This window comes from Corylus avellana, chromosome 3, assembly GCF_965113065.1.
Source record: "Corylus avellana chromosome 3, dhCorAvel1.hap1.2, whole genome shotgun sequence".
Taxonomy (NCBI): Eukaryota; Viridiplantae; Streptophyta; class Magnoliopsida; order Fagales; family Betulaceae; genus Corylus; species Corylus avellana.
In genome coordinates this window covers 20,135,817-20,207,905 of record NC_142492.1, presented here as the reverse complement: position 1 = coordinate 20,207,905, position 72,089 = coordinate 20,135,817, and the positions used below count along the sequence as shown (strand labels likewise).

The 72,089-nt window shown below is 34.9% G+C and overlaps 4 protein-coding genes across 6 annotated transcripts in view; 3 read left to right on the top strand and 1 right to left on the bottom strand.

Annotated features, from left to right (window-relative positions):
• ICR1 (interactor of constitutive active rops 1) overlaps positions 1-4,303 on the top strand; it is a 4,823-nt gene extending 520 nt beyond the window's left edge. Inside the window, exons 2-3 of the mRNA XM_059586662.2 lie at positions 1,766-1,841; positions 2,880-4,303. Of these exons, the coding sequence (XP_059442645.2) occupies positions 1,828-1,841; positions 2,880-4,173 (1,308 nt within the window). The 5' untranslated portion in view covers positions 1,766-1,827 and the 3' untranslated portion in view covers positions 4,174-4,303. The remainder of the gene's footprint in view (positions 1-1,765; positions 1,842-2,879) is intronic.
• A 1,479-nt stretch (positions 4,304-5,782) lies between these two features.
• On the bottom strand, positions 5,783-17,458 carry LOC132173869 (E3 ubiquitin-protein ligase DA2L). Of its 3 annotated transcripts, XM_059585528.2 has the most exons (11): positions 17,073-17,458; positions 16,823-16,948; positions 14,964-15,166; positions 14,635-14,686; positions 14,508-14,553; positions 14,353-14,434; positions 14,096-14,240; positions 13,884-14,004; positions 9,200-9,266; positions 7,412-7,471; positions 5,783-6,721 (listed from the first exon to the last, which is right to left on the bottom strand). In XM_059585528.2, the coding sequence occupies exons 3-11, from the start codon at positions 15,153-15,155 to the stop codon at positions 6,182-6,184; spliced, it is 1,305 nt and encodes a 434-aa protein (XP_059441511.2). In that variant the 5' UTR covers positions 15,156-15,166; positions 16,823-16,948; positions 17,073-17,458; the 3' UTR covers positions 5,783-6,181. The 3 variants fall into 3 exon arrangements, with proteins under 3 accessions (XP_059441511.2, XP_059441512.2, XP_059441513.1); XM_059585529.2 differs by lacking the exon at positions 16,823-16,948; XM_059585530.2 differs by lacking the exon at positions 7,412-7,471 and having other exon boundaries at positions 17,073-17,456.
• Positions 17,459-56,770: 39,312 nt separating this feature from the next.
• On the top strand, positions 56,771-57,058 carry LOC132174225 (VQ motif-containing protein). The gene has a single exon (XM_059585917.1). It carries the CDS (start codon positions 56,771-56,773, stop codon positions 57,056-57,058), a length of 288 nt encoding a protein of 95 aa, XP_059441900.1.
• A 10,422-nt stretch (positions 57,059-67,480) lies between these two features.
• On the top strand, positions 67,481-70,066 carry LOC132174226 (exopolygalacturonase-like). The gene is made up of 4 exons (XM_059585918.2): positions 67,481-67,621; positions 67,750-68,058; positions 68,678-69,193; positions 69,842-70,066. Exons 1-4 carry the CDS (start codon positions 67,481-67,483, stop codon positions 70,064-70,066), a joined length of 1,191 nt encoding a protein of 396 aa, XP_059441901.2.
• Positions 70,067-72,089: the final 2,023 nt, after the last annotated feature.

Here is a 72,089-nt window from a genome sequence, read left to right as displayed (position 1 = left end):
TCTCGCAGGCTTTAATTTTTACCTTTATTCGTCACGTTAATAGTCATCATTATCAATTGTCTATACTCCATTTTCAATGCCTGGGAGACATGCGCATCAGATTTTCAGCCGTGGAAAAGCTGATAAGAAAATGCTTAAATGACATAATTGCCCTGCCCTTCTCAGATTTCGAACTCCTATGAACAATCTCGGGAAGAGATTTATTTATTTTTTTTTTATTTTTTTCTTTAAATGTGAATGACCGAAATGCTTTTACACTGTCCCAGAAGCACCCCACCTGAAACAATGGGAAATACGAGGGGGCCCTAGAGTTTTGCAAAAAAAAAAAAAAAAACCAAGCATTCAAATTATTCGATTTTAACTTCTTCTTCTTGTTATTATATTATGGTTATTACTTCCATTATTTCTTTTGCTAAATAGAAAAGACAACCTTGGAGTAATGTTATAAGTTGGACATGTTAGTAACGTTGATTTTAAAAGCTATGTCACGGTTATGGATAAAAGGGAACAAGTTGATCTAACAATCATCTTAAAAGCCACGTTATCTTGAGATAAAATGGAGACAAAAGTCTTACTTATAATATTGCTCAAATCATATAGTTAATGCTGCTTTAGGACTCCTTGATGACACTGTTTTTGTGTACTATACGCCCTTTGGGGTTGTTTAGAAGAAAGTTGATGAAGATAATTGAATACAAAAATGATCAGTAATCCACCATAAGTATTTGTTAACTGCATGACCTTTCAGAATTTAGACAGCTTTTGAATCGGTGGCATTATTGAGAGAGAGAAGAAGGGGGATCCCACTTTTGTTTATAAATAAAACCACAAAGTCCCACCATCACCTGTTAAGGCTGACTTCAAACCTTTGTCTTTATGTTGGGGCACTGTGTTTTTTCTATACTTTTTAATAAAATTCTATTTGACAAGTTGTTTTTCTTTTCTAACTTTGTCTGATTGACCTTTCACAGAAGAATTAGGTGTTAATTGTTTTAGATGATTGAGTTTCAGTTGAAGGGAAGGCATGGAGAACCCTAAATGGGTGGTTGCTTCTCTTGTGTGTGTGTGTATATATATATATATATATATATATATATATATATATATATATATATATATGAGGTTTTTTCCTTTTAATAAATTATTATTCATAAAAAAACAGTGGTTTCTTCTGTATAATTATTATTTTTTATAACTTTTTTATTGCATTTCGAATCTTTCTCATTTTTAAGGCCTTTAAAATTGTTTGTACATTTGGAGACATGTATTGGCTAGGGGGCCACATGGCCACTGGCGTCCAGGTCTAAATATTTTTCGAGTGAGATGGCCTATTAAGTTTTTTTTTTTTTGGGCCATAAGATGCCTTAAGCATATTTTTAATTTATGTTTTCTTTTCAATATCAGAGGAAAAGGAAAAACAACTGTTATTTTGTTTGGTTAGTGTTTAGGTAATTTTGTTTTGTTTTGTTTTTTTTGCCCTTTTGAGAGTGGAAAGAATAGAATACTTGGTAAACTTGGATACCTTTTTATGACTTTTCTTCGTTAATAGCACATATTTGAAGATTAGTACATGTTGTACTTAAAAGGGTCAAGGTAAGTTTTCTGCCTTCTGTTGGGATGTAAATGGCATTTCCAAGAGCTCACACTGACTTCTACTAAATTAGTGTCTTCACCTTCTGTCTGATTTTCACCATAATCTACTGAATTTCACTAATTTAAATGCCTTCAATTTTTACTCCATCTGATCATTGCTTGTATTCTGCAGATCACAAGCTTCAAGCTCCTTTTGATCTCTCTTCTTCTATCAACAGTCTTTAAGCAAATCAAATGCCAAGATCAAGGTTAGAGAAAAAAATGCAATTTATAAATGGGTTTGGATTTGATGTTGCATGCTTCAAAACCAGTTGTCTGAATAGTGAGATCCTAGTGTCTTCCAATGTGCTCTATGTATGTATATAACCTTTCCAACTTGAACAAAATTCTCTATTTATAACTGTAATAGATTAAGACTTCTTTTCTCCTCTCAAAATATTTTTCTGAGGCAAGATACGACATACAAGGAATCATGAGCTATATTCCTGTTTGTTGTTTGTTAGCGTACATATCAATAGGTCTGGAAGAATGTCCCGTTCGATCAAATCCTATTCGAAAATATAATAAAATAAAATAAAAAATTTGCAGGTCTCTTGTTTGTGCAAACTCTTCCACCACTGTCTATATGGAAAAATATATTATGTGATCGAGTTGCATAGTCATTGGCTGAATATCTTCAAGTAAATGAACAAGTGCATAGCATCATTTAATTTATGAGGTCATAAACCAAATTGATGATATCAATTAGGTATATTTCTAAGGAGCTTCAGTTGATTATATTATAGAAAATGTTGCATATCATAAGAATAAACTCGAAACACCAGTTGCAGCATCTTGATCATATTAGTGACTATTCACTAATATGACTCTTAATTATATGCACACAAAAATGGCATTCCGTAACAAAGTTTGAGATCTGTTCTTATCAGTTGCATTTATTAAAATGATGTGAATATTCAATTCTTACTTTCAGTTGGTCTTAACATAGTTTCTCTTGTATGTATGTGATCCTCAGTCAACGTAAGTTACCAGGACCTCTTTTAGATCCTGGTTAAGCCAATCCTGGTGTATGATTTCCTTGTACTCTTAGCAGTGGTGTGGCTGTTCTCAAGATTTATAATGGTGTACTGTGTGTATAGTAGATAATCTTCCCACATCAAGCTATTACAGGAATTGCCTTATGGATAGTTTCTTCTTATATATCGAGGATTTATGATTTTCTCTTTAACTGTGTAAGTGGATTTTTCTTAGATGTTAATTATTTCCTGAATCTTCATGATAAACAGGGGAACCGAAATGCCTCAGAGGCAGTCTCCTCGAGGCCCACATCCACTCAGGACATCAAGTTCTGATTCTGATCCACTGCATCATCGACCAACTACCGAACGGAGTCCCAAGCTAGCAGATCGTCGGTCCCCAAGAAGTGCCCAAACTGATTCGCTAAGCCAGAAGAAACTTGGTACCCGCATTGCGGATTTGGAATCTCAACTTGGGCAAGCACAGCAAGAACTAAAGATTCTAAAAGACCAATTGGCTTCAGCTGAGGCTGCCAAAAAAGAAGCTCAGGAAGAATTGGAGAAGAAAAGCAAGAAGCCAGTTGTTCCTGAACCAGTGGAACTCCAAGGAAAGGATCCTCCTACAGAAATTCAAGAATCTAAGAAAAGCAAGAAGCCAGCTGTTTCTGAACCAGTGGAAATCCAAGGAAAGGAACCTCCTACAGAAATTCAAGAATCTAAGAAAAGCAAGAAGCCAGTTGTTCCTGACCCGGTGGAAATCCAAGGAAGGGATCCTCCTACAGAAATTCAAGAATCTAACTGTATCAAAAATGATACCAGTGCTCCAGATGACAAACAGCACGAAACTGATGTTTTTGAAGTTCCAGTAGAAAAAGTGACTGTTGTTGAGCCCAAGATTGAACACACCCACCTTACCGATCAGGTTGAAACGGAAACCAAACCCATTGACGTTTCAACAGAGCCACCGGCAAATCCAGGGCCAGAGATGCCATCCTTCCATGACTCGGCTCTGACTAACAATGAGATACATATACTAAAAGCCAACTTAGAAGAGAAGGAAAAGGAACTAGACGTGTTTATTCAAGAAAATGAGAACCTGAGAAACCAGCTGATTGAAGCAGCTTTAAAAATATCATCTGCTCAAATCAAAGAAGAAGAAACGGCCTTGAGGTTGAGCCAACTGGGAGAAGAGCTGAAAAGAAGTGAAGCAAATGCAGCTCAGCTGAGTGAGAAGATGAAAGCTGTGGAAGAAGCAAAGGAGGCATTGGAAGCCGAGATGAAGAAGCTGAGAGTACAGACAGAGCAGTGGAGAAAAGCAGCGGATGCTGCAGCAGCAGTACTTGCTGGGGATATGGAGATGAACGGGAGGATCTATGAGAGATGTGTCTCCATGGATAAGCAGTTTGGTGGTGTATTTGAGCCACCAGCTGGTGGTGGATACTCTACTTTTGGCGGATCACCCAGGATGGCTGATGATTTGGATGATGGTCCTGGAAGTGGAAAGCGAAAGGGTTCTGGAATTAGAAAGTTGGGACACTTGTGGGGAAAGAAGGGCCAGAAATGAGACTCTCTCTAAGGTGAGTCTAAAACCTGCTTCACTCTTTCTAAGTATGTATAATGGGGGACAGAAATAGTTGCTTACTATTTCGCATATGATGTGCTTAATGTTTTAATGGTTCCATAATTTTCTCCATCTTGTTCCCAGTAGTTGGTGCTTGTATATTCAAATCTGTATTGGATGGATTTGTATGGATGCCAGATATGGTTCATTTTGTTGCATCTCTGCCTGAACATGGTTCCCATTATTCAGTAATGTAATCGACACTCTTATTGACTTGGTATCATTTTGGATGTCCTATGCATGAAAACAATTCTCTTTTCTAGTCTAATTTCTATTGTGATAATGATTTCAAGTGTCCTACATGGTTTAAGTGCAGCTTTAACCATGTTTATGTAAACTCTTGGACGCCTTCTTCCTTTTAAGTCAGTTTTTAAGAGAGTTTTACTAAAAGTTTGTATTATTTGGTATTAGAGTCAAGCTAACAAGTAGAGTATGGGACCGAATGCAACTCATCAAGTATGAGAATCAAATGGGTAGGGACTTTGTAGTTGAGCCACAAAGAGAGGCTACTTATAGGTTAGATTAAAATGTTTTAGTATTATGTAAGAGCATAATGTCAAGTTTTTAAATACTAATAGGTAAGGGAAACTATTAAAAGAGATAGTTACCATTAGGTCAGTTTTGATAGGGTGGACTGTCATGAACATTGATTGTAGAATGTGGTAGTATGTTATGATCTCAAGTATTTTACATGGTGAAGTGTAATATTGACCATATGAATATAACCTTTTGAGCGCTCTTACTTTACGATGCAAGTCAAATTTTAAGTGTGAATTTTACCTAATGTTTATCCTTTTATACTTACCAGCTAGCTTCTTGTCATTTTAGGTAACAAGAGCCACAAACTCAAATGTTTTATGCACACATCAAGTTCTAACTACTCAAGTAATTTTAGAAGTCCTTGTATCACTCTTGTGTTCCTCAAAAAATAAAATAACTTTTAAAATCATCATTCGATCAAAATCTAATACTGATTAATCATAAAGTTAATGGTAATTTTAAAAATTACATCATCCTTGAAGGGACACAAAAGTGATATAAAAGGAACTTATAGTATTACTTAGCTCTACCTTGTAAATCAAATTAAGATTAATAAAACGAAATTGATTGGCACGAGTTTGCATGGGGAAGACACGTTCAATAATATTGTTTATTCAAGAGATATACAAGTGGCAATTGACACGTTATATGGCTTATCCCAATCCGTCGCAATTGAGAAATTAAGCACGCAATGGTAAGAATCATGAGGAAGTGTCCAGCCGCCTATTTCAGAGCATTCACATCAAATCCACCTTATCAAATTTATTCTACCAAATTTTTTCAAATTACGTTAGCCTCATCATTTTAACTATTAACTCTTACTATTTTACTTAAATATTCTTGTTGAAAGATTTCTTTATTCTTTCCAATCATATTACACTCAATATATTTTAATAGTTTTTTTTTTTTTTTTTTACTCCAACAGTCATATTACACTCCATATAATTCCAGTACTGCAATTTTACCCAGGGCGACCAAACTGTTAAGATTCTTGTTAGATACACCAGAAATATGAATAAGGTGGCTGTATATCTTTATAGCGTTGATCCTCTTTAGAATCTTTTTAACATGCAAATCAATTCCCACCAGGGTCCTAATTCTCCAGTTTCTCCGATTGTCAATGTCGGCTAACAGGAAAAATACAAGACCCAAAAAGGAGGGGTATATGAATCACTTTAATAGCATAAGCCAACATGCTTTTCATTCCCTAGAAGAATCCATTTTCCATTCACATCTGCATATAGAAAGATAAAAGAGTAAAGGGGGGAAGAGAATCATCACTACCTTGAACCCCGAGCAAGTTTCATGCAGCTCCTTGGGCATGGGCACTCGATCAAGACTCAGCTAGCTAAACAGCCATGGCCAGCGCTATCTGTAACAGAAACACTATCACTAGTAGCTACACCTATTACTACTGCCAGGAAACGCCAGGTCCGCTAGCAATAGCTCGAGCTTCGGCTAAAGAAACCGCCATAGCCAGCATCATCTGTTCCTCGAAACTCTCGGGAATAATGGGCTCTGGGACATTTTGAAGGCTGTCATCGATTTCATCCGGCAGTGGCAATGCAGCAGCGTCTTCTGTGCCATCAGAGCTCGCGTAGCTGGTGCCGGCTTCAGCCACATCTGATCCACGGTCCCCGTAACATTCTCTGTCATCCTTTGCCATTGTCATCCTACCATCAGTTGATGACTCAGTGGCTCTATCTGCAGGTGGGTAATTTTCAATATCTCCATCCACCCTGTTGTAAAACCTGCCAGCTTGAGGAGCTGAAATATTTCTGTCGGGGATTTGCTGACGCTCTGCAAGGGCCGCTATGGCACAAGCAAGACCACCAGATGGGGAAGAGGATGATCCAGCTGGTGGACCCATGGCAGGTGAGGCATTGTGATCAAGGGCATATTGCTCAGAAAGAACATCACTATACACCGGATTTCTTTGTCTGCTGTTCTCCTGCAAAAATCATTTCAGCAAAATTCAAAAGAATTATGGACCAGCTTGAGTAAATGAGAAACACTACAAAAGTCAAATTACCAACTTAAAATTAAGAGAAATATCAGTTCAAAAGTAAATACAATGGCTTCCACTCAGAAGAACATATATTTTTTATAAGTAATCGAAATATGATTGAAAAGCACAAAAGACACATCCCAAGTACACATAGAGTATACAAGAGAAACACCTAGCTAGAAAGAGAAAACAAGTCAAGAAAATCTTGAAAACTAAGCAAATTAAGATCTAAAGCAGTTGTCCAGTGGTATAAAATTTTGAATAAGGAAGACTTTAGTTTCACCATTGGCCTCTCACGGTCTTCAAAACTTATGTCATTTCTTTCCTACTAAAGACACCACAAAAGATAGGACAGAAGCATCTTCCACACTGCTCCACTCAGAAGACTACCGCTCAACCCTTTCTAACAAGGATAAAGGTTTACTACTCTTCTTGGCTCCCAAGCTAACCCAACCCTCAAGATAGAAATATTAAGTTTTCATTCAGCACTAAATATGCTCACTCCACGAATGGAAAAGCCAGTCAAACTCACTGATAAGAAGATTAGACTGAAGCAAGAAAGCATAAACATCAAACTATTACTAATTGTCAAAAAGAATAAAGGGACCAATTAGACAATACATAGAAGGGCACCTCATAGAAACACAAAGCATGTTTGTGTCTCACATGCAGAAACTTTGGGGGAGCATATTCCTGACTCACAAGAAAAAAGGTCAAAACCCCGAGTTTGCATGGTCTAATAAGTCAAGAAAATAAAACAACAATATCCAGCTTTTAAAATCAGCGGTTCACCAATTATTAAATAAGTGTTTGAATGCACAAACTGAATGCTGGCTGCCACAGGGTAAGATGGCGTCATAATTTCAATAATTACTTGATACATGATTTATATTGATTTAAGTTCTTGTGTTGTCTGCCAGAAAATGTTACCTATCAAATTTAAAAGTCACAATTACAGAAAAAGACAACTAACAAAAGCATCACCCTTAGAACCTAAAAGTACTTGAACACATTCATCAAACCACCAAAACATTTTTTTCTTATAAGTAATCGAAATATCATTAAAAAGCATAAGGCGACCACCAAAAAATGGAAAGGTGTACATCTTTTACACTGGAATAGTAACAGGTAAAATGTGGTAAAATGGAGTTCTAGTTTCGCCAAAAAAGGAAAGAGAAAAAAATAGGACATAAAATTTGATGAATTTTATTTTTTGAAGAGTTCAAAGTGCTAGACCTTGGATCAATGTATTTGTTAAGATATGTACTGTATGTTATACATATGCGATTATTTTGTAGTTGTAAAAACCACCCTCCAACACAGAAAGAGCACCTCAAGGTATTTTAGGAATCCCATGTATAATCACCAGTTTCCAACCGCATCAATCTACCACAGCGAATGCTTTTCTTTTTTTTTTTCTTTTTTATAGGCATCCTTATATGCAACAAGAATGGGGGGAACACTCGGTTTATATTGATGGCTGAGATCATTCAAGAACTGAATCTAGCATATGTAACAAGATCAAAAAATTTATGCCACATGATTTAAAAATCATATTCTGCTTGTGTAGAGACATGTCCCCACCAAAATCTAGCATCCTTTGCAGAGGGATAAACTTCGAATAAAAGCCAACAGCTTTGGGTAACAAACACCTCACGAATGGCTTTCATTATTTATTTTTCTTTTATGGCAGGCCACAATTGTCTTAATCACAATCATCCAACAAACTTTTTGCAGAGACCACATTACTCGGAAGCCTATTCCACTTGACCATAAACTCAGCAATTTACCAAGGAAAAAATAACAGCTGATCCAAAATGTAATGCCAAATTGTCTACCCCCCATTCTGGTTGTGCATAGACCATTCTGCACGAGGGCACTTCACAAAGTTAAGAGGCAATAACTCTTTAATGAAACACATAAGACACAAGTACAATTGCAACACATTGACACAAACGAAACAGAAAAACCTCAAGTCAAAGTCACAGATCATAACTTTTTATTGTACATGAACTTCTCAATAGTATCATGTGCAAGAAATCAATTCTTAGAGCCAATTGAAAATTGCAGCAATTACCAGGTCCTTGTAGAAGAACTAAATTTTTCTTATTTATCTTAAAATAAGAACACTCAAATAGTCCAAAACCAAACAGCATTTCCATTTGTACCGCACTCTCCATACAAACAGTTACTAAAGAATAGGTTTCCATATCTCTCAGAGCACAAGATTGAAACAGATTCCAATTATTTCCTTGATTTTCTTGGCTTTCTGATTTTACTAATGTAATCCTTTTAAGGGACTCTCTTGTTCATATCCTGTGCACTTGGTTGTCTCTTTTTACATTAACATATTATTTACTTAATTAAAAAAAAATTAAGCCAAAATTCTTTCAAATATAAATCATGAGTTAATTAATCTACCTGAATGGAAAGCCAAATTGCTTCCATGACCATTATGTCCTCAAGATCCACGTCAAAATCATCGTCCCTGCAATTCCATTATTTGAAACATAAATTAAAAGATGCCATGAAAATTATTCATCCAAAAATAAGAATTCGCAACATTAAATAAACCAGTACCACTGTATGCAGATTTGGCAGTCTCAAATAAACAAGCTAAACAACAAATTATGATGTGGCATATCCATAAAACCATGCCTAAAAAATCAAATTACTGTGCAGCAAAATGAAACTAAAACTTGTAATAATCACACCAAGCATGTAACACACATGCACTCATGTTCACTTGATTCTAGAAGTGCCAACTAATATTCAAAAGTACCTTAAATGCAACTTTTTATCAGAGATTTTATACAGCATTGGGCGCAACAAGCATAATTGCATATGGGGTCAAAACCAACAAAGGTAAATGTCAAATCCCCATTCTAGATAACATGTTTGAATTTCACTTCTTTCATTTTATTTCTAACAGGATCACATCATATACAATGTTCTTTAAACAATTAAACAATTACAAAACATCCGACAAAGAAATTCATATACTATTTATGGGCTCAGCAATCCATCCATTGAGGCATAACTTTGCTATTAATCAATCAAAACCCAAATATCATTCAACCCCCATCACTTCACATCCACAGTAATCTATCTCTTCCGTCCCTCTAAGAACTATATTGAAGACCACAGCAATAATTAAACTCATTCAAACACTTGAAATAAAATAACACCAAGGTTTAATAGCCAAGTGGTAGTGATTTCCCTTTAAATGGAGAGGTCACTCAAAGGTTCAACTACACAAGGGAAGGGATCCTGGCTACTCCACAGTCTTCAGCACGTATCATATTAAAGTCATTAAGAGTCTTAGAATCTCTTCTGAAAATAAGCATTTTTTATCAATAAAAATGACCAGAAAATTTACCTGCCTTAGAAGTACTTATCTTGATGAGTGGCTTATTATGCTCAATTGACAATTTGAATCCAAGCCTTACTACTGGTTCAAGTAAATCTTTTTCTCCTTCCATACTTCCATAGATTTTTTACATCTAAAATAGTTTTTTTGATAAGTAATTGTTCTATATATCAAAAAGCGGAAGCATCGCTAAGTACACAAAGAGTATACAAAGGAAACCAGCGAAAGCCCACAAAAAAACCCAAACAAAAAAATCCAAGAACCTGAAGAGACCAGGGCACTTCCGAAACTACCCCTGCTCACACAAAGCTCCCCCAAATTACAAAACCAAACTAGCCCACAAGCAACCCCACAAGAACACCTAGACCAAGGCACTACAACGTAATAGTCTTGCCCTTAGTCCCAGGCCACCCGATCGTTATACTAAGATCCTCTTTCACCTCATTCAGCCACGCTACCTTTCGATCCTCCTCCTCATCGCCCTCCAACCGCCCCTCCTCGCGAGCCACCTTATTTTCCCACCGAAAATCCTCTTCCATGTTCATTAAAAGCCCCAAATGATCTTCGTCCTCTAACTCATCACTGTCCTATAACTTTTCCCTCATCCACTCAATCTGCCATTTTTTGGGATTTGGTCAGACCGTTAACCACATATATGTCAGTGGAGCACAGCCCAGTTGTACTGTTAGACCTCTGCGAACTGGAATCCGAAACAAACCCATGCAGCCCAACTTTGACCGCATCACCTCTGGTACCAGCCTCACCTCTGATGTGACAAGAACCCATGTCATGCAAAAAAGCCGTCCACGAAGATGGAGAATTCTAAATCTTCCAAGAAGGCTGATCGAAAACATGCTCTGGGGAAGGAATTGCCCCAGCAAGCGCCCTCGACGAATCAGAAAGCTCCAGACCCTGATTTGGGTCCGCAGTCGCCATGCTCGTGGAGCTCGCCGAAGAAACCATTGAAGCCTTAGTAAACTCAACGGAGTGATCCAACATTGACCCAGAGTCTGAAGTAAGAGTCACTGCGTCGGTGACCAAAGGAGTCACCGGATTATTCCTCGGTAGGGGAGAAACAAGCACCGCCGACAAGGCAGACCCAAGATCCGCACCAGAAATCGAAGACCCAAATCAAGGCGTCACACAAGGCCCAAAAGCGGACTTGCGTCCCACTCTCAGTCTAAACCCAACAAGAAGTTTGGGCCTCGGGCCAGGCCCATCCTAGAACAAACCCGGTCCAGGATTGACCCAAGCTTCTCACGAAACTTCTTCCGATAGCTAGGGACCCTAGATCCCTTAAACCATGACTTGGGCTTAAAGCCCAGCCCGATAGAGAGAACCCAAACCACGTCAGCCCTAAGATTTTCCAGATACGCCTCCCACGACGCAAAGCCCTAATCAACTTCGTCGCTGAATTGCCGCCCCCCTGTGTCCCCTCACCACGTCAACCCTAAGATTTTCCAGATACGCCTCCCACGAGCGCAAAGCCCTAATCAACTTCATCACTGAATCGCTGCCCCCCCGAGTCCCCTCACCACCCTTAACCAACTCAGAACAGCTCCCCGTCGAAATCTGATCACCACCTGGCTTCACACCACCAAAATCCTTGGAAAGCATAACCACATAGGTCCAATTAGAAGAAACAGTCAGAATACCCCGAAACCCTTCGTCTTAGCTGCGAGAACCACCAACAATTTTCGCAACTCATCCACAAAGCGGCCCCAACCCCAACCTTCACGGCCCTTAGGGAGCCAAATCATCCCTTTCCGACCACCCTTAGCAAAGACCTCAGCCACTAAGAACCAACCGGCCTTGTAGCAGCCCTTATGGATCTTCAAAATCATCTCATCCTCCCGAAACAATTTGGCAAAGACCTTTGTCCCTTGAGACTTCAGTGCCTCCTCCACCATATCCGCCAGCCAATCAGAGCACTAGAGGCCGAGAGAAAAGGAGCCAGCAAACCCTTTTCTCTTTTCTTCCAAGCGCAACTCTGGCTTGCCTGCTTTCACCAAAAAGGAGAACGCTTTAGCTTCCACAACAAATCTTTGCTCCATTCTATCCAAAGCAAATGCATCCCAGGATACCAAACTAGAGTCTAGCGGAAACGCGCCTCCGCTAGAAAGGAAATAGATAGATCTAGGAGATTTCTAGAGAGAGAGAAAGCTGTTTATGTAAAGCCTTTATATATATATATAGTTCAAATATCATTAAAAGCGAAAAGTGCAACCTAAGTACACAAAAAGTATTTAATAAAATTACCTAGCTAGAAGAAGAAAAAAAAAACAAGAAAATCATGAAAACTATGCACCGAGGAATCTACAAACGCAGCTGCCCAAATATAAAAAGTATAAAATAAAGAGGACTTAAACTCCTTCAACGTCCTCTTTTTACAACTAAAATATGCAAGGTAGTGCTTTGTATTTCAAGTCCCTATTTATTTGAAACTTCTAGTTTAAAGTAACTTCACAGCTAGTTTGTATTTTCATTACTTAGTGGCAAGTCCTACTGTTCAGAAAACCCCAAATATCAAACATAAAATGAGATCACATTTATAAGGACACATTTGTTGTTGTATTCAGGTAGGTAATCATGATGTTACAGTCATTGCCCCTTTTGCCCAAAAACATATATCCTATTAGGTTGCATTCCATTATGCATGATATAACACAGTAAAAAGGGAAAAAACAAGATGAAACTTATGCATCACTGTTCTTTAAAGTCTACCACCAGATTACAGATCACGCAATCTGAGAAACAAGCAAATCATTGCAGAGGTAGTCTTATCTTTTTTTTTTTTTATAAGTAATATTGTATATATCAAAAAAAGCGCAATGCGCCTTTAACTGCACAAGAAAGTATACATAGACAGCCCAACTTAAAACCCAAAGACAAAACCCAAGAAGACCCAACCCAAAAAACCCAAGAAGAGAGGTAGTCTTATTAAACTTGTTACACAATCTGAAGTCTTCCATTTAAGAAAAAGCATAAGTTTTCACTTCAGCTATTCAAAGTCAAGCATAAGGCTCCTCATTGAGACGAATTTCTAAGGGATCAGTCCTATGGGAACATCAGCTTGTACTTTTCAAGTCATACAAGTGTTCTACCAGTTACAACTAAGAATAAAATGTATCGGCAGCGACAATTGACACCTCTAAACTCATCTTTTTCAAATTTTCCTTAAAAAAGATGTGAACTAGTATGCTGCCAAACATGCTATTACTTTTTTTCCCAGAAAGCATAGACTTTCTAATGGCATCATATTATGCCACAGTTTTATCACTTCTCGGCTCTCATTTATTTCCACTAATAGGACACCTTTCCAGCCCTTACACCATCTCTTTCAACCTCCAATTGAAATCCATACGCATGCAGACCGCCCCCACTTGATCACTATTCTCATACACAACAATCTTTCATTTGTATCCAGATGCAAGTACATTAGATCTTAAAAAAACTATCATTCTCTGACAAGGACACTTGATACGACTGTCTAAAACTATGAAACATTATTAAATCATAATAACAAGAACAGTCAACTATTTTGAATCATGGGGAAGGAAATAGTGTTATTTCAGACATTTTTTTGCACTAGGCAGTGTCAAATTCCCCTCTCTATTTTTTTTCATTGACATATTCATTTAATTATTTATTTATTAATTAGAAGAACAATATAAGGAAAGCAAATACCATACAAACACAGAATGTGACATTGTTCCAACCAAGAACACTGCATACCGGTTTGTCCTAGGAAGTGGCGGTGGGGGCGGGAGTGGAGGTGCTCTAATCATTGGGGAAGGAGATGAGTCCAAAGAAGCAACAATTTCCTCACTTTCAACAGGAGACCTAGAAGATGGAACTGCAAAGAATGGAAAAGAAAATAAACATACTAATTATCTAATCACAATATATTGAACCTTAAGATACAAAGCAAAGAGTCGAAAAGATACCTGCTACTGAGCAATATTCAACCTCCACAGGTGCCATATTTGCACTTGAACAGCTAACTTCTTGCCTTTTCAGCATTCTCTCTTCTTCATCCTGAAGTTCCTGCTGCTGGATCCTAATTTTTGCTTCTATAACGCGTTGCTCTTCCTTCATAGTTTCAAATCATACAAGTGACATTCAAAACCAATTCTGTAAGCAACAATACCAGAGGAATAAAACCAAAATATAATGAAGTTGAGTGGTGCAAATCAAGTCTTACAATCTGCTCCAAGCCCTTTTCTTCCTTCGTTTTCACACCTCGATACTCCACAGCATAATTTGCAGTTTTGCAGAAAGGACACCTCACAACTGTTAAGTAATACAATAGAATAGGAACTGAAACAGAAAGAGGCATTTATTGATTATGAAGGATACTGTGTAGGACGAGTTGAATTGGGAACTTTCATCTGTAGAAAACACTCTGATTCAAAGAAGACAAGTCAAATCACATGCATATTCTAGTAACTGCACTTATCATTTGTGACAATTGCTGAATAATCACCTGTGCAGATGCTTTTCAAGCAACATCGTGACCGGTTAAGACTCGGATAATACTAATCGAGGAAAAAGAAAAGCGAAAGGATAATTAGAAAAGTAACATATAGAACTCCAGTGCATACCAAAAGTAAATAACACTAATTAAAGAACAGAAAATGAATAAATACATTTAGCGGCTATGGATTTTTGGAGCAATCACTTATAGATCCAAATAAAAAATTAGTGAAATCTTAAGTTTTCTGTTTCCCGGATCCCAAAAAGCCATCTGAAAAACAACTATTTACATAGTCTGCAAAACTAGAGCATAGAGACATTAAACTTTAATTTTCTAACCAGAAAGCAAATAGGACACTCTTCATGATCGCAACTGCATTCTTCGTCTCCAGGAAAGCATGGAGCAAGCTTAGATTCTAGTATTAGCTTCCGAAGCTTCTTATGATCTACATCCTTATGATTGTACAGTCCTTGCGGTCTGGTGTACTTCTCATCTACCACTTGTCTTCTCCTCCCAAGCTTATTACCCATCCCCAACAGTCCTATAAATCACAAATCAAAAGCAATAATCTGAAAAGTTGAACAAATTATCCAAAGAAACCAAAGAAGAAACATAATTCCAATAGACTACTAAAAATGATAAAAGCTCCAGATTTCACAAAATTCTGTATCAATTTGTTTTTGTATAACTCTGCAGTGATCATATTAGAGACAAAAAAAGGAAAGCAAAAACTCAACGTTACACCTGAATTCTTTATTATGAAGCTTTAGCAACAAAACCAGTAAAAACACACAAGCAATTTATAAGTTACCAAATGCATATATTATAATACCAGGGTATAACACATGCGACCCTATTGATGACCTCAGTTTTTTTTTTTTTCCTTTTGTAAAGTACAAGTTCATTAAGAAAAGTGCAAAAAGGATCGCAACCCTAGCACACGGGATGTATTGAGAGAAAGGAGAAAATGGAACCTATGTTCTAAAATTTAAGAGATCAAAGATGTGAGCATTAAATAATCAGTTGTGGCAATCCAATCGTATAAAAATCTCGGACACATCAACTTAAACCCAGCATAGAAATCTCCTGATCCTCAAAACTATGAGAATACCTCTCTGTCCATGAAACACGACATAAAACAGGTGGAATACCATCCTAATCATACCGATCCTACACAAGTAGAACCTACCATTCCAACAAACCAATAGCTCAACCCACATACTTAGGCATACGCCATGTCACTCCAAAGAGAGAAAAGATGACTTAAAGTAAATCTCAACCAGCGTAACAATGAAGGAGAAGATGATTTACTAATTCTTCACTGCTCTTGCAGATACAACACCACCACACAGGCACTATATTCCCTTTCCTAAGATTGTCCATTGTTAGATGTTTATCCCAAGCTTGAGTACACATAGAAAAGCAACCCTAGGAGATGCTTTAGTTTTGCTAGATACTCCTCCATGGGAAAGCCTGCTTCCTTTTTGAAAACCATATAGCATGCTTTCACCTACTCGTGGATAACCACAAATCCTGAATTAGAACTCTCTCAGGTTCAATTTGCAATAATTTCCACACTAAATGTCTCCCAACTTCAAATCACTGGTAAGAAACATTGATAGAAAAGTACAAATAGAAACAAGAGCAACAAATACTATTAGAGAACATAAAAATTGCTAATTTCTCCATATTCAGCTCAATTGCCTGCAATTTGGTACAATAATCATATTAGAAACAAAAATTGAGCATAAAGCCTGACTTGATCCAAAAAATTGAGTTAAAAAAGAAAAAGAAACAAACAGTACCAGCAAATAAAGCAATTGATGCATAAAATACAATGCGCAGAATTCAATTAAGTGAACAGAAATATACATAGAATCAGCATATAAAGCAAATCCTGCATAATACAAAAAAATTGCGCGGACGAACACTAGAATAAAGCACAAACAGCAATATCAATAACCATAATCTCTGAATTACAAGACACTCCAATTGGCTATCATTCCTATCCTACAACCTCCAATTCGCTACAAATAGCTGCCGAAAAACATCGCTAAAGGATCAGAAAAACAGAAACAAGAGCAACGAAATTGAGCGTAAACAAGTAACTGCATCACCGAATTCTTCCAGAACGAAAATCAAGCAGTTCAAACACTAAATAAACAAGCAGATAAGAAATTGAGCCTAGAAAACGAACCTCGAAAAACCCTAATTTTCCGAATTACAAAAACTCTCAGGCGCAATTGGCTATGATTCCTACGATATAACGCACTCTAAGCTTCAAACCGCTTCATCTCGTTGCCGAGAAAGCACCGCTAGAAGCCTAGAATCATAATCACAGAAATATGAGCAACAAAATAAACAAGTGCTGAAAATCAAAATCCCGAGGACACACAAAAAAAAAAAAAAAAAAAAAAAACGGAGTGGAATTCAGATTGCAAACGAACCTCGAGAAAGCGCGACTCAAGAGAGAGAGAGAGAGAGAGAGACAGAGAGACAGAGAGAGTCTCTCTGCGGTAGAGATGTGGCAAGAAGAACAGGAACAGAACCTTCTCCGGCAATTTAAGGAGAGAGAAAGAGAGAGAGAGAGAGAGAGGGAATTATAATAATGATTTAATAGCCGTATTTGTGCTTTTAGATATATGTATAAATTTGTGTGTTCGTTTCTTCGTGTATCGGCTTCTGTGCGGTCTATCCGACGGAGACTTTTGGAAATGTGGTGATGTAAGGGAAGCAAGGCACGGACGGTGGAGTAGTAGACGAGGAAAGAATCATCCATCCGCAACCAAAACTTTTCATGGAAGCCCCACCGCTTCCTCTCTCCACGCGCTGCTCACCCGCGTCTTCTTCCCAACGTTTTATCTTCCTATAATTTTTCAATCTAACGGTCTCTAAAACTGGCATCATTTAGTACGTGGAAAACCTTTTTTTTTTTTTTTTTTTAATCTTTTCCTGATAACATTTATTAAAAAAATAAATAAATAAAAGAAACACAATGACACTTTTAGAAATATCGGTACAAAATTTATAGAAAAATTATATCAGTTCTTTAATTTGATAAATCATATCAATATGAACAGAAATTTCTCTCAATCTCTAAAATTGCTACGTGTCTTTGAACATGTGAGAAGTACAAATTTTTCTTTATTAATACTATTTTAAAAATATGTATTTTTTACATATTAAGAGCATTCTCAATAGATGAGCCATATTTTTATATAAAATGACTTTTCAAAATTCATTTTTATCTAATTTAGCTAAGCCATTTTTAAATGTCTCTACATCCGATTAGCTATATTTCTATCTATTCTATTAAAATATTATTAAAAGCAATAAAAGTTTTGGGAAAAAAAGAACATGTGAGAGGAAAAATGAGAAAAGTTTTAGAAAAAATAGAACATGCAGAGAAAAAGTAGAAAAATATTTGGGAAAAAGAGAAAATAGGTAAGAGAAACAATGAAAAATAAAATAACTCCCTTGAAAAGTGCTGCTACATTTATCTTTTGTTTTAGCTCTCCTAATCAAATATCTATTTTACATTTTCTTTTGGCTAATCCAATGTAGGAGGTTTTTTAAACATTTAAAAAGTTATTTTAGATAAAAGTAATATTTAGCTCTTCCATTAGGAATGCTCTAAGAGATACATGATACTTTATAGACTGAATTAGAAAAATTTTCCTACAACTAAGATTTTAAGAAATTTTTGTCCTATCAACATAATGCCAAAAACACGTATTAATGTTTGTTAAAAATAGTATCAACCAACTCAAAACCTTAATAGTACAAAAAGAATTCCTACATTTATGCCATTTTTAAATTTTAAAAAATAAATAAAAAAATTACCATCCCAATTCCCAAACAAATTAACAAACATACATATGTATGCTCGTTATAAGTTCTTACTAGCAGCTAAAATTTTGTAAAGATTAGAATAAACTGTGTTAAAATTGTTTAGAGAAGGCCTCTTTGCATGAGTTTTTTTTTTTTTGTTCCTTCTTTTTTTCGCCTCTTTGCATGATTTGTTTTCTTATATATATTCACGTAGAGAAGAAGAAAAAAGAAAATCGAAAGTTAATAGAAAATCCTAGTGCAAACAAGGTAGAAAAAAAATGAAACCCTATGCCCATAGTTTTTCTTTTCTTTTCTTTTTATTTTAGAAAAAAAGAAAAAGAAATTAATGTTGTTCATATATTCATTATTATTTGGAATCATTTCATCTTATCAAAATATGAGATTATCAAAAAGTTGTGAACATTTTTTTCCCTTTTTTTTCTAATTAACAAAGGTAGAAGAGACAACCATAATAGTACATGTTCACTGGAAACAAATAACAGAATGGGTTTAAACGGTAGGAACGCAAGGTGCTCCATTAAGTTCGGTTGAATCATAACTCTATCCAGCCCCCGTCAAAACATTAGTGAGATCCAACGTAATTTACACTGATCAAACATAAAGATTTGTATTGCATAAATCAAACACATGCTCTAATATTTATCTAACCACTTATAAATTATCTTAAAGAATTCAGAACTTTTTTTGATAAGACAATTACAATGAGCACATTTTCTTATCAAAATTGTGAAGGGTGGTGCCTTTACGCTCCATGAGTTTGGGTGGGCATCAATTATTATTATTATTGTTTTCTAAAGAAAGTGGCGTGGCCCATAAAATGGCTGCCTCTGTCGAGATTATACATGAGTTGGACGACAATATCATATGGTTAAATTTGTTGAACAGAATTTTAGATTTTTTAGTATAAGATAAATAAATAGTGTAATGTTCATTATATAATAAGATTTATCCATATATATACTATTCAAGGGTCCTACATAATATAAAATAACCACATAATTTGCTTTGTTTCGGGGTTGATTTCGTTTGTTTATGTAAACAAATGGGTATCTGAAGGGCGTTAGGTTCACCCAATTTGTTATGTGTTCTATCCTTGTAGAGAAGCTCCTTGCCTAATGAAAACCTAACCATACTACCTTTTAACTAAACTTTGTACAAGCATGATCTCATTCAGAAGAACAAGTCTTACTTGGTTTCCAATTTCCTTTTTTTCATCTTATGAAAAAAAAAATGTTAATACAACGAGCATAAGAAGAAACCGTAAGGGTCCTCAAGGGATAGCTTAATTAGCTGGAAACCACGTCTCTTAAAGCGGAAGTCACTAAATCGAATCTCCCTAACTCTCCCTTTTCTCTCCCCTTGTGCGGATATGTCAAAGAAAAAAAAGACACCGTAAGGGCATATTTGATAGATAAATGCTATGGGTGCCAACATTTTTACTAAGAAACGGGTACCAAAATGATGTTGAGCTTATTCATTGGAGATGATCAAAATAATTAATTTAAAAAAAAAAATGCAATGGGTACTAATGAATAAACTCCACATCATTTTGGTATTCATCTCTTAGGGCCCGTTTGGGAGTGCGATTTTAATAAGTGAGATTTTAAAAATTGCATTTTTAAAAATTGCGTTTTTGAAATTGCTACTTTTTAAAATCGCATAGGCGTTTGGTAAAACATGTTAAAAAGTATTTTTTTATCAATTGAGTGTTTGGATAACATTAGCATATAATTGCGGTTTCATAACCAAATAGGTAAATATTGCGCCAAATATTATTTTAAGCGAAATTGTGATTTTGCTTTAAATTTGAACTTTTTCAAATAAATACCCTTAGTCAACTTGAAGAAATCGCGGATTTTTCCACGATTTTAAAATTTGCATTTTTAAAATCACAATCCCAAACACTCCAAAATTGCGATTCGGTTTAAAACACACAGATTATTTTTTTAAAAATGCGCTCCCAAACGGACCCTTAGTAAAAAAATTAGTATTTATAACATTTTCCTTGAATAAGCTCCACTTTATTTTAGTACCTACCTCTTGGTAAAAGTTTTGGTACCTTTAGCATTTCTCTTTTTGAATCAGGTGCCACGTTCGAACGACCCAAACTGTGTTTGGACGACGCAACTTGTTAGAACGAGACAACCCATTTTAACATACACCATTTGAATATGCCACGTAGGACACCATATTTTAAATAATTTTGAATACCGTTCGAACAAGAACGTCATGCGTGCAAATTAGATACGTCCAAATGATGAAAAACTTGGGCCTAAGGTTTAAAATCCCTAACCACCTTCCTCCTAGCCTCCTAGCCTCATTCACTCATCCAAAAAAACCCTAGAAGAGAGAGAGAGAGAGAGAAAAGGAGAAATGAGGAGACTTTTACATTGGAGAGGCTAAGGAAGAGCTAGAAAGACTTGAATGTGAGAAATCTAAACATTTGATCTTGTTTTTGTGACGATTTCGTAACTTCTCATGCGTATGAGGGGTCATTTCATTGCTCTTGGATTGGGTATGTAGAAATGGAGAAAGGAATTAAGGACCTTTGTTTGAAAGTTTAGATTTTTCTTAACAAAGCTTAAACCTTTGGTAAAATAATAGGGTCAAATGAATTGTGGGATTTAAAATAAGTCGTGGCTAAGCTCTTACGATGTGCAGGAAAGGTGTGAGGGCTAGATGGAAGATGGATTTTGAAAAAAATGGAGCTTCTTTGATGCCCCAGAGGGTTTGGGAGGTGAAAAATTGTAGAAGACAATATGTGCCATTGACGTTCAAACGTGGGGTACAGATGTCTGTTCCAACAAGGCGAATTGACTTATGTGAATTTTTAGGGGGGGGAAGCAGAATTTTTTTGCGTGGAATCCAAACCTACATAAATAAATAAATATGTAGATGCATATAGTCATTCTAGCATATGTGTGCACACACGCGTTTATGTAAAATAAAAGCAAATTAACCTATCTTAAACTTAATTTCATACTATGTCATGTGTCATAACTGTATTCAAAAGTTACGTGTCTATAAAATCATCCTTAAAAATGAACTTTCATTTTAAATACGAAGTTACATACCAAAGCAATAGACATGTATAATTGTGGAAAGTTAAATAATCTTGGCATTTAGGGAGTGAAATTGTCATCTCCCCCCCCCCCCCCCACTAAAGACACCCATTTGAACATGGTTTGGATAGTTAGGTCAGAGTGCATAATTTTAGGATTTTAAGCATTCGGTTTTAATGTTTTGGGGACTTAACTAATATTATGGAAACATTTGCATACAAAGGCGGAGTTTTGTTTTGTTTTTGTTTTGTTTTGTTTTTTTTTTTTTTTTTTGACATATCCACACAAAATGAGGGGAGAAATGATTCAAATTAGTGACCTCCGCTTTATAAGGTATAATTTCCAACCAGTTGAGCTATCCCTTGGAGCCCATACACAGGCGAAGTTAAGATAACAAAAGAAGTTTTGACTAAAAATTTACGTGCAAAGTAAGTAATCGCACATGAAACATTAAAGTAATTAATAATTTTGCAAGCATGACTATCTTTGATAAATGATAAATATGCATATTCTTACCGGCATGAATTGTTTTATGCTTGTAAGAAGCATTTTCTAGCCTTGTTGAGTTAATAAGAAACACTTTATGTTAACCTTAAGCTTGCAAATGTTTGTGAATTTTCAAAATTTGGATCTTAACACTTGAAAATTTTCATCAACCTCATTCTTGTATCTCTTGAATTCTGTCAAATACAATCTCTCACTATAAAATATTCTCAAATATATGACTATCTATCATCTATGCAATATGACAACTATGAGGCATCTCATAATAACATATATTAAATTGCTAACCTTTGAAATTATTTCATGAAAATTAAAGTTTTTCTTCAATTTGAAAATTTTAACTTTTCTTTTATTTTTATCTTATACTTTATCCTTATATTGTAGAAGTGGGAGGCAATATTTATCTAAATGATTGATTAATATTCGCTTTATTGTCTAGAATTCAGCAATTTTCCATACAAACCTTTTGCTTTGCTTTCTTTATTTCCGAATTTCCCACATATTTATTTTCTAACACTAACCTTCCATAGAAATCCTCGTAAAATTTGTCTATTTATAGTTAATTTCATCCAACATTTGAAGTTGAAGACATAATTATCACGTTTAGGGACACTCATCAAATAGGTGGTACACAGCAACATCATACCCAAAAATACAATCTTAATTTGTTTTGCTAATGTCTGCGGAATGACTTAGGGTTTGTTTAGGATTGTAATTTTAATAAGTGCATTTTTAAAAATTGTATTTTTGAAATCGCTACTTTTTAAAATCGCAAAGGTGTTTGGTGAAAGATGTTAAAAAGTAAATTTTTTTTTTTATCAAATATTTGTTGTGCGAAATTATAATTTTGGTTCAAATTCACGTTTTCTCAAGTAAGCACCCCCTAACCCTACTTATAGATTTATTTATTTATTTATTTTAGATTAAGTGCTTTTTAAATCACAATGTCAAACGCCTTACATTTTGTAATATCTTTTAAAAACGCGAACTATTCTTACAAAATTGCATTCCCAAACATACACTTATTAGCAAACAATATCATCATAGAACGGGTGATGTGTGCTCTTCTACAAAATAATTATCACAGTCAATGGGCCTTTCACTCCATGATTTTCATCACTAGAGTTGATGTTGTTCCTTGTCTTTGGTTTTATGTGCTATAAATCCTTCAAGTTCAATACAAATATTTATATGTATTTAATACAAGTTACTACAAGTTCTTGAACAAAAAGAAAATAAAACAAATCTTGGCTCCGTTTCTTTCGGCATAAAATGGTTTTCGTCGGAAAATATTTTCAGGAAAGTCATTTTCCCTAAAAATATCTCCTGTCAAAAACAATTTACGGCGTTTAGCGCACGCACAGATCAATATATATATATATATATATATATTAAGCTCTAAATTACGTAAATTTCCGGACCAAGTCTTAAAGGTGTACGAAATGAGTCCCGCAAGAACCCCACCGCAACTCACCCGAGACCTGCCCGAACCCTGCCTAGACCCTATCAAGACCTCGTCGAGATCAGCCCGAGACCCTGGCAAGACCCGCCCAAGACCCTGTAGGGACATTTTTGTAATTTAGTGTTTAATATGATTTTGTGTACACACCAAATACTATAAAATGTTTTATAGGAAAATGTTTTCTGCTAAAAATGTTTTCTATTGAAAACATTTTCCGACATCGACGACCCGACCGCTACCCGCTTGATTTTCGTACATGCCAAATATTGGAAAATATTTTCTAAGAAATCATTTTCAAGAAAAATGTTTTCTGCCAAAAATATTTTACGACGAGTCCCGGGCGAGTTCTAGGCAGGTCCCGACGAGGTTTTGGGCAGGTCTTGATCAAGTCTCGACAGTGTCCCGAGCAGGTCCCAGCGAGGTCCCTTGCAGGTCCGGTTGGGTCTCAATCAAGTCCCAAGTGGGTCCCAGTCAAGTTCCAGGCGAGTCCCTGTCAAGTTTTGGGCAGGTCCCGGCGGGATCCAGGTCGAGTCCGGGCGGGCTCCTCTGTAACACCCAAGATAATAATTAAGTTTGTTATTAATAATTTCATAGTAATCTAAATTAATTAATGAGATAAAACATGTGATGATTTAGAATAATAGATATAATAAAATGGGATTAACGGTATTAGGATAATAATTCCTAGTGTGGTAAATAATTATATGTATGGGTAAATTGTAGTTGAAATAAATGGTAGGGCTAAATCTTGCAATTCTAAATAGTTGGGGCATTAAAATAGAAATAGAATCTTATCCTATGCCACGTGTCAAATTTTCATTGGCCATTGGAGATACCTTATCTCCTTAGTTTTAAAAGAAAAATGCAAAAAAATAATAATAAGACAAGTCTTTTGGTGGGCCCCCTGCAGCAGCCCACTTTTCTCCCCATCCTTTCTTTCTTTCCTCCTTTCTTTCTTTCTCCCTCACCCCTCATTCACGCGCACACACACAGCAGCCCCCATTTTTCCCATTTTCCCTCGCTCTTTCTCCTTCCACAAGCCCACACACACGGCCTAGATTGGGAGAGAAAAAGCTGCAGATTGAGAGAGAGAGAGAGAGAGAGGGGGGTACTGCTGGCTGGGAGAAAGAAAGAGAAAGAAGAAGGAGAAGAAGAAAGAAGAAAAAGAAAAGAAAAGGAAAGTGACGAATTTGAAAGGGGTTTCGGCTAGGGGTGCTTGAGAGGTAAAATCTTTAGTCTTTCCTTGTAATTTTCGTGTTACCCATGAGATTAGAAGCTAGAAATTGTGTGTATTTGTGAGGCTTTGATTTGGGTCCGAAAATTAGGGTTCTTGAGAGGAATTTTGGGGATTTTGTTATATTGTTAAAATCTTTAGTCTCTCTTTAAGGTTTTGTTCTACCCATTGGATTCCAAGCTTGAAATCACAATGATTTGGAGGATTTTTAATTAGGCTCGAACATTGGAGAGATTTGATAAGAAAACCTAATTCATGAAATTAATGTGGGGCTTGTATGTGTAGTAGATTGCTATGCATTATTCAAGTTTTGGGTTATTTAATTTATGGGTTGAAACTCTAATTTTACTTATTGGTAAAATATGGGCATAAACCCTAATTTTATATGGATTGTATTAATTTGGGGCTTTAGGTATGTGAACACTAAGAATGTTGTTTGAATGAGTTAATTATATTTAAAGTGTTAATTAATCCTACATTTTCGTGGGTTCCATGGAAATTGATAATTATAGGGTTAAGTGTAATGCTTAACCTAGAGTGTATGTATATGCCTCAAGATTTAGTGATTTAACATATTACGATGTAGAATCATAGTTCAATGTAACTAAGTTATTAGATAATTAATGCATTAGCGTATATATATATGTATTAAATGTAAGTAAAGGATTTTAAGGGCTTTAGTTGAATAGATTTGGGATGACCTATAGAATGTGATACTTGTGGTGCTCAAGTATCTTTATATAGAGTATGAGTTGTTAAGCTAAGAATAGAGCTTAATTATGTGTTTATGTTGTGAATGCTTAGGTATATCGCGGTTGAGTCAAGAGTTCACTGGAGGGTACTCAACTAAACAAGGTAAGTATTTACTTACTGGGCAAAAGATACTATATTTTAAGGTTTAAAATGTGTTTTGTGATACATTTGCCAATTTAATGATGTTTCATGAAATATTTGATGAAAGGTTTGTATGAGCTTTTATGAGCTTATGAGATAAAATGATGTTTATGTTATGAGTATGATTCAATGAAATGATTCATAAAATAGCATATGAGCATTTATAGCATAAGCATGAGCATGAGCATGAGCATGGATGATATAAAGGAGATGATGTTATATTATGTATATAGATGCACGACGGATGATATGAGGAAATGATGTTATATTATTTATATATGCATGACGAATGTTATGAGGAGATGATGTTATGTTATGTATATATGCATGGCGGATGTTATGAGGAGATGATGTTATGTTATGTATATATGCATGGCGAATGTTATGAGGAGATGATGTTATGTTATGTATATATGCATAGCGGATGTTATGAGGAGATGATGTTATATTATTTATATATGCATGGCGAATGTTATGAGGAGATGATGTTATGTTATGTATATATGCATAGCGGATGTTATGAGGAGATGATGTTATATTATTTATATATGCATGGCAAATGTTATGAGGAGATGATGTTATATTATGTATATATGCATGACGGATGTTATGAGGAGATGATGTTATGTTATGTATATATGCATGACGGATGTTATGAGGAGATGATGTTATGTTATGTATATATGCATGGCGGATGTTATGAGGAGATGATGTTATATATGTATATGTATGGATGATATGAAAAGATGATGTTGCATGAGCATGCATAGCATATGATTTTATGATAATGATGACTATCAATATGTTTTATTGTTATGCTGATTAAATTGTAAGTATATTTTCAAATGGTGGTTATTTGGAAAGCCTAGTAATTTCTATACTACTGAGCGTCTCTATTTCATGGAGACGGTGGGCTCACAAATCCACCTGCATCATGGGTGGTGGTGATTCCCGTGGTGCAGGCGATGTGGTTCATGTTGATGCAGGTGCGGGGATTATTGAGAATGACCCAGTAGCTATGTATTTGGTTTACTACAACGTTTGAAGCATAGTTGCATCAAATGTTATTTTGTCGGACTAGATAATAGCCCCCTTTTTGTAGAGTTTACATGTATATGCTTAGACTTTGTTATTTTGTATATGGCTCATGTCGCATGTGACACTTTTGTATAGCCATTCTTTTGTATGTAAGCTTTAATCAGCTCTGATGTGTTATATTACATCTTAAGTTATTTATATTCTGCTGCAAGTATATAAACTCTGATAAATTATTGATGTTGCATATAGCTCTGTGTGGCATATGAGAATGTCAAACAGGTTAATGCACGGGTTCATAGCATACTACGGTATCGCCATGCCACTGTGACAATCTGCGTTGTGGGTATGTTTTTTTTTTTTTTTTTTTAAAAAAAATAGTCTCGTTTTAATCAAGCGGGTCGTCACATCCTCAGCCAGTTTTATAACGACCTAGGGAAAAGCGCTAACCACATCTGTGCTATTACCCTAAAAGAACAAGTCAATTTGGAGCTTATGTATAATTCATTATAAAGCCCAGTTTTCATCTAGTAACTAAGCAATGTGGGACTTCGCACCCATGACGATCTTTATAAACCATCCACTCTATGTAGGCTTCTTCTCATCTTCCCAATATGGGATTGGGGTGTTACAAACTCTCCATCTTAAATTCCTCACGTCCTCTTCAGGGCCATGTCATACAGTGCTCCAGTACCTCATGACCTAGCGTTACTAGGTGGCTTTGATACCATTTGTAATGGCACAAGGAAAAGCGTTAGCCACATCTGCGCTATTATCCGAAAATAACTAGTCAATTTGGAGCTTCCCTAGAATTCATTATAAAGTCTAGTTTCATCTAATAACTAGGCAATGTGGGACTTAATACCCATGACTATATTTATAAATCATCCACTCTATATGAGCTTCTTTTCATCTTCCCAATATGAGACTGAGGTGTTACATCAATCAAGTCTCGAGCGGGTCCCAGGCGAGTTCCGGTCAAGTCCCCGGTGGGTCCGAGGCAGGTCCTGGGCGAGTCTTGAGTGGGTCCCAGGCAGGTCCAAGCGGGTCCTGGGCAGTCCTGGGCGAGTCCTAGCAGGGTCCTGGGTAAGTCCCGGTCAAGTCCCTGCGGGGCTTGGGCAGGTCCCAGTCAAGTATCGACGGTGTCCTGGGAGGGTCCTGGTTAAGTCCCGTGCAGGTCCGGTCAGGTCCCGGCGGGGTCTTGTGCGAGTCCCGATAAAGTCCTGACAGGGTCCTGGGCGAATCCCGAGCAAGTTCGATCGAGTCCCATGTAGGTCCAGATAGGTCCTGGCAGGGTCCTGAGTGGGTCCCGAGCGGGGTCCTGTGCAGGTCCCGGTCAAGTTCCTGCGAGGTCTTGGGCAGATCTTGACAGGGTTCGTCGATTTGAAAATGAGATACTTAAAGTCAAAGACCGTAAACCATTCTTCGAAAATTAAAGAAGAATTTTTAGTTAAAAGGAAAATGTTTTTCATTGACCACAATTTTACGTCGCAGTAAATAACATAAAATATAGAAATTATTTTTTGAAAACTATTTTCCGTCGAAACAAATAGAACCTTAGAGTTTCTACTTTCTACTCAAATCCATCCTTAAAGTTAATAACTTAATACCAAAAAGATAAGGCATCTTAATTATAACTGTGATGCTTCGGTGAATAAAATGAAGGGCAAGCTGGGTTATGGAGCTATGGTGAGGGATGAAAGGGGGATGGTACAAGCAGCACAATGTAAGGTACTGAGGGGTAATCTTGATCCAACTCTAGCCGAAGCTGGGGCAGTCCTGATGGCTATTCGTCTATGTCAAACACTGGGTTTCAACTCGGTGCTTATTGAAAGTGACGCACAGCTTGTGGTGGATGGGGTTAATTCTATGGGAGAAGATTGGAGCAGGTTGGGCTTAATGGTGGAAGATATTAAAGCTGACTTGAGAAGTTTTTGCCAATGGCGTATGGATTTTGTTCGTAGGGAAGGGAATCAAGCGGCACATGTTCTTTCTAAAATTGCTACTACGGCGGAAATAAACCAGACTGTATTAGTCAAGTTCCTGATTGTATTCAAGATATTATTTTGATGGAGCAACATGCTCTATCTTCTTGATTTTATCTAATGAGAATGCGATTATTCCCTCAAAAAAAAAAAAAAAACTAAGAAAAAAAATAGAAGAAAACAAAGCAAAAATAATTACTTTTGGTAAAGTTTTCGGTAACGACAACATTTGAATAAGTGTTGTTGTGAGGTCCAAAAAAAAAAAAATAATAAATGGTAAACTAAAAAGTGTTTCTAAAAGAACAAGAAATTCAACAGTTCTTTCAAAACATACAAGTTACAAAACCAAAACAGTAAAAAAATAAAATAAATAAATAAATAAAACAACTGTTGGATGCTGGCCTTCACGGAAAAGGATCATCTTCATTTCAAAATCCCTCAATTTTTTTCATTTAGTGCATTTTGAAGGGTATTGCATTTAATGCACTACCATCATTAAAACTTTTGAACAACACTACCCTCCTTCAAAATACACTAAATGAAGAAAATGAAAGGATTTTGAAATTGAGAGTATCATTTTCCAGCCTCCACTAGCGACGGCGGCCTTTACCAAGGGGGGAAGGCTCAATTATAGGTTCTTTGAAAAAAAATATAAAAACACTATTGTAGTAGAGGCTGGAGCGAAACTAAGGCTGTTGAGCGGGCAATTTAACCCGCGAACACGATAAAAACATGACATGTAATTTTAAGGTTATAGTTTGGTTAACGGGTTCGGGTCATAAATGGGTGACCCATTTAATAAACGGGTAGTGTCGTGTCAACCCGCAGGTTTACGAGTTGACCCATTTATTTATTTATTTTCCTTTTAATATTTTTTTAAAACTTATAAAAATTAAAATTACTTCATTGTTGATTCGGGTCGAGTCGAAACCTATTAACAACTAAATTTAACGTGTTTACGGGTTGGATTGGATCAACCCAAAATGACACATTTATCTAAACGAGTTACATGTTAAGAAAACATGTCATGTTCGAGTTGGTATAAACGGGTTCACGGGTCAACCGGGTTGACACGAACCCAACACGCCAACCCATTTTGTTAGCCATAGTCAAAACCAAAATTTTTTTGTGTAGGGTTCGATCCTATATAAATATAAAGAAGCAAATACGTAAATACATAGAGTTTCTTTATGTGCGTGTGAAGGTGTTCAGGTAAAATAAATAGAGAAAAATCATATTTAGCCTCACAAGTTTGGTCTAATTTGGATTTTATCTTTGATTTTTTAATTTTAAGAATAAAGTCCGTTTAAATTTTATAAAACTAATATGATTTTACCTAATATATACGTTATCCATGTAAAGATGCGAGATCTACACGTATTCTTTCTCTGTGTGACCGTAGAATTTTTTTTTTTTTTTTTTGAAAAGATTCCCCTTTCTTCCCTTTCGAGGAATTTCCATATTTCCTTCATTCCTTGATTACTTTTCTTTTCTGTTTAACTTAATTTTCTTGTTATTACAATCTAGAAAATGCCTTTTCTGTATTTCTTTCTATAATATAAATTTGGAACATATATCAGCGTTCCAATATGGACGTTTTCTTTTCTTCTTTTTTTTCAAAAAACATTAATATGGACTTTTCACGTGTCCAACAACATGAAGATTGAAGAATAATAAAAAATTTGAAACTAATGACGTCAATTGCTTCCTTAATTTCCAATTGTCGGAGCGTATGGTACGACTTTCATGTTTTGACGTACATACTAACTTACCATGTCCCATGCACCATGCATGAATGGACCTTGACTTCCTCAGTTGCGTGTCTCTACCCAGCCTTCCAGGTCCTTTTAGCCGGTATGGGTGTCAATTCGGTTTTGGTTTTTGGTCAAAATTGGGGACTAAAATTGGGGTACTTCAATTTTTGGTTTTGGAAAACCGGGACCCGGTATTAGAAAACGGGTCTTGGTTACCGGCCAATTCCAGTTTGTACCAGGTTATCCGGACTGGTAACTGTTTTTTAAAGAAAGTTGCTTTTTTTTTTCTTTTTTTTTGCATGCAGTTGGCCCATTTTTTTTAAAATCCATTAGCCTTTTTTATCCAAATTAACTGAGATTTGTTGTGATTGTTCCAAATAATTTTTTTTTTTTAAAAAAAAAAACCTAAAAAGCCCAAAAACCTAAATTGATTTTAGTCCTATTTTAGGTATTGGGCCCTTTTTTTGCACACAGTTTGCCAATTTTTTAAAACATTGTTAGCCTTTTGTCCCTCTCCATACTAGAGGAATAATGCCTACAAAATTTCACAGCAAGATCAGAACCAAACTTATCAGTATATCACCCAAGAATCAAGATCTCTCTCGTCTCTCCAACATCCCCTTCTCTCAAACAAAACAAAGCCCCACAAATAGAAAACAAAATGTCAAAAATGACAAAAACAAATAGATCAGAAGATTCAAAACATATCAAACCAAACAAATAGAAAACAATCGCCAAAGCTCTACTTTAATGCAAAATCTGGAGAAATGAGAAAAGCTGAAAAAGTAAATAGAAAAAGACAAGCCCATGAAGATAACTAGATAAGGGAGTGGGAGAATATAAAGAAGAAGAAAAAAACCATTTAAATCACCATGCTAGTTACAAGAGAGAACTGAAACAACGATCAATTTCATTCTTGTAAAGCAAAGACAGATCTGTTGTGCCAAATACCCATATAAATTAATAGGCAAATAATTGGTACATTTTACTCCCAAGTGCACAAGATCAAACGATAGTATAACAGACAAATACGAGATTATTTCTCCGAAGATTGTTAAATTATGTTTAGAAGTAATTGTTGATATTATTTCATGAAACTAAAATTTCGAATTTATTATTATTTCATGATTATTTTGAATTTTAAATAAATAACTGATCTCCTATTATTATGTTTTAATAGTCATTTATTTTAAATAAATAACTTTTTATCCTATTATCTTGTTTTGATCGGTTACCACTACTTCATCAATATCTCATATTATTATGTTATATGAGATCATGTGTTTTTAAGTTTCAACTGTTTTTTCAACGTTAGATTTTAAAATATATGTAACCGTTATTTCAATTAAAAAAACTGCTTCTGAGATAATATGGAATTATATAGATATATTTTAATTCCCAGCAGTTTTATTATTTTTTACAGATAATTTTATTTTCTCTTTCCTCCTCTCACGATTGTTAACGGCTATTACAAAAATATTTCTTGTTTTGGATAGTGTTCAGAGTTTGCAATCTGCACACTACATCAAGCAGTATTGTATCATGAGGATAAGATTTCTCTGATTCCCTTTTGCAAGACTTCTAATACAAGTGGGAGGCAATGTTTGTCTAAGAGATAGAGTCACAATCGCCTTACTGTCCAAATTTCATTTACTTCCCATTCTGTTTGTATTCTACGTTTATTTTTTCCCTGCAATCCCACATCTTTATTTCCAACAATTCTTAGATAAACATTCTGCATTCTTCAATGGCACTTCCAACAATGAATTCTGCTATTACTTCTCTGAACGTGATGCCACAAGATCTTTCCAAATTGGATCGTTTTGATGGCAACAACTACAAACGCTGGAAGGAGAAAGTTGAATTTCTACTGACAACATTGAAGGTTCGTTATGTGCTCGATACACCATGTCCGGATGTTCCTACAGAAGGAGTAACCGATGAACAAATTGATGTGAAGTTCAAATGGGAAGAAGACAACTACACATGTAGGGGGAGTATCCTCAACACCCTCACTGATCCACTGCTCGATATGTATGCACCAAAGAAGTTTGCAAGAAAGATCTGGGAGGCATTGGAGAACAAATACAAAACTGACGATTCTGGCAACAAAAGCTATATGGTAAGTAATTATTTTGATTTTAAAATGGTGGATAATAAGCCTATTTTGAATCAGGTTCATGAGATTCAACTTATTGTCCAACAATTGTATTCAGAGGGCATTCCAACTTCAAGTTGGTGCTATTATTGCCAAATTGCCACCAACTTGGAAGGATTACCGTAAGTCACTTAAGAGAAAAGGTGATGATTTGACTCTGGAAGGTCTTCAGAGACAACTTCATATTGAAGAAGAGTCAAGGCTTCGAGACAAACTCGAAGAAAAGGCTAAAATGAGCAAATTTGCGCATGTTGTTGAAATAGACAACAAAAAAGGGAAAAAGCCCAAATATGAATTTGGTGGTCCTAGTAAAATAGGTCCAAAGAAAAGGGGCAATTTCAAGAAAAATGTGATTTGTCATTACTGCAAGAAGCCTGGGCACTTCATCAAGAATTGCAGGGTTCTAAAGAAGAAAGAACAGGCCAACAATGTTGAAGAAAATCTTATTGCAGTAATTTCTGAAGTGAATATGATAATCAATGATTCAAGTTGGTGGGTTGATACTGGTGCAACTCGTCACATCTGTGGAGATAGAAATCTCTTCAAAAAATATGAGAAAGTGGTGATGAGATTGAACTCTACCTGGGAAATTCAACTACCACCAAAGTAGTTGGAAAAGGCACTGTTGTATTGAAATTTACTTATGGCAAAATAGTTACTCTTATTGATGTATTTCACGCACCAGAGATTCGAAAGAATCTGGTTTCTAGTGGTCTTTTGTCCAAACATGGCTATAAACTTGTATTTGAGTCTGACAAATTTGTCTTGACAAAAAATGGCATGTTTGTGGGCAAAGGATTTGCTGTAAATGGAATGTTTAAACTCAATTTAATAAAGGAGAATGTTGCTGTTTATATTGTTGACTCTTATTCATTATGGCATGCTAGATTAGGACATGTAAATTATAATTCTGTGAATCGTATGGTTAAATTAGGATTGCTGCCTTCTAATTTGCATGATGATAGAGATAAATGTGAAATCTGTGTCAAAACAAAGTTAACTAGAAAACCGTTTTCAAGTGTTAATAGATCATCTTCGAATTTACTTGAATTAATACATTCTGATGTATGTGATTTGAGTGGTAAAATTACAAGAGGTGGTAAAAGATATTTTATTACTTTTATAGATGATTTGTCTAAATATGCTTATCTCTATTTGATTAGAACAAAAGATGAAGCTTTAGATATGTTTAAAATTTATAAAGCTGAAGTTGAAAATATACTTGGTTGCAAGATTAAATCATTAAGAAGTGATAGAGGTGGAGAATATTTTAATAATGACTTTGACAATTTCTGCGAAATTAATGGTATTATTCATGAGAGAACAGCACCTTATACACCACAACAAAATGGTGTAGCGGAAAGAAAAAATAGAACACTCATGGATATGGTAAATGCAATGCTTAACCATTCTGGATTGCCTGTAAATCTTTGGGGTGAAGCTATTTTTTCTGCAATTCACATATTAAATAGAGTGCCTTCTAAAAGAAATAATTTTTCCCCCTATGAGTTATGGTTTAAACGTAAACCTAACATAAATTATTTTAAATTGTGGGGGTGCCTAGCTTATGTTAGGTTGCCTGATTTTAAAAGATCTAAATTAGGACCAAGAACTTCCAAATGTATTTTTCTCGGTTATGCTTTTCATAGTAAATCTTATTGTTTTCTTGAATTGGATTCTAATGTAATTATTGAATCAAGAGATGCAGAATTTTTTGAATCCAATACAATTAAAAACTCTAATTTTTCTGAAGCAAGTACTTCTAATAATGAAAATATTTTTGAAAATATTGTTTCAGAAAATGAAGAGAATTTTGAAATTAGAAAAGAAAAGAGTTTTGGTCCTGATTTTTTGACATATTTTATAGAAGGCAACTCTCAAGTAATTGTGAATGGAGTTGGTGTGTGTTACAATATAGAAAATGAACCTTCTACCATTGAAGAAGCTATGAAATCTAGGGATGCCACATTTTGGAAGGAAGCTATTGATGATGAAATGGAGTCCATTATGTTTAATAACACATGGATTCTTGTAGATTTACTTTCCGGTTCTAAACCCATAGGATGTAAATGGATCTTTAAGAAAAAGATGAAATCTGATGGATCCATTGACAAATATAAGGCTAGATTAGTAGCCAAAGGGTTTAGACAATCAAAGGGCATTGATTATTTTGACACATATGCTCCTGTGGCTAGGATTTCTTCAATAAGAACTTTGATATCTTTGGCTTCCATATATAACCTTGATATCAAAGTTCTTCAATAAGAACTTTGATATCTTTGAAAACAGCATTCTTAAATGGTTATTTGGATGAAGAGGTATATATGGAACAACCAGAAGGGTTCATTATTCCAGGACAAGAAAACAAAGTTTGTAAATTAGTCAAGTCATTATATGGTTTAAAACAAGCTCCAAAACAATGGCATGAAAGATTTGATAACGTAGTTATTTCTAATGGTTTTCGTTTGAATGAAGCTGATAAATGCATTTATTTTAAAATGTTCGATAGTAATATTGTTATTATATGTTTGTATGTAGATGACATGCTAATTTTTAGTAATAGTATTTCTTGTATTAAAGATACAAAATTTTTTTTATCATCACATTTTGATATGAAAGATATGGGTATAGCAAACACTATACTTGGTATTAAATTACACAAAATAGGAAATTCATATGCCATATCTCAAACTCATTATATTGATAAAGTTTTGAATAAATTTAGTCATTTGCATGACAAAATTTCTCGTGTTCCTTATAACTCAAGTTTAAAGCTTGGAATAAATAAAAATCGATGTATATCACAACTAGAATATTCTAGTGTTATTGGAAGTCTGATGTATGCAATGCATTGCACACGTCCAAACATTGCATTTGCCGTCGGCAAATTGAGTAGATACACAAGTTGTCCAAGCATTGAACATTGGAAAGCAATTTCCATAGTGTTGGGTTATTTAAAAGGAACTAAATCATATGCTCTACACTATGGAGGATATCCTTCCGTAATTGAAGGGTATAGTGATGCTAATTGGAATTGTGTTGATGATGGATCTAAATCCACGAGTGGATGGGTTTTTACCCTTGGTGGTGCAGCTATCTCTTGGGGATCCAAGAAACAAACTTGTATAACTCACTCAACTATGGAGTCAGAGTTAGTTGCTTTAGGAGCTGCTGGAAGAGATGCTGAATGGTTGAGAAATTTTTTGATTGACTTGCCTGTATGGCCAAGTCCCAAACCTCCAATTTCCTTGCATTGTGATAGCCAAGCTACATTATCAAGAGTATATAATAAGTCCTATAATGGGAAGTCAAGACATATCAGTCTTAGACATAATACTGTGAGACAATTATTGGAAGAAGACATTATCACAGTAGACTATGTAAAATCATGCACGAATTTAGCAGATCATTTTACAAAAGGCCTAAGTAAGGATCTGATTCGTAAAACCTCATTTGAGATGGGTCTAAAACCAATTGAATAGATCACTACAAGATGGCAACCCAACCTAGACTTTGGAAAACAAACTCTAGGTTCAATGGGAAAAACAAATCTTGATGGTGATGATGTTAGCACTAAATTAGACCATCTAAAGTAATAATTGATGTTTAGTACGAGTCCTGTAATGAAAATGAAAGGTTGAGTATAACTCTTAATGAGTTCGCATAAAAGGTGTTTTTTAATCTACAGGAGCACCTTGAAGAACTCTACCTATGTGAGTGTAAAGTCAGGCCGCTTTTGTCGGGGCTTGGTAAGCCACCTAGAGCACTTATGAAGTTGGGATAACGCGTATGGCCATTAATGCACGGCTGAAAAGAACTATAGAAATTTTAATATGTTGATATGTGTTAATTCTCCGGTTTTATCATTAAGTATGATAGTTCAAAGACATTGAGTCTACTATCACACTGATAAAGCTTTGAGAATTATACACTAAGTGAAAGTTCAAACCCTAAAGGTACTTTCATTTATGTATCAACATTTTGGAGTAACAGCTATTTTATTTATTTTATTATTATTATTATTATTATTTTATTTTATTTTCTTGAAATAAGTGGGGGATTGTTGATATTATTTCATGAAACTAAAATTTTGAATTTATTATTATTTCATGATTATTTTGAATTTTAAATAAATAACTGATCTCCTATTATCATGTTTTAATAGTCATTTATTTTAAATAAATAACTTTTTATCCTATTATCTTGTTTTGATCGGTTACCACTACTCCATCAATATCTCCTATTATTATGTTATATGAGATCATGTGTTTTCAAATGAGATCATGTCTTTTCATATGAGATCATGTGTTTTTAAGTTTCAACTGTTTTTTCAACGTTAGATTTTAAAATATATGTAACCGTTATTTCAATTAAAAAAACTGCTTCTGAGATAATATGAAATTATATAGATATATTTTAATTCCCAGAAATTTTATTATTTTTTATAGATAATTTTATTTTCTCTTTCCTCCTCTCACGATTGTTAACGGCTGTTACAAAAAAATTTCTTGTTCTGGATAGTGTTCAGAGTTTGCAATCTACACACTACATTAGGCAGTATTGTATTCTGAGGATAAGATTGCTCTGATTCCCTTTTGCAAGACTTCTAATACAAGTGGGAGGCAATGTTTATCTAAGAGATAGAGTCACAATCGTCTTACTGTCCAGATTTCATTTACTTCCCATTCTGTTTGTATTGTACGTTTATTTTTTTCCTGCAATCCCACATCTTTATTTCCAACAGTAATTTCCTATTTAATTAAACAAATAAAATTCAATTGTCACGATTGAATTTGATATAAAGAAATAAAATAAAAGATAAACTAAAACTAAAAAGGATTAGGGTTTTGATATCTACCACTAATCAGACTAATTAAGATAACAATATGCCAATGCGCCAATTATACCGGTATATTTAATGTTTGTCAACCTAAGGGTATAGGTGTCTACTCTTTAAGGTATTGATTTTCCTAAGTAATAAATTAGGTATGGGTGTCTACTCTAATTATTTTCTTTCTTACAGGATTTAGTATGGGTATCTACTAAGTTGTTCTTTAAGAAAGCATAAATCTGTAAAAATCGATAAACACATGAGGCCTAGGGCATGGGTATCTACTCTCGGTTCCTCATGTTGATTAACTCAAGAACCCGGTATGGATTTCTTTTGTTACTTTTATTAAACCCAGGACTCGATCATCCAAATTGATTTAATTAACTAGTCCATACCACATGCATGTGTTGATCAAGCAAACACATATGAGGAATTCAATATAACAGGAATTAATCAAGTTAAATACACCAAAATATAATTGTAGCAAAGGCACAAATATTGAAATCATAAATAGTCATGACTAGGGCTTCAATCTAGCCCAAATTAAAATATAAACTACATAATAAAATAAAAGGTGGAAGAGAAGAAAAACCCAAATCCTATTGATCTAGCTTTCAGTTCCTTTCCAGAACTTGTGCCTCTTTCTCCACACCTTTTTCCTAGAGGCTAAGAGGTCTATTTATAGGCCTTTAGAAGTCCTTGTTATACTAGTAAACCTAGAGAATTCGTAGGGTTTAATCCTATTACAAGTGGGACTTGGAATACCCTAATATGGAAGGAAAGGGCATTCTGGCCATAACTCATTGTTCTCCAGCGCGTGGGTGTGATCGATCACACATCTGCAATTGAGTCTTCTTGTGTGCGCACGAGTGCACACCTTGCGCTTGTCTGGTCCCTTTGCTTGTAGTGCGCTCGATCGTAGATCCCCTGTGCTCGATCGCACTACTAGAGCCTCCAGCTTTTCCCAAATTTGCTCTTTAAGCTCAATACTTCAAAGTTTTCTTCCTTTTCTTCCAAATACCTACAAAGATACAGAAAATATAGAAAATGAATAAAATGACATAAACTAACAACACTAAGGAATTAACACATATAAGTTTAAGAGCTAAAATATAAATATTTTGGCACTTAACAAGATCCTAGACACCAAATGTGAAAATAAATAGTGACTCCAAATTAAACAATGAGATCCAGATTAAAATCAATATAAAACTACAAAATCAAAATAGGAACGAAAATAAGAAATTGCATGGAGTCAGATATTACCCACAAATCAACCCAAGAGATATCAAATAAAATTACTGAGATATATACACACAACTTTATACAAACCCTAAATCAAGTAAAAAAATTTCCAAATTTTTTCGCGAAAAAAAATCTCAAAGAACAAGAAAAGCCTAACTTAGGAAAAGCATACCAGAGACGAAGAGAGAGGTTGAGCGCAGATCAAACACACGGAGAGAGAGAGAGGCTGAGAGTAGATAAAAAACCGAGAAGGGAGAAAGGCAAATCAAAAACCGATGGAGTGAAGAAGACGAGTGACAGAGAGAGAGAGAGAGAGAGAGTTAGAGAGGCGGCTTTGAAGAGTGAGGCATGAACCCTAAATGCTAAAAACAAAAGCCAAAAAAAAAATTAATATATATACATATATAAAATATATTATTATATATATACACCCGGTTCTGGTTACCCAGTTATAACCGGGTGCCAAAAACTAGGACTGGAACCGAAATCCCTGGTTTTTGGTTTTTTCCAACCGGAACCGAAACCGGCTCCCCCGTTTTTCGGTTTCCTGGTTTTTTGGATTTTTGGTTTCGGTTTCCTAGTATTTTTCTAAAACCTCTACTAGTTGGGCAGAAATTTGCTACAAACTAGTTTATAACTAATTCATACAATCTCATATAATAAAATGACATGTGTCCTATAACTATTAAAAAAACATATAAGAAGCACATGTTATTAAAAAAAGAGATATGATAGGGGCTCGACTGAGTTCCATCTAAAATCCAAATTTTGGGGATATGTGTGTTGATTTTTGTCTTTTTTTTTTGAAATTTCAATTTTGAACCTGATACAACTCTTATGTGGCTTTGTGCCACGTAAGTAAAAGTTGAGTCTTTTTTTTTTTTTTTTTTAATTGAATAAGGAAAGGGTTATAGAGGAGGATTTAAAAATTCTATATATATTAAATGCTAATTAACAATAAAACTAGCAGCATAAATAATTTAATGTATATGCACCTTCAGTCATTGCTTTGCTCAAGCAGGTTGAAGAATAACTTCACAGCAACCAAACTAGAAAAATAAAAAATTATTGAGAGGTTCTTTTGACCAATGCCTACTAGTGAGTACCAATTGATGGAATACACATGTCTTATTTATAGGTAGGTCAGGGACCCTCAATTAGAGCTGTTACTTTAATTATTCCTCTCATCAAGGAATAAAAATCAAATAAATAATAAATACAGCTAATTGATTCAACAAAATAAAATCAATAATGAAATCAAATATTTTGTTTCCACAAGAATTAAATCAACAATTTAATTCAGAATATTGGATTTCACATAATAAGATTTAATTAAAATAAATTACCGACACCGTAATTATATATATATATAATCATAATAATATATGTGACATAAGAGACATACCTTAAATGGAATTTCTTACATTCTCCCACTTGGCCCTTATGACACATAAATTTCTTATCGTGTTCGGTTCTATAATATGACCATTACTTTATTTATTCCAACTATTCATAGAATCCTCTTACTCACTCAAGGAATACTACACACGAATTATGGCGGTAAAGCTTTTATATGATAAGCTGTCCCTTCCATATATTACAATGTGCAATACTTCCCTAAATAAGTACTTTATGGATAATGTACTTTATAAATGAACTTCCTATAAATCATTCGGGTCCAAACTTAATTTTTATTCCCATGGATAAGGTAATAAATGTGCACAAAATTTTATTAAAAATAACATGATGTCTATAGACTAATTAGAAATAACTAAGTATAAAATAAATCAATGAGCCCCATATGCTCCACATGACTTTTAAATTGCTTTACCGGTAAACCTTTAGTCATGGGATCCGCAATCATTAGTTCAGTACTGATATGCTCAATGAATACTTCATTCCTTTTGATGTTCTCTCTCACATGAAGGTACTTGATGTCGATATGCTTATTTCTGCTTCCACTTTTATTATTCTTAGAGAAGAAAATGGCAGCACAATTATCGCAGAAGATCTTGATTGGTCTCGCTATAGAATCGACAATCTTGAGACCACTAACAAAATTTATCAACCATAATGCCTGCGTAGTGGCTTCATAGCATGCAATAAATTCTACCTCCATTGTAGATGTAGCAGTTATAGTCTGCTTGTTGCTTCTCCAAGATATAGCCCCTCCAGCAAGAAGAAAGATATATCCTGAAGTAAACTTCTTGCTATCCACACATCCAGCAAAATCTGAATCTGAATATCCAACCACCTCCAAATGGTCAGTGTGTCTGTATGTCAGACTGAGTCCTTGGTTCTTGCAAATACTGCATGACTTTCTTTGCAGCTTTCCAATGTTCCAATACTGGGTTGCTTTGATATCGACCTAACATTCCAACTGCCATTGCAATGTCAGGTCTAGTACAAACTTGTGCATAAAATAGGCTGCCAACTACAGATGCATATGAGATACTTTTCATTTGCTCTTGTTCCAATGCATTACTGGGACACTGATTTATACTGAATTTATCCCCTTTAATGATAGGTGCTACAGAAGTTGAACAGTTCTTCAGTCTGAATCTCTCTAAAACCTTTTCAATGTAAGCCTTCTGAGACAATTTTAATATTCTTTGATTTCTTTCTCTGTGAATCTCTATGCCAATGACATAAAAGGCTTCATCCAAATCTTTTTCATTTCAAAGTTTTGAGAGAGGTACTGTTTGGTTTCTTGTAGCAAACCTAAATCACTACTTGCAAGCAAAATATCATCTACATATAGGACTAAGAAAATAACTTTACTCCCACTGACCTTAAGGTATATGCATTGATCAACAAAGTTCTCAACAAAACCATATGAGGTAATAACTTTGTGAAATTTGATATACCACTGACGGGAGGCTTGTTTTAGCCCATAAATAGATTTCCTTAATTTGCAAGCCTTCTAACTGTTATCATTAAATCCTTCAGGTTGTTTCATGTATACCTCTTCTTCAAGATCCCCATTTAGAAAGGCTGTTTTCACATCTATTTGATGTAACTCTAGATCAAAATGAGCTACTAATGCCATGATTATCCTAAATGAATCATTCTTTGATACTGGAGAGAAGGTTTCATGATAGTCAATGCCTTCCTTCTGAGTAAAACCCTTGGCCACAAGTCTAGCTTTATATCGTTCAACATTACCAGAAGCATCCATTTTGGTTTTGTAAACCCATTGGCAGCCTACGGCTACAACTCCTTTTGGTAAGTCAACGAGATCCCAGACTTGATTTTTAGCCATAGATTCCATCTCTTCCTTCATGGCATTGAACCAAAATGTGGGGTTATCTCCACTCATGGCTTGTGAAAACGATTTTGGATCATCTTTAGGCCCAATGTCAAAATCAGACTCTTAGCGGTGTACACCATAATCACTAGGGATTGCTGGTCTGCTTATTCTAGATGATCTTCTTAATTCTACTTCCTCCGCATTTGGAGGAGGTTGAGTAGGCTCATTCAGAACCTATTCCTCAGGAGTTGGCTGTTCTGAAATTGATTGTGGTTCAAGGCAATCATTTTGATTTCCCCTAAGCACTATCAAACGTCCTTCATGTGAAGGAGTTTCAGTTAACTCTCGTGCTTCCTCTAATTCAACCATTTGAGGATGAGCAATTCCACAAGGTTCAGTATCCTCTATAAATTTTGCATTTATAGACTCAACAATTCTAGAACTATGAGAAGGACAGTAAAACCTAAATCCATTGGAGTTAATTGCATAGCCCATAAAAAATCTGCTGGTTGTCCTTGGGTTTAATTTCTCCAGATTTGGATTATAAATCCTCACTTCAGCAGGACAACCCCATATGTGTAAATGATTTAAACTTGGTTTCCACCCATTCCATAATTCAAAAGGTGTCTTGGGGACAGCCTTGGATGAAACCCTGTTTAAAACATACGCAGTAGTTTTTAAGGCTTCACTCCATAAAAATAAAAGGAGATCAGAATTACTAAGCATGCTCCTAACCATGTCCATAAGTGTGCGATTCCTTCTTTCCGCTACACCATTTTGTTGTGATGTGCCAGGCATTGTGTATTAAGCCACAATACCTTCCTCTTCAAGGAATTTCGCAAATGGACCTATAATTTGTCCATTTTCTGTGTACCTACCATACTACTCTCCGCCTCTATCAGATCTTACGATCGTGATTTTCTTTTCCTTTTATTTCTCTACTTCTACCTTATAGGTCTGGAAAGCATTTAATACTTCAACCTTATTATTTATAAGATAGAGATACATAAACCTTCTATGGTCATCAATGAAAGATATCAAATATCTTTGACCATTTAGGTAGGGAGTAGGAAAAGGTCTACAGATATCAGTGTGTATGATGTCAAGAATCTCAGAACTCCTTTTGGCACCTTTAGTGGTCTTGGTAGTTTGCTTTCCCTTTATGCAATCCACACAAGTACCAAGGTTTGTAAAGTCAAGAGTTTTTAAAACTCTATCATTCACTAACCTTTTGATTCTCTCTAAGGAGATATGTCCTAATCTCCTGTGCCATAACAAAGCGGAGCTTTGATCCATTAGACTCTTCTTTATGCCAACATCAGTATGCAATGACAAATAATTGTTTTCAAATTTGGGATCTAGATCAATTTTGAATAAACCATCAATTTTTATTCCACCACCAATCAATTGTTCACCTTTAAAAATATTGAAAGTTGAATTGATAAACCAAAAACCAAAACCAACAACATCCAAGCTGGAAACATAAATTAAATTTCTAGAAAATTTTGGAATAAAAAATAAATTTTCAAGATCTAAAACATATCAAGATTTCAAAATTATTCTAAAGGTCCCAACAGCTTCTATTTGTGAAAATAGTTTATTTCCTGAATAGATACGTTGTTTATTGCTTACTGGCTTCCTTGTTGTGAGAAAACCCTGCATTGAGTTGACAATACTGATTGTAGAACCCGAATCAATCCACCATGTATTATTAGGAGCCTCAACAAAAAAAAAAAATTCATGACACACTAGAGATATAAGATTACCTTTTCTTTCAAGCCACTTTATATACTTTTGGCAATCTTTCTTCATATGCCCTTCTTTCTTGCAAAAGAAACAAGTATATCCTTCTTGCCAATTTTCTTGATTGGCACCTTGTTCTCCTTCTTGAATTTTTGGGTATGCTTGTCTCTCTTAGTCTTTCCCTTAGCATGAATAGCCATGTGAACACCTTCTGGCTTCTCATGTTTTAATCTCTCCTCCTCTTGAACACACATGGTCAGAAGTTCATTTGCTGACCATTTATCCTTATGTGTGTTATAGGATATTTTAAAAGGAACATACTTAGAGGGGAGAGAGTTCAATATGAAATGAACCAAGAATGACTCAGATATATCAATTTCTAGGAACTTGAGTTGAGTTGCCTTGTCCTTCATGTCCATAGTGTGCTCACGCAGACTTCTGGAATTATCAAAGGACTTGCTTGATAGCTTCTTCATTAGGATGCTGGCTAAGGCCTTGTCGGAACTCATAAATTGTTCCTCAACTGCCTTAATGAATGCCTTAGCTTTAGTGCATTCAGGGATGGAACCCCTAATGCCTTTAGAGACATGAAATTTCATGAACAATTAGACTTAAGCGATTTGATCGCTCCCACCGTTCATGTTTAGCAATCTCTTGTGGCGTACGTTTCTTCGTGAGGGCGGGTGGTTCGTCCACAAGGAGCGCCAAGTCAAGCTCCAAACACCCCAATGTGAAAAATAAATTTTCTTTCCAGTTAGAAAAATTGTTACCATTAAGCATTGAAACATGAAAAGTTTCATCCATTAAAGCAAAAGGAATAGCTGCAATAACCAAAGAGAATACTTTAATGCTATTAAATAACTTTATTTAAATTAACCAATGTTAACTTAATAGTAAATTTCAACCTACCTGTGGGCAAATGTTGCATCACGTATGAAATTTACTCTTTATTAATAAGACTAATAAATTCAGGATTAATAAATAAAATTTTCCGTACCTGTGGGCCTAAGAGAAATTTTATTTTCAATGTTAAATTTACTATCTTATTCTAATTAAGTCATAAAAATAAAAACGTCCTTGTGGGAATTGGCAAATTAATTACAATATGATGTTAATTTTCCTTATGAAGTTCACATATATGATCTTGATGCAATTATCATTATAAAAGCAGGATGTTGTGACTATCCCAAAATTATTATGATAATTACGACTTCATTAACATCCAATAACTGTATAGATGCCAAAATAAAGTTCCCAATAATAAAAGACAAAACTAACATGTCAGTGAGTAAACAGTATTTTTTTCAAAGCACAACCGGATAGTGTCCCAAGTAAGTGAGGGGGCGCATAACGACACACTTAAGTCCCAAGACTTGCCTTGCTAGAGCTTTTCAATTGCAATTTTGGATAGTACCATAAACATTTACCAACATATGTGGCTTAGTTAATTATTCTTAGGTCCAAGCATCAAACAATTTATATTTAAACAATTAAAAGAATAAATATATCCTTAAGTTCATGCATTAAAGAAACAATAATTTAATACTGAACAATTTAAATATAAGATAAATAAAAATGTAATATTAAAACATAATAAATTGCATAGCCTAATGGTCTTGAAGTGACTTTAGGCCCTTTATACCTTAAGAACCCAAGTTATAAACATGAGCCCCCCCCCCCCCCCCTTTTTTTTTTTTAATCCGAATGGACCACTTTAAATGGATTGGGCTTTTTGGGTCAGCCCACTTAATGACCCAAATTTTTTTTTATTAATCCAGATGGGCCATTTTAAATGGATTGGGCTTTTGGGTCAGCCCACTTAATGACCCAAGACACTTGACTCGGTTCATATATGGGTTTGAAAACCCTACCTAGCATCCTTAAGTCTCAACCTGGAAACCCTAGCCCTTGCGCCGCCGCTTCACCTTCACCATGTGCTGCCGCCGCCCCTTAGCCTTCCTCATGCGCCAGCCACGCAAGGCTGCCGCCCAATGGCCAAATGGCCACAGTGATTAGCAAGAGGGCGGCGTTCTGTCCAGCACCACCGCCAAAAAACAACGTTGCCGTCCAACCTGATGCGGTGCCCATCACTCTAGGAGCCAACTAGCCTAAGCCTCTGCCCAAACCAGATGGCTCATCTCACAACTTGGAACGAGCGGGCCAGTAACTTGCACCCGCAAACCCTGCCAAGGGAGTCGAACCGCTATTCCAACAAATCAAGGCCCTCGCTCGAGTCATAAGCTAGCGCTACCTAGCTCAGCAGTAGGTGCTTTGGCAGCAGGTGAATGGCCTAACGGAGGAGCTTCGGCTCCGTTACCCATAGGCAACCCGTACAGGGCTGCCGCTGCATTGAGCCAGGGGCGGTCCTCATCGGGCCGCCAGTGTTTACCTTATGCAGCCAACGCCGCTGCTGTGGGGAAAATCAATGTACAACGGTGGCCAGAACTCGGCAATCCACGGAGGTCCGTCCGCCAGAGAGTTCTGGAGGTCCGTCCGGCATGCGGCCAAAGCAATAACCTTTTGGGTTTCACGGTAATTTTGTTCCAAAAATTCTCCAGAGACAAGAAGGACAATTTGGTCAAAACAAACATTAAGTAGTTATGGCCTTTCGATTAATTTCAATAGAAACAAAACAAAACAATATATATTAACATGGCCGTGGGTTTCATGCTCTATGCTCCTCACCATATTTTTGTTTCAATAATCAGTAAACAAAATAACATATTGTTGAAACAAAAATTAAAATTTTATAGCAGGCATATCTCAAAATTAAATTGAGCAAATATGGCCTAGAGGAAGCTCTGATACCACATGTAAAAATTCTATATATATTAAATGCTAATTAACAATAAAACTAGCAGCGGAAATAATTTAATATATATGTACATTCGGCCATTGCTTTGCTCAAGCAGGTTGAAGAACAACTTCACAGCAACCAAATTAGAAAACTAAAAAATTATTGAGAGGTTCTTCTGATTTATGCCTATTAGTGAGTGCCAATTGATGGAATATAGATGCCTTATTTATAGGTAGGTCAAGGACCCTCAATTAAAAGTATTACCTTAATTATTCCTCCCATCAATGAATAAATATCAAATAAATAATCAACACAGCTAATTGATTCGTCAAAATAAAATTAGTAATGAAATCAAGTATTTTGTTTCCATAAGAATTAAATCAACAATTTAATTCAGAATATTTGATTTCACATAATAAGATTTAATTAGAATAAATTACTGAACACCGTGTATATATATATATATATATATATATATATAATATGTGACATAAGGGACATATCTTAAATGAAATTTTTTACCGAGGATCTCTCCCACTTCTAATTTGAAAGGAAGAAGAAGTGGGTGGTCCTAAAAACGAAAATGAGGTGGGTTCCCCAATAACAAAGCCAAAACAAACTAAAACAATGTGACAATAATTACAAAATGTAGAAAATGGGTCAGATAAGTGATCCGATCCTCTCAATAGGCCGCTCAAGATGATTATAAAAGCAAAAAGGGCATAGATTAAGTCTAAACTCCCACTTTGAACAAGCAACGCAGGGTGGGCAGGGGCGGGTTTAGCTTGTAATTTTTTTAGCTTTTTATACCCCAGCCCCTACTCCTTCTACCCTTCTTCTTCTTCTTTGAGACGACGGTCCTGCCATTTCTTTTTCCCAAACTGACCAATGGAAAGCTCGAGAAGTTGAGGAAAACAAGGTGTAAGATTGTTGATTGATGTATTGATGTGTAAAGGTAGTCGGACAGATGAGGAACTGTTTGGACGTGTGGCAATTGTTTATGGTAAAGATGAGTGAATAAACCCATTGATTTAAGAGGAATTTAAAAAAAAAAAAAAAAAAATTCAAAATTCAAAATTTATTTTTTAAATCACAATTCTATAGGATGACAACATATTTTTTAAAATAATAAATTACATATTATTGTGACACATCATTTGAATAACAAATTTTTTTAAAAAAAACTTTTGAAAAATGTAGTATTTCTCTTGATTTAATATTAATAGGCGGTGAATTAATTTGTTAAGTTCATGCAGACCGGATGAAATAAAGAAAGTATTTATATTGTTTTTTAGATAAATTATATTAAAATATAATATTATTTTATATTAATTAATTATTAATTCTACTTTCCGCCCCTATAAGATCAAGAACTTGGATCCGCCACTGCCAATAACAACCATGGGAAAGTGATTGAAGCCGAAAGAGCACTATAGTAGTCTGTTGTATGGACTGCAGTTTGGTTACAAAAGTCTCCACAAAAAGATTAACATGCCTAAGAACAGGAGACATCAATCTATAAAGTAAAAGTTGAGTCTTAGATGAAGTTTAGTTGAGCCCCTATTATATCTTTTTTAAAAAATGTACTTCTTACATGTTAAGAAACACATGTTACTTTATTAGATAAGTTTGTAAAAATTTACTACATACTAGTTTTTAGCAAATTTTTGTCCCTTCTAGCCGGGGCTAGGGTTAGAGGGAGTGTTTAGTCACACTGAGGAGAGGGATTAGGGAGGAAAGATCTCCACTACTTTCCATTGAGGATGGCGTGTATTTTTTGATTTCTGGACTTCTTGATTTTTTCTTTTTGGGGTGAGATGTTTTGTCATGTTTGGGGAATATCTTGAGCTGGGTTGTCTTTAAGAGATATTTGTTTGAAGAGCCAGTTGGGTGGGAATAAATGCTTCTTGCTCCTTACTCTGCAAGTTTGCTAAGTTTGGGGGGTGGGGGGTTGATATGACGTTTTCTCCTTACTCTGCGCGCTTGGGTCCAGCTGGGAGTGATGTAGCGCTCGTTCGTGTGGTTTTGGGCTTTTCTCCACAGGTCTGATACCATGTATTGGGCTCATTTTTGTGGGCCCTTCTAAGGGCCTATTTCAGTAGTTTGTCATTCTTTTTGGTCACCGTAGTGGCCCAATGAGAATTAATTCAGTGGACCTTCACAAGAGTCCATTCCAATAGTTCGTCATTCCTTTGGGTCACGATATTAATCCCAATGGAAATTAATTAAGTGGGCCTATCCAAGGGCCCACTCCACTTTCTATACTTTAAATTGGAACATAGGTCGACTTTCAATATTGACATTTTCCTTTTCTTAAAAAACATTAGTGACAAAAAATAATAAAAAATTAATATGGATGTTTTCATGTATCTAACAAGTGCAATAATAGTTTTCAAGGGGTAGATGACCATGATTTTTTAAGCCGAGTTTCATTAATTCAAATTCCTCTCTCATTTTTCTTTTCATTGTGTGAAAATGCCAAAAAAATAAAAAATAAAAAAATAAAAAAAAACAAAAATTTAAGAATAATATAAATTTTAAAACTAATGACTTAATTGCTTCTTTAATATTCACTGCAACGTGATCATGTTTTGACATAAATATTAATTAATTAACCATGTCCCACACACCTTATTAGGATCCTCTTAATTTTATTTGAAATGAAAAATATCTAGTTAGTTATAATGGAGGAGTATTTTTGTTCTCTCAAAAAGTGAAAAGACAAAATTATTCATTCACTATAACTAACTATATATTATCTCGTTCATTTTGAAGCGGAGAAGATCCTATTCCCCATTCACCATGCATATGTCACTACAAAAAAACCATTTTTTAATGACAGGAGTTTTCTGACGTGTTCTAGTGTTCGACACGTCAGAAAATTTTTCTGACGCGTCGTTTCTGACGCGTGTCGAGTGTCAGAAACGGAGGTGTCAGAAAAAAAATTTCCTGACGTGTGAGTAGGCAACACGTCAGAAAATTCTGACGTGTTACCCACTAACACGTCAGAAATTTTTTTTTTCTGACGTTGCATTTTCGACACGTCAGAAAATTTCTGACGTGTCAAAAATGCCACGTCAGAAAAATTCTGACGTGGCAAAATGCAACGGCAAAATTTTTTATTACGTTTAGGATTGGACACCTCAGCAAATTTTCTGACGTGGCAGAAATGGCACGTCAGAAAATTTCTGACGTGGCGATTTGGCCACGTCAGAAAATTTCTGACGTGCCATTTCTGCCACGTCAGAAACTTTGCTGACGTGGCAGATATGCCACGTCAGAAAATTGGGCCTTTTTTTTTTTTTTTTTTTTTTTTTTTTTTTTTCCTGCTTTCTGCTTTCACGCATTTGCTTTCACTGTGTTTCCAGATTGCAGGTGATTTCACGCATTTGCTTTCACGCATTTGCAATCAGTGAAAGTAGGAAAAATCACTGATTGCAGGTGATTTTTCCTACTTTCACGCATTTGCTTTCACTGTGTTTCCAGATTGCATTTCTGGAAATCAATCAGAGTTGTTTTGTGATGGAACAAAGAAAACAACCTGGAAACACAGCAGGTGCAAATTTTCTCTCAATGTGTACATATTTTTCAGATTAATTCCAGATTATTCGAAACATTTGCAAATATTCAGGAATAATCAAAAAATCTGAAACATTTCCATTTGAATTGGCAAACAATTAGATCCAACAAACTGGCAAATAATTAGATCCAACAAACAATATTCTATTGTTCCAACATCGTTTTCCTGAGTTCAATTTATTCCAGAATTCAATATATACAGTTTATAGAATTCAATTTACTCCAGATTTTCCTGCTTGAATTCAATTTAATTTGTACAAAAAAATCCAATTTTCTCATGTCATCTTTCCTAAGGATATACTAGGAACAAAAACAAATGGCATGATAAAATTATTATAACATGTCCAGAAATTCAGTTACATATAATAGAATTCGACATTCAAATCTATCAACTCCTCAGAAATAAATAGAGACATGCATGGAATAACTGATAGGTCATTGAGTCAATTCAATATGTCTAACCAAAGTCGAAAACAAAATCAAAATCAAAATCAAAATCATATCAAATCAAATCAAATCAAACCAATCTAACGTGTGCTATGTCCATCCATGACCTCCTCATACCGCTATTTCCAAAAGTTTCCCAGATAGCTTGATGTATACTGACAACAACATCCACAAGCTTCTTCATAATCTGCGGTAAGAAATAAATTCAAAGAAAGATGTTACTCTACAAATAGAAAGAACTACTCTACTCTACTCTACTCTATCCTATGTAAGACAATACTGAATAAAGTATAACCTTTCCTCCATGGCCTAGCTTCATAAATCAGATTCAAGAATGTATAACTTCTTAAACTTGACATGCTAAATGGCCATATATATTCTTCTTATATTCCAATCCACCAATATAATTCTTGACCACTTATAAAGCAACAGTGAAGAACTCATAATTCAGACAACACATACAAATCATTAAAGTAAACAATAACATTCGATCGGAATCGTAAAATGCAGGCAATACATAGCGATTGGAATAGTTACAAGAGACCCAACCTATATATTAAACCTCAAACTTGACATACTTACAAGAGACCCAACCTATATATTAAACTTCAAACTTCACATTGTTACAAGAGACCCAACCTATATATTAAACGTCAAACGAAGTATTGACTAAACATCCATTTAATGCAACTTACTATTTATCATATAGATATATCTATCACAAAATATCTATCACAAACATGCAGTCAATACGTCAATCATATACTTCCAATAACTATTGTGAGCAAATATTGTTTTGTTTCACACAACTAAACAATAACAAAATGCCCTTAATATGTTTACCAACTACGAACTCACATACAAGGCTCAATCTAGGTCGATGGCTTCCTCATTCGACAACTTTTCCGCAATACCTGGAGATTATAAAACAATCAATCAAGAAGCAATAAGTGTCTTTCTTATCGGGAAGCAATAAGTACACTTATAAATCATCATCAATGCAATATATATATATATATCTTCCGACTGGAAAATAAGTTCCTTCTAAAATTAGACACAAACACAATGCTAACGTTTAGTAGTAGAAATAATAACAAACATTATCGAGGTCGCTATCAACACTAACAGCATAAAAAACATTCCTACTGTCCAACCTAATGTATCACCAAACCAATGAAGAACAAAACATTTTGCAACGTCATAAAATTCATACATACATATATATACTCAATAAAACCCAAAGCAAAAAAAACAAATTGCATTACCTGGTTCACTCCCCACTAACGATTTCACCACCAAACGGGCTGGAGATTCTTTTCCTGTTACATCTTTAACTCGAGTCGTATCGGATGAGGACCTCGACTTCAACATGTGCTCGAGTTGACGAAAACGTGCCTCGTACAACGTGGTCATACTTGCCTGGGTCTCAGCTAGCCGCACAGCAACCTGCTGCTCAACCTCCACTCGCTGTGCATCTAACAGCGCAGCTATCTCCGCCCTGTGCCTCTCCCGTTCAGCTTGCTGCGCCGTTGCCTGCTCTCGCTGTGTCTGCTGAAGCGCATCCATCTCCTGCTTGTGCTTCTCCAGCTTAGCTTGTAGTGCAGTTTCTATCATTTCTGGGACACTAGAGCTCCCGGGAGGTTGTGAGCGTGGCGCGACTGGTCTATAGTAGGAGTGTATGCTACCGCGCACAGGTAGTATACCTGCTCCAACCTGGCGAACCCGACCTGCGTATTCCGGCTTATTGCCCATCCCCTGTGCGTACGCATCGTCGGGCGCCCACAGTACTGTGCCCTCGGTGACAGATTGTGTAGCAGCCGAGTCAGTGGGAAGCAACTCCTTCATCCTCTCCTGTAGGGTACACAGTAACAGAAGCAATTATAAACATTAAATTAAATTACAAAGAAATATACATTAACCAAAACATATCGGTTATTAGTAGCGTACACATTTTTCCTTCACCAAGTCATTTGGATATCCGCCAGTCTTCTTCTCGTGTGTGTTGATGTAAGACTGCGCTCGTGTTGGCGGAATCCCGGTATTTATGATCTGCATACACAAATACAACGTAAAAAATTAAAACATAAACACAATTAACATAAGTTATATATATAACTGATCAAAAAACATACTTCTTCTTGTGTAGCCCTGGCATAGCTCTTTGATCCGGTGCAGTGAGGCTCCTTGTTCTTCGACCGGATTCCCTTCATATATGCAGCATATTCCTACACAATTAATATTGTTAACATTTTAGGCTATCACATTCATTTTAATAAAACTAAACAAAACTCACTAAAATGTGTGACTTACTTGATTCTCTTTCGTACACCATATTTCCAATAATATATCCACGTCCTCTCTATTGTACGTGGATAATTGTCCTCCTTCCCTAGCCTTCACTGTCGTCGGAGTATCGTCCGATGTGATGTGAAGACTCTTCTTCAAGTCATACCTCCAAGTCGTATGCTTGTTTCGCATATCAAGGAAAGCGTCCCGTTTTATGGCCGCGATATCGCAGTCAGGTGGGATATAGAAGTGCTTCTGCATATATTCACACATATATATGCATTAACAATATTGTCCATCTATTTGAGATAAATATATGAATATATAAATCATTATCATAAATACAATAATATTTAATTATAACATACCATCAATGCATCCCAAATATCTTCCTTCTTACGCTCCGATACCTTCTTCCACTCGTCGCTAATCCGTACATAAGTACTGCTCCTGACGAACACTCTGGTCATCCGTCTAAATTTGGAAGCACTTTGTCCCACAGGCTGCCACGCAGGGTTATACTCGCACACGATCCTCTGGCCATCGGGGATCTCCCACAGCTTGTGGTTTGACTTGACACTCAATATATGGTAGTGGGTGATGCCATTTTGATCTACACCTAATACATTACGAATTGAACAAGTTAATTACTTATTTAAACTAACCACATATTAAAATTAAATAAAATACATATTCCGATATTTTAACACATATACTTACTTATCGTCCGAACCTCATCCACCTTCAACGGGCGTGTAGCGGCATCATCGGAATGCGTGTCATGTGCGACACCATCCTCATCACCCTCAGTGCTATCCGGAGGCTGTGTCTCATCACTATCATTCACCTGTGCTCCGTTACTGGGGTATGGGTGCCGTTGGAAATGGCCATGTGAAACGATCCCCATATCGCTCAACGTCGTGAAGTCAAGCGTGAACGGTGTGGATGTGCCCGGCTCTGCCACGTCAGAATGCTGAGGATCTACATGAATGTCATCACCACATCCCACGTCCCGCCCTGCATCGGTATGCCCTTCCACATGATGTGGAAGTACCGGTCTATACCCTTCTGGCTCCATATTAGCTCGGGGAGACGAATGTAAATCATGGGCGGCGGATGTCAACCGTACGGTCGGTTGCCCCTGTGCTTTTCTCTTTCCCCTATAACTCATGTCTCCCTGCAAAATACGTTGCGAAACAAATTAGCCTTCAAAGTAATTAAATAAGTACAAGTATATGTAAAGTAATCACACATGTAAAATTTTACGTGCATATACTAGTTACTTGGAGTGTTATTTCAATTACCTTTAGCAATGAGATAAATCTATTAGTTTTGGTCTTTGATATTATGGATGTAATTCTTTTTCTTTTTATTTTTTTCTGCATTTTTTGAGGATTGCTTATCGGTTATTTGGTGATGCCATTTTGATCAAAATTTATTTTATTGTTTATGATTGATAGATGATAGGACTGGCTCCTAACTTCTAATTTCTCTATTTAGTCCATACATGTATACATACATGTGTGCTCGTGGACACATGGATGCTTGACTAAGATATCTCATGCATAGTTGATACGTTGATTAAACCATTTGACCATGTAGTGATAATGCTCCAATGGAAAAAGATGTCATGAGTTTTCGTAGGTTGTTCTTTTTTCCAATTAGGTAGATAATCGTGGCATATTCTTGCAATTGATGGCAATCGTGAAGTCGAGAGCTTTGGCTTTTGAGCTTAAACTAATAACTCTTTCTAAGTCCTATTTGTGGTCCATCTTTTGAAATAAAAATCTAAAGTCACTGATTTAAGCTAAGATGTATAGTTTCCTCAACAACAAAAAAAGGCACTAATTGATAGATCCTCAATTAGGTTGTCACAAGAATTACTATCACCGTCAATGGAATATTGATCTTCATGAGATGTATATTACTTTAAAAATTACTTTAAAGTAATTTTTAATACTGTTTTTGGAAAGTTATGAATTCTTGAAAGCTTATCCTTATGATATATATTTATTTCTACCTTATGTCAATTTGTCAATTTTATGAACATGTAAGTGAAATTTGTCAATTTGTCAATTTGTCAATTTGTCAATTTCATTTATAGTGAAATTTGTCAATTTGTCAAATTTCATTTAGGTTACATGTTCATTTAAAATTGACAAATTGACAAATTCTTAAAATTGACAAATCTAGTTATCTAAATATATATCATTACTGCTTTGGCACGTCATGTTCATTTAGGCTGAAAGCTTATCCTTATGAATTGATCTCATAGCTATAGGTTTATCTCCTTTCCTTGCATCTTTCTTTTATAACATTAATGCTGGGAATTTATGGGCAGCATATATACAGCCATATATATATATATATATATATATATATATATATATATATATATAGCAGGGTAAGCTACTAATTAACGACAGAGTAAGCTATATATATTCAAAAACCAAATTCATATTTATGGAGTGAAGCTAGCATTATATTAATCCTCATGTAAATATATATATATCATTACTGCTTTGGATTAGACAATCAAATTCAAAATATTAGACTAAATTAGCACAAACATCACCCAACCTAGCATGCAAACACCAAATCCAAACCAAACAAATAAATAAGTACAAGGATGCATGTACATATATATATATATATACCTGTGAGGAGCTCTTGTAGGAGCTAAAAATGGAGGTAGCTAGAGAGGACGACGGGCGGCCGGTTCAGCTGCGGGCGCGCGGAGTAACAGTGCAATCGTGACAGAGAAACTGATCCCTTGATCAAGAAACACTTTGGGCAGAAGAAAAAAAAGGAAGACTTTGGGCAGAAGAAAAAAAAATTTCCTCAGGTTCAGCAATGGCGCTTGGAAGAAAGAAAGAAAAACAGAGGACAATGTGTTTTTTTGGGAGAACAGAGAGACACGTAGTGGCATGGCCGGAAGTGCCTGCCTCCAGCTGGCCAGCTGGGGGAAAAGAAAAAAAAAAAAAAAAAAATTTAAAAACTCGCGCGCCAGACCTCTTAATTAAGAGGCATGGCGCGCTGGCCGGAGGGATGGGACGCACGGCGCGCGGACCGACGAACGCGCGTGCATGCGCAGGGCCGCAGGGACAATTCCTCACGTGCCGTGTTTGGCACGTCAGTAAATCCTGATGTGCCAAACATGGCCCGTCAGGAATGATATAATATATATATTATATATATGATATATTATATATATATATATATATATATATATATATATATATATATATATATACCTATAATTATATAACTAGGTATAATTATACCTATAATAATCTGAAACTTCAAAATATCTGATAATTCTAATTATAATTTTATATATAATTATGATATATATATATATATATATATATATATATATATATATCATTTGGATAATTATATATCATTTTATATATAATTATAATTATATATATCATTTTATATATCATATTAATATTATATATATATATATATAATATATCTCTGATATATTATATATATATATATATATATATACTCTGACGTGGCAATGTGCCACGTCAGAATTTTTCTGACGTGGTAACTTCCACCACGTCAGTAATTATATCAATTTTTATTTTAAGAAAAATGAAATTTTGTCCCCACGTTCATGTATTTTAAACGTCAAAATTTTTCCGACGTGTGAATAGTAACATGTCAGAATTTTCTGACGTGTTACTATTCAAATGTCAGAAAAAATTCCCCTGACGTTTATATTTTAAACGTCAGGAAATTGCCGAGGTGGCAAAAAAAAATTTACTGTAGTGTGTGGAACATGATTTCCTTGTAGTGTGTGGAACATGATTTCCTCAATTGCGCGTGGCTCGACCCAGTCTTCGTGGCACTTCTAGAATCTAGACAACGGTCAACTTGTCTCGTCTCTTCTCCTTCAACAAATGTCAACCCCGGCAGCCATCAAATTCCCTCCCTATAAAATAATAAAACCTCTCTCACAAAAATCCACCACTTTAAACCCTTTGAAGCAGAGCTAACTAGCCAGTCATTTCCGATGCCGGGAAGCGGTAGAAAGCCGATGAAGGTTGTGATAATCAACACACACTACGTAGAAACTGATGCAACGAGCTTCAAATCCGTTGTGCAGAAGCTGACCGGAAAGGATTCCACGCTGGCGAATGATCCGGAAGAGTCGGAGAGCAGGATTCATTTCAGAGAAAGAATGGCGACGACAAGGTCCAGTAGTAGCGTTCAAATTTTGATGAGAAATTCGTCCTTCAAGGAGTTTGATAGATTGCTTAGGGAGGTGCCGCCATTATTAATGCATGAGCTATGTGAATGATTATTATTTCATTCAACTCTATTTATGTTTCATCGGTTTTTTTTTTTTTTTTTTTTTTTTTTTTTTTTTTTGTAAATTTATTTATTCTTGTTTACATGCTGTATTATATATATATGCAGTGTTGTTTGACTTTTGAAAGTTAAGCAGTTGAAATTCATTCATCTTTGTGTAATAGAAATTAATTAATTTATGTTGGTCCAGCATGTTGCTGGAGAGCTTTGTAAATCTTTGATTTGTTGTTGTTAATTAATAAAAATTCAATTAATCTAAGAAATAATATTAATTCATCAGAGAATTAAACACCTTAATTTATTTGGCCTCTACTTAATTAGACCATGATATTAAAACATTTCCTACATTAGATACTTGAGGATCAATATATATATATAAATTTCCTTTCCCCTTTAAGGAAAATGATATGTGCTTGATCTCCTGGTGTTCTCCTAGTATCCTCCTACTTTTAGGTGGATATTATTTTCTAAAATCCAAGTGAGAAATAATGACAACTTTCTTTTTTGTTTTTTTAGAAAACAATATTTACCTAAGATTAGGAGGACACAAGTAGAATACTAGAAGATCACCTAACATTCTCCATATGGGAAAAGAGGGAAAAACGTTTAAATGCGTAAAATTCAATTCAAGTGATTAATTTTTTTTCTTCTTAAAATGATGATTTTAATGAATAGATATAACTCTGACATAAGTTATTTATTTTGGATAATTAAAATGTTAAACAAGATTAAGTTTTATGTGTAATATGTAATTTAAATGGGAGTAAATTGACAAAGTCAAGGTTCTAATATCATGTTAAATTACCACTTATCTCATAAGATTAAACGTATAGGAAGAGATAAATTTAATCACTTTTTTTTTTTTTTTTTTTTTTGAAGTGAAACTTAATACTTATATTAAACCAATAACTGTTGATCTGCAATTACAACAACATGAATGCACAAAGGACATTCAAACCGCCAAATAACCTCCTCATTACAGTTTAATGCAAATTTAGCCAACCTATGTACAGCTTCATTTCCTTCATGTTTAACATGTAGAGCCTTCCACTGACAAGAGCGATTAAGAATAAATTTAGCATCATCCACTAAATGCCCATACCTTCCCCAACATCCAACAGATTTACGAAGAGCATTTACAACTTCAAGTGAATCCCCTTCTACCTCAACCTTGCTAAAACCAAACTTCGAACAAATTCAGCCATTTTCCATGCTGCTAGAGCCTCTGCTGTAGAAGGATCAAGTGTGGCTGTCATGGAACTACACAAGGCAGCAATAACAACCCCTGCATGGTCCCTTGCCAATATACCCATTCCCACCTTTTTCCCATCTTTAGTTAATGCAGCATCCCAATTGACTTTGATGAAGTCTTCTACAGGTTGCATCCATTTTTCCACTACAGGTTCCCTTGAAATAATGGCTATTTTCTTTGTTGCTTGCTCTGCTTTATTAATAGCCTCCCATTGATTCTGTGCTCTTCTGAAAATAGTTGATGGAGCCGTCAATACACCACCAAAAACCACATCATTTCGTCTCATCCATATCAACCTGGCTATAATTACAACAAGCTGTAATTCATATTCTGTCAATTTATTATACAGCTCAAGCAAAATGGTCAAGAAGTTATCATCAACGCATACACACTTATGAATTCTCGGGGGGACATTCCAACCATACATCTTGGGCAGAAGGACAGCTCCACAAACAGTGCCCCACCGTCTCAGTTTCCAATTCACAAATAGGACACAAAGAATCTTGAGTAATGCCCCTCTTAAACAAGTTATTCTTTGTGGCTAATATATTATTACAACTCTTCCACGGAAAAGCTTTCACCACGCTCCAACTCCTTATTTTCCAAATTTTTCTCCATGCTTTTGAAACCAATTCCACATTGAGCTGCTGCCAGTGACACCTCCAATATAAATTGAGTAATGTTATTTAGTAGACTCTCATATACAACTATAACAACATGCAGTGAAAGTCAACATTTGGATCAATAAGAGCTTGTAAAAATAAAAGTCAATCGCTGATATTCACCACCACATCATCATAGTTGAATAGCGGAATCTACTATATATATATATATATATATATATATATATATATATATATACACCAATGAAAGAGATGGTAAAATAATTAATTGAAATTAGTTGAAAATAAAGATGAAAATAAAGCAATAGAACCATCCATGTAGGTGGTAATTGCAAGTAAAATAAGCATAATGCAAGAATTTCCAAAGTAAGCGCGAAATTGGAACGTATAAAAGAGAAATGGAAAAGATTGATAATGAAAAGATATCAAAAGATCTGATTAACAAGAGTACTTACAAATTCAAACGTAGTTTAGAAGTAGCGAAAGTATACAAGAGCAAAACAGATTACAAATAGTAGGTAGGGTAGTTGCAGAATGAGTTCAGTGTTTAGACTAAAAGCTTCTACCCTACAATGAGAGAGATTCGTCATTTTTATAGACAAAATCCAATGGGTAAATAAAAATTACATTGAGAAAGTTAACAGTAAAAGTAAAGATCTGTAGTGTCGGCAGAAACTGTAGCAGAACGGTAGTGTCGGCAGACAAAATGATAAACTGTAGCAATAATGATTGAATTGTGCCATAATGATAGGCAAATGTCTTTAGGAATAGAAATGGTACCCTGGTGGGCAAATGTAACGGTGCCTTTGTAAAATGCAAGCGATTGGTGCCACTGCAAGTGAACGGTGCCACTGTGAAGAACAAATGAACGGTGCCACTGTGAAGGGCAAATGATTATAAATCTTCAATTTTGGGGTAATAGTTATTGGGGTTATCACCAGGGAAAGCATAATTTCCGTACCATTCTCTCATGGGATTAAAAGTAGCTTCAGAAGATGCATAAGAATTTTCTTCTTCATCTTCATCGGAATTATCATTGAGAGATTCCATAAGTGCTTTTAAAATTTCATTCTTTTCTTTTTTTTTTCTTAGAAGATTTTTTCTTAGAAGAATTGGAAGAAACAGTGGAAGTAATGGCATCTGTTTCTTTGGGAGGGGAAAGGAAAGTACTAGGAGTTATCACTTTGGCAAGATTGCCAATGGCTAATTGACTGCGAATTGGAGGGGCTTGGATTTTTGATATTTTCAACGATATTATCAACCCGTGGGTAGTTATCCCACCATTTTACATATCAATGTCGTTCTACCTTGTCATCAAGAATGACATATTGCCATTTTATGATCCAAGGAATTTTGAACTTTTTGACAAAATGCAGAATGTGGGGAAATTTGGCCCCATGTTCATCAATATTGTAAAGATTTTTTTAATGATTTGAAAGTCTCAACGAGTTTAAGTGGGAGAATATCAGGAACAAGACCAAATTTCATCCACCATCTGGAGAACTAGAGAGGGAGGATGCCTCCAAATTCTTTATCCAAGTTTATGAACCAAGAGCGGTCAAACATAGGATTTTGGTAGAGCATGAATTTGGACCAGGCATCAATCTAATCATAATAGCAGAAAGGGATAGGGAAATCTTCCAATTTTCTTGGGTTCGAGGGATGTTCCCCCCAATCTTTTTCAGGAATGATTCTATCAAAATAAACACTGTGATAAAGTAATTTTTTGGGTTCAATTTTACTGTAAATGGGTTTGAAATGAACAGACTTTGACTGGAGCAGGATATTAGTGTAGTATGAAAGAGTTTTCAGAGGATGCTTAGGGATTCAATGAAACTGGGAAGGAAAGTAAGATGCGGCAATTTGAGTAGGAGATTTAATGTGAGAATGATTTATCTCAATATGAAATAAATGTTCGGAATGAGGAAGAACGACATAAGCTGATGCTTTATCGTATTTAATGAAAGGAATAGTGGATTTTTGAGAAGAAATGACAAAAGGGTCATAATATGAAACGAGAGCACTAGAGTAGGTAGCTGGTGATCTGGGGCTAAAAGCCGAGAAATGGTTAGCAAGAGTAACAGATGAATTAGTAACGGAAGCAGTAATGGCAAACTCTCGTTTTAAGACCAAAGCCTTGGAGTCAATCTTCTCCTTATCCTTTTTGCTTGCCATGTTGGCACTACAAAAATTCACGAGTGAGAAAATCTGGAATAGAGTTATTGGAACCTTTAATGTATTCAATATCAAAATAAAAAACGCTTAAAATGGCTTGCCATCTGGCAAAAATTTGTTTTGATGTAATGTTTTCAACATCTTTTTTCAGAGTGTATTTAGCAGATTTACAATCAATGCATAACAAAAACTTTTAATGTAACAAATCAGATTGAAATTTAGTAATACATAAAACAACAGAAAGAATTTCTTTCTTAATAGTACTATAATTAGCTTGCATATTGTTCCAGGATCTGGAATGGAATTGAACAATTTGTTCAGGAGATCCTGGAGAAACAATTTGTTTCAGAATGCCTCTGAAGCCGTTTCAGAAGCATCAGTTTCAACGATTTTGAAAGCATTATCGAAGGGAATACCTAAGCAAGGTAGGGTCTTAACATGAGTTTTAATCTCTTTAATGAGTGAAGTGTGAATTCCAGTCCAAGGAGGAGGGTGGTTTTGTAAACGATCAAACAAAGGCTTGCAATGTTTTCTCAGGTCTTTGTAGAAATCCGCAATGTAATTTAAAGAACCTAAGAATTTCTAGAGCTGGGTTTTATTAATGTTAACATTAGAAAATTTATCGGCGAACTAAATAGTTCTATCAATGGGTCTAATCTGACCTTCAAAAATGTCAAAACCAAGGAATCTAATTTTGGTTTGGAAAAGCTTGATCTTTTTAGTAGAGACAACAAGTCCATTGTATTTGACTATTTCTAGAAACGAATTCAAATGTTTCTAGTGTTCATCAATAGATTTTGAATAAATCAAAACATCATCAATGTAAACGATGGTAAAATGACTGAAGGGGTTGAAAATATTGTTCATAATGTTTTGGAATTCACTAGGAGCATTCTTCAGACCAAAATGTATGACATTCCACTCATAATGCCCAAAAAGAGTAGTAAAAGCAGTCTTATACCTATCATCACTAATCTGGATTTGCCAAAACCCTGACTTCATATCGAACTTAGAAATGACTAGAGCCTCACTAATGCAACTAACTAAGTCCTTCCTATTAGGGATGTGGTACATGATCCATTCTAGCACATCATTGAGCTGTTTGTAATTCATTACTAGTCTAGGGTTTCCCTTTCGACTTCAGCATTTTTCATAACATAAAAGGCGGCACAAGACCAAGGAGACTTGTTCTTGCAAATGATACCTTTAACAAGTAAATCGGTAATTTCTTTTTGGTAAAAATCTAAAGTTTCAGCATTCATTTGAATGAGCCTAGCTTTAGTGGGAATTTTATTTTTAGAAAAAACTTTAATATATGGTAAGGAAACAATGTGCTTTTTCCTATGCCAAAAGGCAGTAAGAAGTTCAGAGCAAACGAGATCAATGATCAAAGTATTGAAAGCCGTAATCTTAGATTGCAGTAATTTATCAGAAAGTTGTTCAGCAATCTTTTTGTATTTAACTTCTTGTTTCAAAAAGTTTAAATGATTAGTTTTAGCAAAGATAATATTCAAGCGACTAACATCAATTTCAAATTTGGAAGCAAAATAGAATTTTACTTCAACACCCATTTTAATGGTTGAAACACCAGTTTCAGGAACAGTGAAAGGATAAAGCATGGCAATAAAAGAAAGGCCAAGAATAACTTTATTAGGCATATTTTTAACAAGGACAGCAGGAGTATCAAAACAAACATTGTTTTGGCAAACATGAACATTATTCAATTCATACTTAATTTGTAAACAGCTTCCACTGGCAGAATTTAATTTTTTAGTGGATTTTTCAAAAATATTTACTAGGTACTAACCCTTCTTGAATACAATTCAATCAGCACCAGAATCAATCAAAGCAATGACATCAAGAGTATAATCAGGAGCAACAATGATATTAACTTTAGTAGGTACTAACCCTTCTTGAATACAATTCAAATCAGTACCAGAATCAATCAAAGCAATGACATCAAGAGTATAATCAGAAGCAACAATGATATTAACTTTAGAATACCATTTAGGTGGAACAACCTTGTCAATAAGACTGACAATCTTGACTTTATCGGAAATCACTTTATTGTTAGATTCTGCTTCATTAGAGTGCTCAGATTGTTTATCATCATCAGAACTGTTATCGTGAAAACAATATTGAAGTTTCAGTATTAAAAGTTGTTGTTTTAAATCGTTATTATCCGTTTTAACAGTGTGCAAGTCATTTTTTAAATCAACAATTTCTTTCTTGATATTACTAATCTCATGCTGCAAATCTGAGATAGTAATCTCTTTGGATTTTTGTTTAGAAAATTGTTCCAAAGTTTCATCAAGAGAGATTTTTGCATTGTTAGGTATATTAGCATTTTTAATCATTGTATTCCTGAGTTTTTTAAAGGTAGTCTTCTTTTAATTCAGGATTTTCATTTTTTTTAAAATTAAAGTGATTAACAAATTTTCTTGTTCTTCAGTTTTTGTGAAAACATTACAAGTTTTGACATTTTTGCAGCAAGAATCATTACAACCAATTTTGAAATCATTGTCAGAGAATTCACTAGCAGAATGGTAATTGGAGTCATCTGAGGTTGTTAAAAATTCACTGTCAAATGAATCAGAAGAATTAATTGATTGCAGAATTCTAAAAAGATTTTCTTTTTCATTGTCGTCAATTTTTAAAGCTTTAATTTCTTTTTTCAATTTTTTGGGCGGTTCTGGACATTTGTCAGCAAAATGTCCTGGTTTTCTGCTGTTAAAACATTTTCTTTTGGAAAAATATTTATCGAATTTGGAAGTATTCTTTTTGGGTTTTTTAGCAGAAAATTTTTTAACGGGTTTATTAAATCTTTTTTTCTTGTAACTATTGTAATATGGGGTAGGTCTTTTCTTGAAATCTCTATCGGGTTTCTTTCTATTTCTCCGAGAGGGAACCATAGGAGGTAACCCAAATTGTTCGCAGAAATTACCCATTTCATATTTAGCTTTTTTAGTATTCTTCAATTGTTGTCTTATCATTTTTTGGTCGATGCACATTTTTATGCCAAGTTTTTTAATGGTAGAAAACAAATCACAATAAGTTAAGTTTTCATATTCAATTAATCCAGTGCTATAGTTAATAAGTTCATCCTTAACTTTGTGAGCGAATAATGAAGGTAATCCATCAATAAATTTTTCTTTCTAATAAGGTTTCTGACTATCAGATCTAACCATAACATGAGAAAGAAAAACATCTTAATACCATCTATAATCAGACATAGTAGGACAACGAAGATTATTCAGGTAATCAGAGTTGCGAGAAGTAATGTTCAGGGATTCCAATGAATTGTTTAATGATGGTATAAATCAATGTGTTAACGCTATCCGGTTCGCTTGTGCCACGTTGTTCATCAAATATTGGAAAACCATCTTCATCTTTCTTGACAGCTTTCCTAATTATTTATCGAGATTCTTCAGTAAGATGTTTGTCCCACCAATTCCGAAGAGTTCCAGAGAAACCAGTAGAAAGCAGATCAACAATTTCTGATTGGTTTAAATTGTGATTAGTAACGTAAGCATTAGTAGCCATGGACATGTGATTCATTTTATTTAACACTTCTTGTTCAAACAAGCCATCGATGTTCCATTCATAGAGTTTATCTGCTGAAACGGAAAACTGAGATTGAAAAAATCTTTCTTCAAACTATAAATCAGGAGGAGTGGGTTTTGAATACCAATTTTTTGTGATATTAATGGGTTTGGTTTTATCAAAAATTCTTTGGAGTTTTTCCTCCAGATCATTGCTTCCAAAATTTTCTTCAATCATTGTAATGTTGAAATCAGAAGGACATTGAGAATATTCAGAATTTTCGGAATCAGAAGTTTCATCAATCTTTTGAATAACACAAGCTTTTTCAGAAGTGCTGGCTTGACTGGCTTTTAATTCTGACAATATTTTGTCAATCTTTTCAACATTTTTTTGGTAGTGGTTCTCAGCCCAAGATTTTTTCTTTCTTCAGGTAGAGAAATGATTGGTTTTTCAGTTTTAAAACCAGGGATAATGAGAATATCAATTTTATCTTCAATGCGGTCCAATTGTTGACCAATGATATGAATGGATTTATTGACAAAATTGTTTTGCTCAATGATTTTTCTAGTTTCATTGTGGGCAGGATCATGAGTTTTAAAAGGGGAGACTTTAACAGTAGTATCAGTTCCATAAGTACGGACTAATCAATTTTCAAAAGGTGGATAAGAAGCTTTGACAGTGGTTTTGTTTTATTTAATAAAATATTTTTTTAACAAAATTTAGAACATTGTTGGTGGGGTAATGATTTTGAAGAAAATAAAAAAATAAAAAATGTTTTTGTTCTTCAATAATTTTTTCAGTCTAATGGACTTTGATAAGGGATCTTTCTTTTTCAGAAAATTTAGAACGGTAAGCATGTCTTAATAGTTGATTTTCTTTTGAGAAAAAAATATTTTTGTAAAGCAGGCCAATCGATTTGGGAAAATAAATTTTTTGTAGGAGCATAAATAACATTTAATTGATGGGAAGGAGGAAGGGATTCGTTAAAATCAGAAGCAGAAGGAGAAATGGATCCTTCGTCATCATCAACTTGAGTGGGAGGAGGAGTTTGCTTAGTAGTGTAAAAAGCAGAAGAAATTTGAGAATCAACAGAAACACTCTTTAATTTTAAATCAGTATGAGCAAGAAATTTTTCAACGTCTTTATCTTTTCGTTGGAGTCCTTCTGTGGTGGTTGAACGAGCAAAAGAATTCCTTCTTTCATTGATCAACAATGGTCTTTCAATTTTGTTAGAAAGGTTCAAATCAGAAAAACTAATCTTAACAGATCCATCCAAATACTGTTGGATGTAATCAAGATTAGTGGTATCATTTTCTACTCTAGCAGGCCTAGATACATTCTCCAAAAGCCATTCGTTAGGAAGATCAATTTCATCCTAGCGAATCATTTTAGGAGTACGTATATTAGTATCTTGAGTAGAACTTTGAATTAACAAAGTAGAGCTACCAAAGTTTTTGATTACAACTTGAGGATTCAAATTGGTTTTTAATAATTTGTAATAAATGAGGTAGATGATAGCAAGGGGTCTACTACCTTCTTCTATGTCATAACCAGAGGTTAGTACATTCAAAGTTAGAGCTTTAACGATGTGAATGTCATTCAAAGCAAGAGTCAGATTAGGAAAAGCATCAAAATGGATGAGACCATTAAACAGAGAAGATTGTATCATACCAAGAATGCTATGTTGGAAATTAACAAATCGAGCATCATGAAAGCATAACAAAACAGAGGCATTAATACCCAATCTGTTAATGGTTTAAGAGCAACTTGGACAGATCCAATATGCAAAAATTTAAAACCTTTAGCAAGGGAATTATTAACGAATTTTTTATTGAACAATTGGGATCTTTCATTATTACTGGCAATGACAAACGTTTGTTTAACGGTTTTAATAGAGTATTTAGCTTTCCAAGTGGATTTTATCCAAGAGGTAGTGTAAACTTCCTTAGTGGAAAGTTTAAGGATATTTCATTTATCGAAATTTAACGAATTATCATCTTCAATAGAGAAATGTTCAACGTTTACAACGGTGGTAAACTAGACCTAAAGCTAACAAAAGAATTTGATCTCCACATCTTCAAAAGCTAAAATCTAATACTCTCTTTAGACATAGGCTCCTATCCAAGAACTCACAACACATATCCTTGGGCAAAACTAACCTTTAATCATGCCCAAAGACGTCAAAACCCAGGCTTAAGACAGGACTAAGAAGTCAACCGAGGTTACCTGACGCGGGGGGGGGGGGGGGGGGGGTTGTGGTTGGTTTATAACTGAGAGAGAAAGAGATATGGGGTAAAGCAAGTACAAAACTTAAGCAAGTGGAAACACGGATCCTCAACGTCTTTGATACCCCATATATATATATATATATATATATAAAACCCCATATATATATATATGGGGTTTTGAGTGAGACAAGCACACATCACTTTCTCCTTTTGGGCTGAAAATTATAATCCTATCATACCGATTTTTTTATTTTATATATATATATAGATTCTGTCAACTTTCCATATTTAGTTTCTCAAAATACTCACTATATAGAAGAAAGAAATCTTTCATATTTCCAAATTAAGAAACGTCAATAAAATCAAATCTGTACGAAACTAAATTCATCGTACGACAGTATCATATCTTTTATATCGTTAAATAATTAAACTTCAACGGCAACGACCCATTTAAGAGTCTGTCTTCTGGTTCTATTTCTCGGTAATTAGGTTGCTGTCTCAACTGTGCTGCCGGCGTCTTTGGGAAGGTCGGAATAAGAGAACGCTCGTCTCGAAAAGAGAAGAATAAGGAGAAGAAAAACAAAAAAGAAATGGGTTCGAAACTCGCATTTGGCTGGGCTTGCTTGTTAACATGTTTGATGGTATTGGTTACCGAAGTTCGAGGCCAAGTCAAGTTTTTCAACGTGATGAACTACGGTGCAGTTGCAGATGGAACAACCGATAACAGTAAAGTATAACACATGAAATATTTAATTAAAATGATACGTGAATGTTAGAAATAATTTAAATTTAGAACTTCTGCTTTATTTTGTAGCAAAAAAAATATATTAATAAATTGTGATTTTTTTTTTTTGTTAAGGGATTTGTGAGAGCATGGAAGGAAGCATGTGAATGGAAGGGAAGGGCTAGGGTTTTGATCCCGCAAGGAACATACATGGTGAGCTCGGGGAGATTTGAGGGTCCATGCAAGGGGCTGATGACCGTTATGATTAAAGGGGTGCTCAAGGCTCCTACTGATCCAACCAAGTTTTCAACGGAGAATTGGATAAATTTCCGATATGTTGACCGTTTGACCGTGAGTGGCGGCGGCACCTTAGACGGCCAGGGACAGGTGGCTTGGCGCTTCAATGACTGCAGAGACAATCCCAATTGTCCTGCTCTACCTACTGTATGTTTTTTATTTTTTTTATTTTTTATTTAGTCACTTCTGAAAGAAAAACAATTTTGAAATTGAGGATGGAATACCGAATATGTGATCGAAAATTGGATTGAGGATAAAAAAGGGTGTCCCATTATTTTCATCTTCTTCCGTCATGCATGCCATTTCTCTTTTTTTATATTCACTTTTTACCTGTCTGAAGTAAAAAGTAAAAAAATGTTTTATGAAATAGTAGTTTTCTTCATATAAATAGCAACCTTATGTCTAGAATTATGCATGCTTTGAATAGAAAGCCGAAAAGCCAAAATAAAAAAAAAAAAAAAAAAATTGAGGATGAATAGAGGCATAAGATATGGATATGTACCAGGTGAATTAAACGAATAAGACCTTCAACCTTAATTCATTAATTTCGTGATGGATTTATGTCGAGTTTGTGGGTCGTGTAAAGAATTATTAATCTTAAATGTCACATGTCGGGTTTGAGTTGTGTCGAGACATGAGTATAAGATTATATAAACCAACTATAACTTGACCTATTCAATTGAATGAGATAGACTCATCGACCTTTACCTTCTAATTTAGTGTTGAGTTCATATTGAGACGTTATTTTGTTTGAAATACTTCGCAGACAATGAGATTTGATTTTGTGACCAATGCTCGGATTCATCACTTGAGGTCTATTGACAGCAAAAGCAACCATCTTGTGATATTCGGTTGTGAGAATGTGAACATTAGTAGTATCAGAATATCGGCTCCCGGCAACAGCCCCAACACAGACGGGATCAAAATTGGACACTCACACCGCATTGGAATCGCGCATTCCACAATCGGCACCGGCGACGATTGTATAGCCATGCTGTCCGGAGCTACAAAGATCCATATTTCTAACGTTGTTTGTGGACCCGGGCATGGGATAAGCATCGGCAGCCTCGGCAAAAACGGAGACGAAGATGATGTGAGCGGAGTAGTCGTCAGAAACTGCACCTTTCAAGGTACTTCTGATGGAGTGAGAATCAAAACGTGGGCTTCTCCGTCACTCGGCAGGGCTTCTGATTTTATATATGAAGACATTTTCATGGAACATGTCGGCAATCCCATCATTATTGATCAAGAATATTGCCCTTACCCCCCTTGCAATCAAGAGGTAATTAATTTCAATCAACCTTTTCTTACTTATTTTGATTTTGTTACAAAATTAGCCTCTATAAAATCTCATAATACAAAGGAATGCTTTGAATTTTTTTCTAATTTTTTCTATAAAAAAAAGGGAAAAAAATCAAATATTGTCATTAGGTTTTCATGTACATAGGTTTCTAAGGTTTTCTTATTAATTATTTCAAATAGGTTCAACCTATTATCCAATTAACTAATGGTATGCCGCATTAAACCAATCCATTAATGCTACATGGCTCTCATGTGATAACTCTACGCGCTATGTAGTACAATTACTTTAAATTATAAATATATATTGAATTTTTTTTTTTAAAGAAAAGTTGAAAAAAAAAATTTAATTTAGGGTATATTTGTAATTTGATTTTTTTAAAAAAAATTATTCAAGATATATTTATAATTTAAAGTAATTATGCCACGTGGTATATATGTACATGGCATGTGAAACAGGAGACATGGTACTAATTGATTGATCAAACATGACATATTGTTAATTAATTGGATGGTGGGTTAATAGTGGATTTTTTTTTTTAAAATAATTTTTTATAAGCATACTATGCCAGTTTCTGATTAAAAAGATGATGTAAAATAAATATGTGATTTGAAATATTCTTGTGGATAGGGCTCTCTTGTGCAAATCAGCAATGTCACATACAGAAACATATGGGGAATTTCCGATTCAAAAGTTGCAGTTACTCTCCGATGTAGCGGAAGCAGATCATGCAAAAACGTAGTGTTGGAGGACATCAATCTGGCTTACCGTGGCCCTGGCGGACCTGCAACCGCGCTGTGCTCTCATGTGAATGGTCGCTCTCTTGGCCATCAAACCCCTCCCTCTTGCATATAGTCTGGCTTGCGCTTTCCAGCTAGCTATTTTATTAAGCTTCCTTCAGCAGACAGAAAAAAGCTTCAAATAATGTATAGAATCCGGTGCTTCTGGCAGCTCATTCTCTCTTTATCAGAAAATTTATGCTCAATAATTGAGATATTAAATAGGATGTGTTGGGTATTAATGTATTGGAATTTTTCTACGGCTACGATTTGCCCGTTCCACTACAAAGAAATAAAGCCAAAAAAAACTCAGCTCAAAAAATGGCTGTTTTTATAAATTAATGAAGCAACAAATGGATCATAACTGTTCAACAGCTCAATATTGCAAAAGGATAAAAATTTCCTCCAAACCGCTCCGAAGGAAATATCCTCCAACCTATTTCAAATAGTGCCAAGTGTTTATAAACATTTAGAACATACATTAAATTCTTAAGGTCATTAATAGAAGTTTACTAACTTAGACTAACGTTTTAAATGTTTATAGACACTTGACACTATTTTGAATGAGTTATATATATATATATATATATATATATATATATATATATATATATATATATTGTGATAAATATAATGTTATGATTAGATATGATAATATTTGAATTGGAATTGGATTCCAATTCATTATGATTAGATTATTTAAATTAGTATTAGTTTATTTAATATTAAGAAATAAATATAATGTTATGATTAGATATGATAATATTTGAATTGAAATTGCATTCCAATTCATTATGATTAGATTATTTAAATTAGTATTAGTTTATTTAATATTAAGAAAAGATTATTAGGATTAGAGTTTATTTGAATTTGAATATTAGAACTTTAGGTATTATCCCTTTAAGCTTTATCTACTTGAATTTCTATTTAAAGACCATTTGGTTATTAATGAGAATCAAAGAATGATTTAGTCAAATTGTGGTATTCTCCTACCCTGAGTGGAGTATTGTGGTGTTCTTCTACCCTAAGTGAAGACCCTACCCGAAAAGAGCTCTCAAATCCTATCCAATCTTGCCGCCAAATCTCTATTTTTGTGTTGTTTACTTCCGTTTTTTGTGAACTAGTGCTTGTGGTGTTGCAAGTTTCTCTTCTCCTAGCCTTAGGCGTAGCACATACCTATGGGAGAGGCAAACATAATAAATCTTGATATGACGGTGACAAATATGGCACTCAAGTACTGGGCTTTAAGTCTCTTAGTTTAATTTTTATTCATTCCCAAATCCCCATCCCCATTTTTACATGTTTGTAACTCTGTTTACTCTTGCCTCTTGCTAACGATTTTATTTTGGAAAACAAAAAGGTTTTGAAGAGGGAAGCTCACTCTAAGTTATGTTTCTCCTAAGTTCCTAACTCTTTTAATTTTCAAATTCAGTGTGATCTTATTATTATTATTATTATTATTATTATTATGTGTGTGTCACTTTGAGTTAGTGTTATTCTATTTTCAGATTTTGTTGTTCCTAATTATAATGTTGTTATTTTTCAACATTTCAGAGAGGAAGGTCTATCATACAGTCTCTGCCTCCTTAAATTGGGTTTTTCGAATTTGCAAGCTACAACCCCTATTGCAACATTATTGAGTTGTATGAGTTTGACTGTCTGAGTTTTTTTTTTAAAAATTTTTGTTCTAATTTATGCTTTGATTAATGAATAGAAAACCTTAGATATAAATACCATTTGCTCTCTAGTTAATTTATGCTTTGATTAAAATACATTGCTATGTGCCTATGTTCTATTATTCTATCATGTATTTATGTTATTACTCAAGATTCTGTTATTGATTGTTTAAAGTATGACATGCTCTTTGTTAGTTAACATTTAATGGAATAGAACCAGCCATATTAACTAAGTTGTGTTTAGTCTATATCTCTTTTAATTGCTTTTTGTCGAATTTGCAAGCTACAAATCCTATTGTAACATTATTGTTTGTCTCACTGTCTGAGGGTTTTTTGAATGTTTATTCTAATTTATGCTTTGATTAATGAATAGGAAACCCTAGATAGAAACATCATTTGCTCTCTGATTAATTAATTCATGCT

What these genes read in the sequence shown, in the direction of transcription:
- LOC132174225 (XM_059585917.1), top strand. Translation starts at nt 56,771, where the DNA reads ATGCCGGGAAGCGGTAGAAAGCCGATGAAGGTTGTGATAATCAACACA.
- LOC132173869 (XM_059585528.2), bottom strand. Translation starts at nt 15,155, where the DNA reads ATGGGTAATAAGCTTGGGAGGAGAAGACAAGTGGTAGATGAGAAGTAC. An exon ending in CTTGAAAAGCATCTGCACAG is followed by an intron (nt 14,554 to 14,634) that starts GTGATTATTCAG and finishes TCTTTGAATCAG; the next exon opens with AGTGTTTTCTACAGATGAAA. An exon ending in ATGCTTTGTGTTTCTATGAG is followed by an intron (nt 6,722 to 7,411) that starts GTGCCCTTCTAT and finishes TGATTTTTGCAG; the next exon opens with GAGAACAGCAGACAAAGAAA.
- LOC132174226 (XM_059585918.2), top strand. Translation starts at nt 67,481, where the DNA reads ATGGGTTCGAAACTCGCATTTGGCTGGGCTTGCTTGTTAACATGTTTG. An exon ending in ATTGTCCTGCTCTACCTACT is followed by an intron (nt 68,059 to 68,677) that starts GTATGTTTTTTA and finishes AATACTTCGCAG; the next exon opens with ACAATGAGATTTGATTTTGT. An exon ending in ACCCCCCTTGCAATCAAGAG is followed by an intron (nt 69,194 to 69,841) that starts GTAATTAATTTC and finishes TCTTGTGGATAG; the next exon opens with GGCTCTCTTGTGCAAATCAG.